Source organism: Leopardus geoffroyi, chromosome D4 (assembly GCF_018350155.1).
Source record: "Leopardus geoffroyi isolate Oge1 chromosome D4, O.geoffroyi_Oge1_pat1.0, whole genome shotgun sequence".
NCBI lineage: Eukaryota > Metazoa > Chordata > Mammalia > Carnivora > Felidae > Leopardus > Leopardus geoffroyi.
Genome location: NC_059342.1, coordinates 40,672,483 through 40,729,260, shown reverse-complemented (window position 1 = coordinate 40,729,260; position 56,778 = coordinate 40,672,483). Strand labels below are relative to the sequence as shown.

Below are 56,778 nucleotides of genomic sequence, written 5' to 3'. Positions count from 1 at the left end.
CTTATCAGGTGATGAAAACTGGCTTGCTTGTGGGCACTGTGGCAAACTGAGGAGGAGCAGTAAACCAGAGGTGTGAGACACAAGAGGATATGAGGTGTGGTGAGAGGCCAAGTGCACAGGAACCGGTTCCTCTAAACACACAGACACCTTGAGCTGCAATGGCCAACATGCAGGAATGCAGGCCTCATCTACCGGAGCCTCCAAAAGTCCTAAAGAAGTCAGATATTCAGCTTTCAAAAAAGAAGCGACAAATTTAAGTTTGTTAAACAAAGAAGCCATTAGACCGAGACGGCTCTAATGCCATGGTGGCCAAAGTAAATGAACCCAATGTAAGTCCATCAACGTATCCAAGTTATGAAATCAAAATGCTAAGGAGGACCAATCACAAACAGCCAACCAGGCTTAAGCTCCAGTCAGTCAATTTCCTTGCTTTCCTGCTGCCTTCTCTCCATAATCACCTCTCTCCAAGCTCCTCCCAGTGGATGCTCCTAATCACTTCAATGTGGCACTGCCTGCCTGATTTGAGTCCACTTTTGGTCAGATAGACTTGTAAAAAAAAAATTTCTTCATACACCTCAGTTTACCTTTTAACAGCTCATATAACATTTTAAAATAATATTCAGGGGCGCCTGGGTGGAAGTCAGTTAAGCGTCCGACTTCAGCTCAGGTCATGATCTCACAGTTCATGAGTTCGAGCCCCCCGTCGGGCTCTGTGCTGACAGCCCAGAGCCTGGAGCCTGCTTCGGATTCCGTGTCTCCCCCTTTCTCTGCTCCTCCCCGCCCCCTCAAAAACAAATATAAAAAAAAAATTAAAAAATAATATTCAGACCAAATACAACACACAGAGGCATCTGGCCTGAGGCCCACAGTTTGTGATCTCTGATGTATTATATCTCTACAATCCACCCCATTCCCAATTAATGTGATTCCACATGTGAACTTCCAGTTTGCTTTCCAGAATAATTCTACCCCAAGTTCTCCTTATCAGAATTCAACTGTAGGCACTTGAGAGCCTCACCTGAGACAAAAATCATGTTTCCATCATTTCAGTGTTGACTGTCCAAGCTGTATTTCCATCTAGTTCTCTCTGATGTCTACATTTTCCTATGTCATCTATTTTATTCTTCTTCTCTGGCCTTAGCTTCTTTTCCTCTGAGATGTTCAACTGATCTAGATTTTTAAAAACAATTTGTAAATAGGAACATAGGGGCACCTGGGTGGCTCAGTCAGTTAAGCATCCAACTCTTGATTTTGGCTCAGGTCATGATCTCGTGGTCAGTGGGATCAAGCCCTGTGTTGGGCTCCATGATGACAGTGTGGAGCCTGCTTGGAATTCTCTCTCTCCCTCTCTCTCTGCCCCTCCCCTCTCAAAATAAATAAACTTTAAAATAATATAATAACAACAGTAATTTTTAAGCTCACGTGGCACAATTGCTCACATGGCACAAAATTTAAAAGATACAAACATACAGGGAAAGTCTTTCTCCCTTCTCCCCAAGCCATGCAAGAGCCCCTTCCTAGATTTCTGGAGGCATCCATTCCTCTAGTTAGCAGTTTCCTGGGTATCTTTCCAAAAACTCATACACACACACACGTACATTTGCACAAGTGATAGTATACTATATACTATATATAGTATATATAGTATATTCTATACCTCACGTTCTATATTCTATACCTCATGTTGTTCACGTAAGGTTATATCTTGGACATCCTTTTATGATAATATATACAGGGCACCCTAATTTGAAATCCAGTGGAGGTGCCCAGTAGAGAGAAAAATCTGAACCTAAGTGAAAGTGAACCGTGCTAAGGACATAGATCTGCAGGGTCGTTTAGGAAGATGGTAGATAAAGTAATAATAAAAAATGAGATTGTCGAGAGATGGAAGAGAGCACAAAAGTGGTAGAAAGACAGCATGGAAGATGCAACACCCAGAGGAGACCCTCGTGGAGCAAAGCCCTAGAGTTTAAGCCAGCACAACACATAAGGATACATCTTACAAAGAGAAGAGTTTGCTAGGGCAGGGGCAAGAATTATGTGTGATGATAATAAAAATGCATGAAGATTTGTATGCTTGAACAGCACTATTTCCAAGAATGATTGATTCAGAACACTAAATGCCATTGCACCCATTAAAGTCACCTTTCAGCTGTGAGCTTGGTCAGAATGGGCTTTTCATATCCAGTGGCCTCTTCATTCCTCAGATCGTTTTTGACTCTGTTGGTCCTGTTACAGCAAATACTCAGTGTCCAGGGAGAGACAAGCAACAAGCACTCGGGGAATCAGAAAAGACTGTTTGTTTCGCACCAGTGCCGGCCCAGCAGAGGCACCTCCAAAGGCTGAGCATCCAGTTCGGGTTTTACTGATCTTTTATACATATATGCTGCCGGGTTGGGCAGGACTAGTACAGTCAAGCTTCTGGTTCCTGACTGCTGGCTGATGCAAGAGGCAAGCAAGACTGCAGAAGCCAAAAGCATGTAACGGGAGTATCGGGCCTGGGACATCTGGCTGGTCCTTTTTATGTGCGTTTACCAGCTTTCCTCCTCAGTCCCATCTTGTTGGCTAGCATCTCCAATTGTGGGACACCTGGCCTGTGGTGTTGCCTGCCATGTTGTTTGGGAAAAATCTAGACAATCAAAGGGAGACAAGGGAGAGCAGGCCCACTTATCTTCTTCTTTGCTCTTTCCTTTGCTTTCACCTTTGTGAAACACACACACACACACACACACACACACACACACGAAGGATTCTTTTGGTTGAGAGTTGGCTGCGTTTCAAAGCACTGATGAGTTTGAACTGAAAAACAGAAATTGTGTCTCTAAAAAAAATACTTCTTTGCCATCTATTATCTCAATTGAACTTAACCCCTACTGATGAATTACCATAGCTACACTGTTTCTGATCTTATTCTAAGCCAACTGATTTTCCAGTTACATAAATTATTTAGAATTCTGTAAGAGAGACTTGACTCTTCTCCATTGAGTTAAGTATTTAATCTTTTATTTATATCATGGATTCATTTTTTATGCTTTGGGTTATCATCCCAAACTGCTGTCTTAACCGTGTGTTCATGACGCTTAGATATCTTGCAAACACTGAAGAGATCTCCCCTCCCAGAGATAGCCAATTCCAAGGAATAATAAGGGACTCTTCTTTAAGTCCTCCTTTCAAATGCAAACCAACCAGTTCACAATTAGCAGGAGAGCAGACCTCAATTCTAAAATGTAAATGACAATCACAAAGTGCCTTTCGTGACCCTTCTTCCCTTCAGGTTCTCTGGGGCAGACAGTCCCACCAGATTCCAAGGCCCTGCCTCCACAGCTCACCCTCTGGCATTTCTAGTGAGCGGGGGTAGCGGCAAAGGCCTAGGCCTCACCCAATGCCCTTTAGACATTGTGAGGCTTCAGGAAAAGAGGAACTAGCCAGCTCTTCTCCACAAGAAGGGTTGGGGATTCCTCCTTGAAAACACAAACAAGAGAAACTCTTTTTCCTTGGTACTGTTCCTGGATTCTCTGCTTCAACAGATTGTGTGTTCAGGTGGAGAGAGATTTTCCTGAAGCCAGGGGACCACCTGGGGCTTCCTCGCTGCCAAAGAAAGGAGGAGTAGTAGAAGGACAGAAATGGAATGGTGTGGCTGGGAAAGACAGCTGGAGTGCTCTTAGCCATAAAGGCAGGTGGTAGAATAATAACCATTTTAGTGAGGAATAAGAGAACTATTCAGAGGCCTGACATTGAATGCAAGGAATGTTAACAGCCAGGTGGAAAACATGAATCTAGCATCCCCTTTCATTGTAAGCAATGATGCTTTTCAAGGTTGAATAACAGTTAATACGTATTTGCATAATGACCTTCTTTTTATTCTCTGAATTGCCCCCAATGAATTGCTTTAGAATACCTGTACTGTTCCATGTTAGTGAGCAAAGGGAATAAGAATGGCCACTAGTGGAAAATCTAGAACTGTAGAAAACGATCAGAAAATGTTCAGCCCCCTTTGGTTATAGGGACTATGGATGTGAAGAATAGACTTGGAGAGGCTGCAATTTTTGATGGAGGGAACTTGGGACATTGTCTAATTTCCATGATCCTGGAAGATCATCTTAAGATTCTGCAACCAAATATTCCTTTTTGTTTTTAAATGTTTATTTATTTTTGAGAGAGAGAGCACATGTGTGCATGGTGGGGAGGGGCAGAGAGAGAGGAAGACAGAGAATCTCAAGCAGGGTCTGTGCGCCCTCAGCACAGAACTCATAAACCATGAGACCATGACCTGGGCCAAAATCCAGAATCTGATGCTTAACCGACTGAGCCACCCAGGTGCCCCTCCAAACAAATATTGTTTTATCTGCTTAAGTTACCCTGTAAGGGTTAAATTGTAGTGTAGGGCTAACCTGTAGCCTTAAGAAATAACAACTTTGTTTTAACACTGTAGATTAAGAGATAACAGCCTTGTCCTATCAATCAAGGGAACAAAAGTTTAAGGGAAATCAACTGGTTTATGTTTGATTGGATTGGGGCAAGGGCATGTCTGGACTGTTTCCACCCCCATCTGGAAACTATTTCTTTTTTCTGTCCCCAGGTGATGATAAGACGATGTGGTCGGCTATAAAAACTCTGTACCCCGGCTGTTCGGAAACCGCACTCTGGTCAAGAGTGTCGGTCCCGATCGGTTGGCCTTGCCTCTCATTGCAATAAATTTTGTTGTGACTGTCACTGGTGCCTGTAGCATTCTGTTTCAGGAGTCGTGTGGATGCAACAACCCTACTTCCTCTATGAGACACATTCACTCATGTAAGGAGGATAGATCCTGGAAATGGTATAAAGTGATTGAAGGCTAGAAGTGCGGGAACAGATAATGAAATACTCTCTGATAGAAGATTCTGCCCTGCTCTTGGACGAAAACATCTTTTCCCTCTCTTCCTATCCTCTACTCTTCTGAAGCAAGTCACTATGCAGAGCTTATACTCCAGACACACAGCTTATACTCCAGACAGCAATGTAGGAATTAAGTTCCATCTCTTAGAGTAGGGAGGAGTTACATAAGTTATTTGGAATTCTATAAGGAAGACTTGACTCTCCTCCATTTATTTAAATATTTAATCCTTTATTACACCAGTGTGGACTCCTGGATATTTATCTTACACTTCGGGTGTAAAATAAATCATTGGGTATCATCCAATACTACTGTATTAACCATCTGTTTCTGATGCTTGACATCCTACAACCCTGAAGAGACCACCCCTCCAGGGATAGCCAATTCCTAGAGATAGTAAAGGACTCTCTTTTGAGTGCTCCTTTCAAATGCAAACCAACCACTCCACTCCAGAGCCATCATCCCACCACCTCCCCACCTCCTCTGTTGGGTTCTCACACTCAGGACTACTACCCCCCTGCCTTGATTAGCCAGGTCCAGGTATTAGGGGCAGCCCTTATGCCCCCCAGCCACTGAAATTATTCAAACTGGCCCCAAATCCACTTAACCCACTTATCCTGCCTTACATATTCTTTCCTGCAGAAGCTGCATTAAGGGCTCTTGCCCACATTTCCTCCTTGCTCCCTTGGCCTCCCGGTCAACACTGGTGCTTTCTTGTGTGGCCCCTGTGGTGTGGCTTGCCCCTCCTCTCTGTCTCCTGATGTGTTAGCCTTCACCATACATGAACGACAAAAAGAAAAAAAAAAAAACCTTCATTTTAAAAGTACAGTAAAACCTTGATTTGTGAGTATAATTCATTCCTGAAGCATGCTTGAAATCCAAGGAACTTGTATATCAAAGTGAATTTCCCCATAGGAAATAATGGAAACTCAGATGATTTGTTCTACAATCCAAAAATATTTATATAAGATGATTACATTACTGTAATATAATATAAAATAAGAAAGAAAATACAAAATATAAAGAAAAATAAATTAACTTACCTTTGAAAACCTCCAGGGCTGGTGTGAGGGAGATGAGAGAGAGAGAGAGAGAGAGAGAGAGAGAGAGAGACGAGGGTTATTGTGTAAGACGACTTTCACTATCACTGATGGAATCACTGCTATCTATTGGCTCAATGGAATCTTTTTGGGCAACTTTAACAAGGAACCTATCCAATGACACTTGCTTTTGCCTCCTGTTTAAGATTTCGCAGAAATGTGACATTGCATTGACGTCACCCGTAATCCTGCAGCGAAAGAGAGAGACCGAGAGAGGGAAGAACCATTGGCTCCTTTGTGATCGTGTGACGTTGGGTGTCACGTACTACTCATATTACAAGGCATTGCTCGTCTATCAAGTTAAAATTTATTAGAATTAGGGGCGCCTGGGTGGCGCAGTCGGTTAAGCGTCTGACTTCAGCCAGGTCACGATCTCGCGGCCCGTGAGTTCCAGCCCCACATCGGGCTCTGGGCTGATGGCTCAGAGCCTGGAGCCTGCTTCTGATTCTGTGTCTCCCTCTCTCTCTGCCCCTCCCCCGTTCATGCTCTGTCTCTCTCTGTCTCAAAAATAAATAAAAAACGTTAAAAAAAATTAAAAAAAAAATAAACAAACATTTAAAAAAACACAAAAGGGGTGCCTGGGTGGCTCAGTCGGTTAAGCGACCGACTTCTGCTCAGGTCATGATCTCACGGTTTGTGAGTTCGAGCTCTGTGTTGGGCTCTGTGCTGACAGCTCAGAGCCTGGAGCCTGCTTCAGATTCTATGTCTCCCTCTATCTCTGCCCCTCTCCTGCTTACACTCTGTCTCTCTCTCTCTGTCTCTTAAAAATGAACATTAAGGGGCGCCTTGGTGGCTCAGTCAGTTAAGCGTCCGACTTCAGCTCAGGTCATGATCTCGCGGATCGTGAGTTCAAGCCCCGCGTCAGGCTCTGTGCTGATGGCTCAGAGCCTGGAGCCTGTTTCAGATTCTGTGTCTCCCTCTCTCTCTGACCCTCCCCCGTTTATGCTCTGTCTCTCTCTGTCTCAAAAATAAATAAACGTTAAAAAAAAATAAATAAAAGAACATTAAAAAAAATATATATGTAGAGGTTTTATGGAAGTCCAAAACATAGGATCTGATACCAGGAATCAAAGCTACATTTTCTCTTGTGGCATTTTGACTGTCACTGTGCATCTCCCCTCCATTCCTCTCCTCTCTGTCACGTAGTTCTCACCTCCTCCCTCTGTAGACTGCTAAATGGTTGGGAAAACTTTCACCTTCTAGCTAGTCTAGGAGGAGGAGGTGTATAATAAAGAAAGATCTAAGCAGAGCTGGCACCACCCCTGAAGATGGGAAAGAGAGCCATCTACACCTCTGGTCATGTGAGCTAGATCTAAAGGACAGAAGCTATTCTTTTTTTTTTTTTTTTTTTTTTTTAATTTTTTTTAACGTTTATTTATTTTTTGAGACAGAGAGAGACAGAGCATGAACGGGGGAGGGTCAGAGAGAGGGAGACACAGAATCGGAAACAGGCTCCAGGCTCTGAGCCATCAGCCCAGAGCCCGATGCGGGGCTCGAACTCATGGACCATGAGATCGTGACCTGAGCCGAAGTCGGCCACTCAACCGACTGAGCCACCCAGGTGCCCCAAGCTACTCTTTCTCAACACAATTACTCTTTTGCAACTTGTCAAATATGTACCATTTCCAGGAAGAATAATCCTTCCCTTGTATGTGATTGTAGTTGAAAACAAACTGCTCACCTTGTAATAGGTCAACTTATAAGATATCAGAAAGCTTATTGTATGTAAGTTTGGCTTAAACTCACCTTTCACGAATAATGAGATAAAAGCTTATGTAGTTCCCTATTAGGGTTATCGAATATTACTAACCACCCTATCTCGCTTCTGTAACTTCGCCTGCTTGCTAAATGGATAACTTAGGTGGCAAAACGCTCCCCCACCCCCTCTACCCAGATCTGGCCTAGGCAAGACCAACATGTAAAAAGTCACGAACTCACTGCCCCATGGTATCTTAGGTGTCTAACTATGATTGGTCACTTTAAACCCTCTTAGGACAAAGAACTTTAAATTGATAGGTTCCCACCAAAACTAACGAGTGTGTCACAGTATAATTGGCTACCATGAAATGTTGTAAATTGTAATTGGTTAACTAAATAATGACGTATTCTGACTTGCTAAAATCCATATAAGCTCACTGCTACCTTTGTTTGGGGCCATTCTCGGCACTTTTCTCCTTAAGATCGGGATATCAGGTTTGGCCAGGCCGTGGATAAAATCTTGCCTTGCTTCTGTTGGGCATCTGGTGGTTTTTTTCGACAGCACCCTGTTTCACACCTTAGAGAGGTGTGCATTGCTTTTTAGGGACATTTCTAAGGATGCCAAAGACATCAAACACTGGGGATGATCCTTGCCCTCCCAGGGTCAGCTGCGACTAAGCAAAGCACAGCCTCTCGGGTGCTCAAGTTTGCAAGTCCCTACAAAAGTCCGAGGGGAGGAACGTCCTCCTACGGGGAGGGCAGGGTTTTCCTGAGGGATGGGTGGGCATGGGGGCACCCAACTGGGGGCTTCAAAGACAGACTACATTAGCTAGAGAGAGGTTGAAGAAGGACAGAGAGAGGGGGCATTTATATCAGACTCCCTCCTTTTGAAGGCCTAGTCTGGGAGGCTTTCCCTGGGGTGTAAGAGGATAAAGTCCGGCACAGTTACAGCCTGACTCCATGGAGATGAAACCCTATGGCCCCCTTATAGTACATCGGGTGTCCGGTCAGGGAAGACTGGGCAGCTGGGATTCCCAGGCAGGAACAGTAAGTGTTCTCCATGACTTAGCGGGGCTCCAGCAGGGAGAGGACAAGACACACACCAGCAGCATCGAGGTAGAGTCTCCTTAGGGCAGAAAGAGAGATCCGCACTGCTTTGCTCCTGTTAAAAAGAAAACCGTGGGCATCAAATGGCTAAGGCCCCAAGTCAGTGAATCCGGGCCGAATGCCTAATCTAATGGTAGTTTTAACCTCCCCCAGAAATGTAGACTTAACTGGTCCGTCAGGAATTTTCTGATCAGTAGCAATGAGGTAATCTGTCACAGGGGTCTTCTTCATCAAGACCCCTCTGCCCATCCCAGTAAGGGAAGGTTATCTTGCCTGAAACAATCCTTTCTTTTCTTTTGCTGATCACTTTTTTTTTTAGGTTTATCTTATTATTTTTGAGAGAGAGGTCTCCCCCGCTTGAGCAGGGGAGGGGCAGAGAGCGAGGGAGACACAGAATCGGAAGCCGGCTCCGGGCTCTGAGCTGTCAGCACAGAGCCCACACGGGGCTTAAACTCCCAAACTGTGAGATCGTGACCGGACTCTTAACCGACTGAGCCACCCAGGCGCTCCAACTTTTGCTAAATAACTTCCTTGCTTCACCCTTCTTCCTACTAAAGCCTTCCGTTCTGTACAACTCTTTGGATCGCCCTTCTGCCCTATTCATACATTGTCTAATAAAAGCCAAATAGATCTTTAAATTTACTTAGTTGAATTTTGGTTTTTAACACTCCATAGACTCCACACTCACATGCTGGTAAAGGATACCTGACAGGATTGCCAGATTTAGCAAGTGACAAAGCTAGAACATGTAACTAGAAATGTTACAAAGCTAGAAATGTAGCTAGGTCAGTTACATTTGACCTCCGGCTATAAATAAATAATGAACAAATGATGTTTTAGTGTAAGTATGTCTCGTGCACTACCTGGCACATACTCATAGTAAAAAAAAAAAAATGGTTGTTGTTATTGTTGATTGGAAATTCAAAGTTAACTCTTATTTTTTCTGGAGAACTATGCCTGGCCTACAGCCTACTTCATAATCTTTCACATCAGCCCCTGCAGCTGTAAGAAACTTTTCCCTGGCTCTCCAGAGAGAGGGAAAGCAAATGCCAGAGGCAGAAAGAAAGAGGAGAGGGGCGCCTGGGTGGCACAGTCGGTTAAGCGTCCGACTTCAGCCAGGTCACGATCTCGCGGTCCGTGAGTTCGAGCCCCGCGTCGGACTCTGGGCTGACGGCTCAGAGCCTGGAGCCTGTTTCCGATTCTGTGTCTCCCTCTCTCTCTGCCCCTCCCCCGTTCATGCTCTGTCTCTCTCTGTCCCAAAAATAAATAAACGTTGAGAAAGAGGAGAGGATTGGCCCAATTCTCCCTGTGTGGGAAAAACCCTGAGCACCAGGCCATGCTAGGCCATTGGTGGGCATTCAGATGACCCTGTCCTACCTCCATTTCTGTTCTAACCAGCTGAGGCCATGGTGATGGGCTGCTGGGGGGAGGTGGGGTGTAGGGGCATACACGGAGTTCGTTTCCATAGACACAAGGCAGTTAGGAATGTAATTATGTCTAGTGCACGTGAGTCCGGGGTAGGCACCTCACGCCAGGCCTGCTCCTGCCGCCTCCTCTACTCCTCAGGCTGGAGGGGGCTCCTTATGTACTCCCCCTTACCTCAACTCCGGGCTGGCCCTGCTCCTCCCTTAGTCTTGAGACTCTCACATACGAGTCATGTTTTTTGGCCCACTGCACTTCTACTGACACCCGCTCCTTCCTCTTGTCAGGTCAGTCTTCTTACTAGCTCTCTTTTCTGCACAAAATGTGGTCGCCATTTTCCTCTGTTCATGCATTTAAGGTACAACTAAAATTCTTTATTTCTATGAAGGCTTTCCCACTCCAATCTGTACCAAATTCTCTAAGTTGTCCTGTATACTTTACTACCTCAAATGTGTAATTGGCCTGTTTGTTATCTTGTGTGTGTGTGTGTGTGTGTGTGTATTTAATTGAAGTAAAATTGACATCAATATCCTATTGGTTTCAGGTGTACATCATAGTGGTTTGATATTTTTATACATCCCCATGAAGTTTTTTTCTTTTTTTTAAATTGAAAAGCAAAATCATAGCACTAAAAATTTAAAAAAATAACTTTTTTTAAGTTTATGTACTTTGAGAGAGAGAGTACACACAAGTGGGGGAGGGTCAGAGAGAAGGGGAGATAGAATCCCAAGCAGGCTCCATGCCATCAGCACAGAGCCTGATTTGGGGCTCGAACTCACAAACCGGGAGATCATGATCTGAGCCCAGATCAAGAGTTGGACCCTTAACTGACTGTGCCACCCAGGCACCCCAGCACTAAAAATTTTTTAATCATACATAATGGTAACAACCCAAATGACTTTAAAAATGCATCGAGTAGCTTTCCAAATTTTACAATATTCACAGGGCTCCTGGTGGCTCAGTGGGTTGAGCATCTGACGTTAGCTCAGGTCACGATCTCGTGGCTTGTGGGTTCGAGCCCAGTGTGGGGCTCTCTGCTGTCAGTGCAGAGCCTGCTTTGGATCCTCTGTCTCCCACTCTCCTTGCCCCTCCCCTGCTCACACTTTCTCTCTCAAATAAATAAATAAATAAATAAATAAATAAACATTTATAATATTCACATATAGTTTATATGGCTGCTGTCTGCCATATTTATATCTTTCCAGCTTTTGTGATCTGAGAGGCAAGGTTCCCTCTGACCTAGCTCCAAAACAACCACCCAGGAGGATGATTCATCCAGCTTGGAACACATGCCCACCAACCACAGTGCCCCCGTTCCTTTGAAACAATAACTGGGGCTAGAGGAATGACCTGTTATGTTTGGCCAGATGTACGCTACCCTGTGGCCACATATTAGATACTGTAGTTGACAGTTCCAGCAGAATCCAAATCTGAGTTGGCAAGTGGACTGGAGAAGAATAATTTCCCAAAGAAAGGGAGGCAATAATGGGCAGACAAAAACAACAGCTGTCTACAACAACCAAGATTCTCTTGAGTTTTGGTAGAATGACCCAATCCCCCCAAATCTGGTCATCCTTAATGAACTGAAAGCAAAATTTTTGAAACCAGGACCGAACTCTCTCTAAACTTAGGACTGAACTCTCAGGTAACGCTAAATGTTAGGGGACATTCTAATTTGAAAGACACTGAGTTTACATAATTTCATCTTCTTTCAGTTGAGCGTCTGAATGAATTTTATAATAATCAGATGGCATGAAATGGCTAAGAGGGGTTTTTGTTCTCCTTTTGAAGAGGAGGGCACTGAGGCTCGAAAGGATGGAAAAAACATATAAAAAGCCCATCTGGTGACATTCACTGGCCCATTGCCTGGAGTAAATCGAGACTTTTCCACCTTGTATCCTACACTCTCCACGAGTCTTCTAAAGCTCAAAATTTCAGTAGATTGGGGCGCCTGGGTGGCTCAGTTGGTTAAGCGGCCGACTTCGGCTCAGGTCATGATCTTACAGTTTGTGAGTTCGAGCCCCACGTCGGGCTCTGTGCTGACAGCTCAGAGCCTGGAGCCTGCTTCACATTCTGTGTCTCCCTCTCTCTCTGCCCCTCCCTCTCCTCACTCTGTCTCTCTGTCTCTCTCTCTCAAAAATAAACATTAAAAAAAAACTAAAATTTCAGTGGATTATTTAATTGGAAGATGACTTTAGGATACACAATAATATTTGTTTTTATTTTCCCAGGGTTTTAAATGAAAAGCCTTCACATCCTTTCAGGAATAAGGCAGAAGAAATGTTGTGTACATTGAATGAATACACCCACATAAGAAGGAATCGAAATTCTGCTTCCAAATCTAGATGGAAGGCTTCTCTGCCAACAATGTTTTGCTCTCTCATCAGCCATAAGTCTCCACTCATGTTTGTGTTTTTGCACACACCTATTCTCATATTATGTCATTGCTCTTAGAGTATCACTACCCACATAAGAGGGAGGTGAAACAAAATATTCTCTTCTGATTTTCTTTTGCTAGAAAGTTTCTGACTCATGGAGCAGTTAAAAAAAAAGTCTTCTGAGCTCTGTATCCAACTTCAGTGTTTCCCTGCAACATATTCTTTGCAAAATTACTCACGTTTTTAATAGGTATCTGTCAAAAAACCTGAAAAACTTGTGTTTAACGAAAAGTGTCGCTCTCTCCCCTTCTACTGTCCCCGTACTCAATAGTAACCATTTTTATCCGATGTCTATTATGTGTATAGCCTTTTCATATAAATGTGAATACAAGTGTATATTCTTTTTTTTACCCCAGTTAAAAAAAAAAAGACAGACAGTATTGTTCTAAATGTTGCTACTCTTTTTTTTACTGAGCACTATATCTTAAAGATGTCTCAGATTAGAGAGCTTTGAGAGAGACCTTCTTCATTCTTTTTTACAGCTGCATAGTCTTCCATCAAGTGAAGATGCCATATTTATTTATTAATGTACACGTGGATTTTGTTATGTTTATTTATTCAAAAAAATTTTTTTTAACGTTTATTTATTTTTGAGACAGAGAGAGACAGAGCATGAACACGGGAGGGTCAGAGAGAGAGGGAGACACAGAATCTGAAACAGGCTCCAGGCTCTGAGCTGTCAGCACAGAGCCCGATGTGGGGCTCGAACTCACGGACTGTGAGATCATGACCTGAGCCGAAGTCGGACGCTTAACCCACTGAGCCACGCAGGCGCCCCATTGTTATGTTTATTTTTGAGAGAGAGAGAGCACACGTGTGTGCACACACACACGTACAAGCAGGGGAGAGGCAGGGAGAGAGGGGGACAAAAGATCTGAAGCGGGATCTGCCCTGACAGCAGAGAGCCCAATGTGGGGCTTGAACTCACAAACCATGAGGCCATGACCTGGGCAGAAGTTGGACACTTACACTGAGCCACCCAGGGGCCCCTACGCGTGGATTGTTTATGATCTCAAATTCTTACAAACAATGCTGCAATTGTTAATCTCATGCATAAGTCATTTGTTGCATGTACATTTATTTCTGTAGGATAAATCCCAGAAGTGGGATTGCAGGGTTAAATGGTTAACAAATATGTCATTCTTACAGTGTTTTCTTAAAGCAGTACTACCCTTTTTCTCTTGGTGAACTCATTCTTTCTCCAATACTCATTTTATTTTTAAATGTTTATTTATTCACCTTTGGTGGGGGGTGCACACAAGTGGGAGAGTGGCAGAGAGAGAGAGAGACACGGAATCCACAGTAGGCTGCAGGCTCTGAGCTGTCAGGACGGAGCCTGATGCGGGGCCCGAACCTATGAACTGTGAGATCATGACCTGAGCCAAAGTCAGGTGCTCAACTGCCTGAGCCACCCAGGCGCCCCTCTCCAATACTCATTTTAAACATTAGCTGCTCTGTGAAGATTTCCTGACCCCTTTTGTGAAGACAGCCATTTGCTCCTAACTCAGTGCTTTCATTGCCCATATTTGTACGTCCATAAGAGTTCTTAGGCCTTTGTACCGACCTATTTATTGGTATGGCAGTTACCTTCACTGGTCTATGATGCTGAAAACCGGAAATGCTATCTGCTGTGTTTTCATAACCCTGGACCCACTGACAGTGCCTTGTGTGCAGTAGATGTTGCATGCAGGGCTGAATGGATGGATGGGTAGATGAATAAGTGAATACGACTGAAGAAATTGCTATTACTAGAGTAAGTTCCCAAAACTATGATCCTCTGGAGAAGCTGGGGCAAATCTCAATGTGAAATACCAGTGTGTATTTTTAAAAAAAAATTTTTTTAAACGTTTATTTATTATTGAGAGAGAGAGAGAGAGAGAGAGAGACACGGAGCATGAGCGGGGTGGGGGCAGAGAAGGGGGGGACACAGAATCTGAAACAGGCTCCAGGTTCTGAGCCGTCAGCACAGAGCCCGATGTGGGGCTTGAACTCATAACCTGTGAGATCATGACCTGAGACGAAGTTAGACGCTCAACCGACTGAACCACCCAGGCGCCCCAATACCAGTGTGTATTTTTATGCTTTAAGACTTGGCCTGGGTGGGCACGTCGATGGAAAGAGAGGTCCTGGACTCACAGCAGGACACGCTGAGTTCAGGTAAATAGTCAACAGTTGAGACGTATACTGGATAAGGCTCATGTGGAGGCGAGCACCAGACACGGATCTTCTATCACTTAAGCAAAGACTCGAATTCTAGAAGCTCTCAAGAGAAGGCAGAGCTAAAGAGCCAAGTCTCAGGAAAGGTAGCAACAGGGTGGGTCCTTCAGAATCAGGAAGAGCTTATGGGCTTTTCTCCTGAACATCACCAGGGGTGACTCAGCTCTTACCATGTTCCATCTCTAAGTTCTCAGAGTTCGCAGGCAAGAACCCGTTCCATCACCACTCCCTTTCCTTGGATCATTTTTTTTTTTTTAATGTTTATTTATTTTTGACAGAGAGAGAGAGAGAGAGAGACAGAGCATGAGCGGGGGAGGGGCAGAGAGAGAGGGAGACACAGAATCTGAAGCAGGCTCCAGGCTCCGAGCTGTCAGCACAGAGTCCAACGCGGGGCTTGAACGCACAGACTGAGAGATCACGACCTGTGCCCAAGTCGGTCGCTCAACCAACTGAGCCACCCAGGCGCCCCTCCTTGGATCATTTTTTAAAAATTTATTTTAATGTTTGTTTTTGAGAGAGAGAGAGAGAGAGAGAGACTGTGTGCACGTGCACACACAAGTGGGGGAGGGGCAGAGAGGGGGAGACAGAATCGAAAGCGGGCTCCAGGCTCTGAGCTGTCAGCACAGAGTCCAATGTGCAGCTTGAACTCATGAGTGGTGAGATCATGACCTGAGCTGAAGTCGGATGCTTAACTGACTGAGCCACCCAGGCGCCCCTTTCCTTGGATCATTTAGGCATAGCTTAAGGACAAGACGATGGCATGGCAACAAGCTCATGGCTTCTGGGAAACCATTATCTGCCAGGAAACCATGGTAATTTTTGGCTTGCAAGAGTAGCCAACGTGACAAGGTCAGGGCTTTTCTATCAGGTGTGTACAGCAGAACGATAATGAGGTCAGGGAAAAGTAGAAATCAGGTCAGTGGGACAGGGACTCAAATAGGAAAGCACCAAGAAATCCAGCCATCAAGACTTGGGCAATAGGTCAGAATTAGACTGACAGCCAGATATAGAGGTGGAGTCATCTGAGCACATCTGGCCCCGGATCAAGATTGGTCCTGGGAACTGGAGGAAGACTGTACCTGCCCTTGGGATGTGAGTGGGGAGCCAGTAGGAGGGATGTGCAGGCTGGAAACCAGGCGGGGTCTGGCACGTAGCATTCCTCTGTGCTGCAGCCTGCCTTTGTCCCAACAAAGTGCACCAACAAAAATGCTTACGAATTTCATCGTCTCTCAACTATTGGTGCTTGTTATTATTATTTTGTTTTTAGTTGAGGTTATTTGGCCTTGAATCCAACTTGCATGCCAGTGTGACTAAGAAAAAGGAGGATACTAACCTTCATTTTGTGCCAGCTGTGTTGCAGACATGGTGTTGGAGATTGCATACGCATTATTACATTTAAAAATATCCTCAACATGGCCACTTGAGTGAGGCCTCTTTTTACAGATGAATTAACTTGGCCGAGGAAGATAAGCTGCCTCAGTCTGTCACAGACCGGGTGGCTTATACACGAGAAGCATTTACTTCTCACAGCTCTGGAGGCTGGGAAGTCCAAGATCAGGGCACCAGCAGATCGTGTCTAGTGACAGCTCACATCCTAGATTCCCAACTTTTCACTTGTAACTTCGCATGGCAGAAGGGGAAAAACCTTTCTCTCTCTAGTCCCATTCATAAGGGCTTTGCTCTCAGGACCCAGTCACTTCCCAGGGTACCCCCTCCTAATACCATCACTCGGTGGGGGGGGGGGGAGGGTAGGTGCTAACATATGATTTGCACAGACACCTGGGTACACAAACGTTCAGACCATAGCAGAGGGCATAGGAACTTGAACAAAGTGTTCTCAGACCAAACACTCATTTTTCCCTCTTCACAGCGACTTCGAGATTCTCTTAGGTCTTATCACACGCACCCAGGGGCGTGTACCGATATTGAGTCTATGGCAGCAGCCATGATGTCAGGGATAATGGAATGCACTTGGGGTCGGGAAATCTCAACCTTGAGCTCAGCTGCATTATTAATTAGGTGGTGGCTTAGTTTACTCACCTGTAAAGTGAAGAGATTGAATTAGTGTATAATGGAGGCTCTTGCATTGCTCTAAACATGCCATGCTTCTGATTTCACGGCCTTTGAGTCCGTTAAGGATCCCTTCTGCTTTAGAGAACTGTAATTAGCTCTGTAGATATGTGCCAAACTGGTGTGACATTTTGTTAGCCTCTGCAAAGGTTATGGTGTATTCTTGACATTCTTCATTATTCCTTTGCTAATTTTTAGAAAAAAAATTAAAAAAAAAATTTTTTTTAACGTTTATTTATTTTTGAGACAGAGAGAGACAGAGCATGAACAGGGGAGGGGCAGAGAGAGAGGGAGACACAGAATCTGAAACGGGCTCCAGGCTCTGAGTGGTCAGCCCAGAGCCCGATGCGGGGCTTGAACTCATGGACTGTGAGATCATGACCTGAACTGAAGTTGGACGCTTAACCCACCGAGCCACCCAGGTGCCCCTAGAAAAAAAGTTTTTTAATATTGTACCAGATCAGTGTGGTCTGTCATTCTCAGGAAACTTTGAACTTACCTATACAGTTGTTCTATGAAAGGAAGGTACATGCAAAATGACCTCCAAAGGCCAAAGGAGTCATAAGATTGAAGAAAAAGGCACAAAAAAATGGTTTATTAAGGGACTTACAGACAGAAGCATGTCTCCGGCACTTGCAAGATGAATAAATTTCCCAAACCTCACCTCCTGTAAGAACTGTCATCTCCAGGGGCACCTGGGTGGCGCTCAGGCTGTTGAGAGCCCCGCTCTTAATTTCTCCTCAGGTCATGATCTCTTGGTTCCTGGGTTCAAGCCCCGCATCAGGCTCTGCTCTGACAATGCAGAAACTGCTTAGGATTCTCTCTCTCTTTCTCTCTCTGCCCCTCCTGCAACTCTCTCTCTCTCAAAATAAATGAATACACTTAAAAAAAAAAAAAAAAAAAAAAGGAGTGCCTGGGTGGCTCAGTAGGTTAGGGGGTTAAGCACAGACTCTTGATTTCAGTTCAGGTCATGATCTTATGGTTCGTTGAGTTGAGCCTCGAGTTGGGCTCTGCACAGAGCCTGATTGGAATTCTCTCTCCCTCTCTCTCTGCCCCTACCCCAGTCATGCTCACTCTCTCTCTCTCAAAATAAATGAATAAACTTTAAAAAATTAAAAAATAAAATGAAATGAAAAAAACAACACCTGCTATCTCCAGAGCAGATCAAGGATGCTATGCCCCAAGGGTGGACTTAAGGGTGTGTGGTTAAACAAAAGAAAGAATGTGGAGGGCAGGGCTTATGCTCCAGAAGGCCTCAAGTCACAGAGCAGCCATCATGGCCAATTTGTCTAAGATGGCGTTAGTCTGGTTCACACAACATTATTTCAGGCATGAGGTACATTGCCTTCTTTACTTTTTTGGATTGGTGCATAAAAGTTATTTTAAAACTTTCTTCCCATTTTTGGTAGTGAATATTTTTCAAATGAAATTCTTATGTAGAACTCCAAAATGTAAACCAAATGTAATGGGGTGTGGGAAAAAGTTACTACATAAACAGCAGGATTAAAAAATCCCATTGGGAGAAAAGTGGTTTTTATATTGGGAAAGACATTTATGGATACAAAGTGTGGTTTACACTTCTGCGCAAGCTATGCTTTCTACTCTTCTTTATCTTCCTCCTCCTGAATTTGTTTTAGTTTTGTTATTAAAAGATTTTATATTTAATAAGTAAAAAAACCTAAATGTACACATAGCATTAACTTCTGCTGGTAATAATATACAGCATGTATGTGTTATTACATAACTTATAGACTGAAGGAGTAACCAGTTCTGTTCTTTCCCTCCTACCATAAACGATTCTAAAGCTGAAAAAAAGTTATGAAACAGCTGTTTTTAGGCACAGATAACAGATAGGTGGGGCTATAATCCTTGAAAGGAGGAAAATAAGTGATGTGTGCTCCACGTTTGTTTTGCTCTGATTTATGCCTGTGGGCATTCTCCAGACTGCAGAACACAGAGCTCAAGTCAAGAACACCGGACTTCTGGAGCAGCTGAGAAGGTTGGAGTTTGTGGGACAAGGAACCAACGAGGAGGCACTGTCCTAGGGGACAGGAGAGGAGAGAGTAGCCAGAAATGGTCACGTGGTAGCTCCCTTGGCTCACTGGCTGAGGTGGGGACGCATGCACACTTACGAGGCTCACTGAAACCTAGCAAAGCAAAAACTGAAGGAAAGAAGTAGATGAGTCTACAATTCTACTTGGAGAGTTTAACTCTCCTCTCTGAAATTTATTGTATCATAGAACAAAAAGACACACACAAAAATCATGGATATAGAGACAGACAGAAAGATGGTGGTGGAGTAGGACGATTCTAGGCTCACATTGTCCCACAAATACAACTATGTAACTATCAAATCATCCTAAACACTCAATAAGTCAATCAGAAGGCTGACAGGACAAATTCCACAACTAAAGGAGAAAAGAAGCCACGTTGAAGAAGGTAGGGAGTGCAAGAGATGTGTTTAGGGGAGAAATGGATCCTGGCTGCTGTGGAAGGGAGGGAGATGTGGTCTCAGAGAAGGGTGAGAGAGAGAGAGGCATACGGGGAAATGCACAAGAACATTTCCCTATAGTCATTGGCTTAGCAAACGAGAGGGGCTGAATTTTGTGAGTTCTTGTAACCATAGAGGCTTAAAGTTTGGAGTTTTAAAAGTCAATGAGCTTCACAGGGAAAGCCTGACTTCGGCTCAGGTCATGATCTCGCCATTCGTGGGTTTGAGCCCCGCGTCAGGCTGCTTCGGATTCTGTGTCTCCCTCTCTCCCTGCCCCTCCCCCACTCACACTCTGTCTCTCTCTTTCTCAAAAATAAATAAACATTCAAAAATAAAAAGGAAAGAGCACACAGAACACCAAATCAGCAGCGTGGACACAGCACATACTGGAGATACTCCCTGAAGAGCCAGATCCTGGACACTACATAACTTTTTCTTCGTAAGTCTGTTAGTTTCAGAAGCAGGAGACATAACTGGCTTTTCTAATACAGAGAAGCAGGCAGAGACTTAGACAAAATGGAAGACAGAGGAATTCATCCCAAATAAAAGAACAAGACAAAGCCACGGCCAGAGATCCAAGTGAAACTGGTGTAAGTAACATGCCTGATGGAGAATTTAAGGAAACAATTATAAGGATACTTGCTGGACTTGAGAAAAGAATGGAAGACAGTGAAACCCTTTACCACAGAGATAAAAGAGTTAAAAAAGAATCAGATAAACAGAGTGCAATAAATAGATTAGAAACACACTTGATGCCATGAACAGCTGCCTGGAAGAAGCAGAGGAATGAATTAATGACCTAGAAGACAAACTCATGGAAAGTAATCAAGCTGAACAAAAGAGAGAAAAAAGAATTATGCAAAACGAGAACAGACTTAGGGAACTCTGTGACTCCCTCAAACATAGTACCATTTGTATTACAGGAGTCCCAGGAGAATAAGAGAGGAAAAAAGGGTGCAGAAAATTTATGTGAAGAAATAAAACTGAAAACGCCCCTACTCTGGGGAAGGAATCAGACATCCAGATCCAAAAGGCACAGAGAACTCCCAACAGAATCAACAAATGCAGGTTCAAAACAAGACATATTGTAATTAAATCTGCAAAATGTAATGATAAAGAAAAAAAATCTTAAAAGCAGCAAGACAGGGGCACCTGGATGGCTCAGTTGGTTGAGCTTCTGACTTTGGCTCAGGTCACTATCTCCCAGTCTGTGGGTTCAAGCCCCACGTCGGGCTCTGTGCTGACAGCTCAGAGCCTGGAGCCTGCCTCGGATTCTGAGTCTCCCTCTCTCTCTGCCCCTCCCCAGCTAGTGCTCTGTCCCTCTATCTCTGAAAAGTAAATAAAAACATTTTAAAAATAAATTAAAGAAATTTTTAATATTTATTTATTTTTGAGAGAGAGAGAGAGAGAGAGTTGGGGGTGAGGTGCACAGAGAGAGAGGGAGACACAGAATTCGAAGCAGGGTCCAGGCTCCAAGCTGTCAGCACAGAGCCCAACGTGGTGCTCGAATTCATGAGTGGTGAGATCATGACCTGAGCTGAAGTTGGATGCTTAACCAACTGAGCCACCCAGGCACCCCTATTTTTATTTTTTGAAAAGTATGTATGTATGTGTGTATGTATGTATTTTGAGAAACAGAGTGAGCAAGCAAAGGAGGGGCAGAGAGAGAGGGAGACAGAGAATGCCAAGAAGGCTCCACATCTGTCAGTGCGGAGCCTGACATGGGGCACGAATTCACAAACTGTGAGATCATGACCTGAGCTGAAACCAAGAGTCAGACGTGTAACCAACTGAGTCACCCAGGTGCCCCTGGACCAGCTGGACACAACACATATATTCAGAACATTTCATCTCAAAACAGCAGAATACACTTTCTTTTCAAGTGCACATGGGACATTCTTCAGAATAGATCATGGATTAGGCCACAAAACAGGCCTCAACAAATTAAGGAAAACTGGAGTCAGACTATGCACCTTTCCTGACCATAATGCTATGAAAGTGGAAGTACCACAAGAAAAAATCTGGAAAGACCACAAATAATGGAGGTTAATAACATACTACTAAACAACAGGTGAACCAGGAAATCAAAGAAGAAGTAAAAAGATACATGTAAACAAATGAAATGAAAACACAGTGGTCCAAAACCTTTGGGATGGCAGCAAAAGTGGTTCTAAGAGGAAGTATATAGCAATATAGGTCAACTCAAAAGCAAGAAAAATCTCAAAAAAAACCCCGCCTAATCTTACACTGAAAGGAATTTTAAAAAGAACAACAAACAAAAGCTAAAGCCAGCAGAAGGAAGAAAATAATTAGGATTAGAGCAGAAATAAATGATTATAGAAACTAAAAAAAAAACCAATAGAACAGATCAATAAAACCAGGACCTGGTTCTCTGAAAAAAATTAATAAAATTGATAAACCTGTAGCCAGCCTTCTCAAAAAGAAAAGAGAGCACCCAAATAAATAAAATCACAAATGAGAGAGGAGAAATAACAACTAACATCACAGAAATACAAACAATTATAAGAAAATATTATGTAAAACTATATACCATCAAATTGGATAATCTAGAAGAAATGAATAAATTCCTGGAAACATATAAATGACCAAAACTGAAACATAAAGAAGTAGAAAATTTGAGCAGACTGATGACCAGCAAAGAAGTTGAATCAGTAATCAAAAAACTCCCAAGAAACAGAAGTCCAGGACCAGATGGCTTCATAGGCGAATTCTATCAAACATTTAAAGAATTCATACTTATTATTATCAAATTATTCCAAAAAATAGGAAAGGAAGGAAAACTTCCAAATTCATTTTGAGACCAACATTACCCTGATACCCAAACCACATAAAGAACCACAAAAAAAAAAAAAAAAAAGAGAGAGAGAACTACAGGCCAATATCTCTGATGAACATAGATGTAAAAATCCTCAACAAAATACTAGCAAACCATATCCAATCCAATGATACATTTAAAAAATCATTCACCACAATCAAGGGGGATTTATTCCTGGATTACAAGGGTGGTTCAATATTCACAAATCAATCAACATGATATATCACATTATTAAAAGAAAGGATAAGAACCATATGATCATCTCAATAGAAGAACAAAAAGCATTTGATAAAGTACAACATCCATTCATGATAAAAACCCTCAACAAAGTAGGTTTAGACGGAACATACCTCAACATAATAAAGGCCATCTATGAGAAACCTAGAGCTAATATCATTCTAAATAGGGGAAAACTGAGAGCTTTTCCTCTATAGTCAAGAACAAGATAGGGATATCTACTCTCACTGCTTTTATTCAACATGGTACCAGAAGTTCTAGCCACAGCCATCGAACAACAAAAAGAAATAAAAGGCATCTAAATTGGCAAGGAAGAAATCAAACCTTCACTATTTGATATTCTACATAGAAAACCTGAAAAACTCCACCAAAAAACAGCTAGAATTTGATACACTAATTCAGTAAAGTCCCAGGATACAAAATCAACATTCATAAATCTGCTGCATTTCTATACATCACTAATGATGCAACAGAAAGAGAAATTAAGAAAACAATCCGGGAGGGAGCCAAGATAGTGGAACAGCATGGAAGTTTTTTGTGTGTCTCTCGTCCATGAAATACAGCCAGACCAACACTAAACCATCCTGCACACCTAGAAAACTGATCTGAGGATTAACACAACAATCTGCACAACCTGAACCACAGAATTCAGCAGGTAAGTGGCATAGAGAGGTGAATTTGCAGAGCGAGAAGCTGCGAAGGGCAGGGAGGTCCTTTTGCATGCAGAGAGAGGATGGAGATGTGAGGAGAATATGGGAAAAGCACCCATCCCCAAAAGCAGCTGGAGAGAAAATGGAAAATTGGAAACAGCCGCAGGGACTGAACTAAAAAGGGAGAAAGGAGAAAGGAGAGGGTTTAAATTCCATTAAGACTGTAAACAGCGGGAACAGTGGGAGTCTGCAACTCCACAGCTCGATACCTGGTGGTACTCTGCTGGGAAGGGCAAATCCCCAGAAGCAGAGTGGGTTCTGGGAGGTTCTCGGGCCACACAGGGAGAAGCGGTTCCACTGCTGAAAGGACATTTGGTAGAGACTGTGAGGCCACCTGGTCCTAGCAGACCCCAGAGAATGGCCACATTCACTGGTGCTGGGACAAGGTCGGTAAGGGTGAAGCCTGGTGCCAGATGTGTGTTGTGACTTTCCATAATCCCTGAAACGCTGCTGCTACATGATCTCGTGAACTTTTTCTGGGGTGGGCTGGCACCTGGCCAGTCTCTGGGCATCGGCAGCAGCATGGTCCCGCGAACATTCCTGGGTGCGGCCGGCACTCAGCCATTGCTCGGTGAGACCCTCCGCAGAGGGACGGAATGGGTGAAAGCTGCAGTCCCTCAGAAGTAAGGGGCTGGGGAAAACAGCCGCATCTGAGACAAAACTCGGGAGAGAGGTACTACCTGGCGCTTGGTCACAGACAGTGTAAAACTGGGGAGTGGATGAAAGCTGAAGACAAAGAATGGGTGCATGATTGCTAATTAGGGAGAACAGAGTTCCAATACCAGAGACTGGGTAGCTGGGTGACACCATTTTTACTGCTTCGTTGCATGTGCATACACACCTACAAGCCCCACAACAATCCACCCCATTAGGCTAATAGCACCATCTAGTGGAGAACGGAGCCATTACACTAAGCCCCATGCAACTGAGCCAACCTCGCTCTTCAAGAACAGAAGTCTCACCACCTGCTTAGTTTATGGACTATAAAGCGCTTCATAGTCTGACTTCTAGGGGAAAACAATGTAATTTTAGTTGTATTTCAGTCTGTTAGCAGGTTCATCTATTCAATTTTTTCTTTCTTTCTTTTTTCTTCCTTCTCCCTTTCTTTCTTTCTTTTTCTTTTTTTCTATTTTTCATTTCCTTTCTTTTTCTTGAATACAGAAAGAGAAAAAAATCATTTTTATTTTCAATTTTTATTAAAATATTTTTCTTTAATTTTTTTCCATATTTTTTACTTTTGTGTAAACTTTTTCAAATTCTATTTTACTTCCATCATTTTATTTGTCTACTTCAGTGTATTCATTTTTTCACATTTTCAAACGATTTCCTTTTTTTTCTTTTTCTCTTTTCCATTTTTTCTCTTTTTCTTGAATAAAGAAAAAAATTCATTTTTACTTTTAATTTTTATTAAAATATTTTTCTTTAATTTTTTTCTACTATATTTTTTACTTCGGTATACATTTTTTCAAATTCTAGTTTACTTCCATCATTTCATTTTAGTCTTCTTCAGTGTATTCAGTTTTTCGAATTTTCAAACAATTTCCTTTTTTTTTTCTTCTTTCCCCTTTTTGTCTCTAATCTGTCAAGCCACTTTCAACACCCAGAACAAAACACATGTAGGATCTAGCATCATTTATTCGATTTGTGTGTGTGTGTGTGTGTGTGTGTGTATGTGTATGTGTGTGTGTGTTAAAGTTAAAAAAAATTAAAATTGGGGCGCCTCGGTGGCGCAGTCGGTTAAGCGTCCGACTTCAGCCAGGTCACGATCTCGCGGTCCGTGATTTCGAGCCCCGCGTCAGGCTCTGGGCTGATGGCTCAGAGCCTGGAGCCTGTTTCCGATTCTGTGTCTCCCTCTCTCTCTGCCCCTCCCCCGTTCATGCTCTGTCTCTCTCTGTCCCAGAAATAAATAAACGTTGAAAAAAAAAAAATTAAAAAAAAAAAAATTAAAATTAAAAAAATAAAGTTTTTTTAATTTTAACTTTTTCTACCTCATTAATTCCTTTTCTCCCTTCAAAATGATGAAACGAAGGAATTTACCCCAAAAGAAAGAGCAGGAAGAAATGACAGTCAGGGACTTAACCAACACAGATACAAGCAAGATGTGTGAACCAGAATTTAGAACCACGATAATAAGAATACTAGCTGGAGTCAAAAATAAATTAGAATCCCTTTCTTCGGAGATAAAAGAAGTAAAAACTAGTCCAGATGAAATTAAAAAATGTTATAACTGAGCTGCAATCATGAATGGATGCGGCGGTGGCAAGGAGGGACAAGGCAGAACAGAGAATCAGCGAAATAGAGGACAAACTTCTAGAGAATAACGAAGCAGAAAAAAAAAGAGGGAGATTAAGGCAAAAGAGCACAATTTAACAATTAGAGAAATCAGTGACTCATTAAAAAGGAACAACATCAGAATCATAGAGGTCCCAGAAGAGAAAGAGAGAGAAATTGGGGTAGAAGGGTTATGTGAGCAAATCATAGCAGAAAACTTTCCTAACCTGGGGAAAGACACAGACATCAAAATCCAGGAAGCACATGGGGCACCTGGGTGGCTCAGTCGGTTGAGCATCCGACTTTGGCTCAGGTCATGATCTTACGGTTCGTGGGTTCGAGCCCTGTGTTGGGCTCTGTGCTGACAGCTCAGAGCCTGGAGCCTGCTTTGGATTCTCTCTCTCTCTCTCTCTCTCTCTCTCTCTCTCTGTCCTTCAACCACTGGTGGTCTGTCTCTCTGTCTCTCAAAAATGAATAAAGTTTAAAAAACAACAACAACAATAGCCCCCCACCCACTGCCTAGGTGCAGACAGGCTCTCCTTCGCTGTTCTGCCCACTGCTCCTTTGTTGTATATTCAATAAACTTGTATCTCCTTTGTTTTGCCTCAGGTGAATTCTTTCACCCTCTGTGCGTGGGCTTCCACCCAATCGTCACCCCACATTTGGGGGCCCCCATCTGATTGAGAGAGACACCACATTTAGACACGACACCAATGTTACATTAGTTTCAGCTCTACAACACAGTGATTCAACTTTTCTGTACTTAGGCTCACTGAAGACTTCCAGAGCACAGCCCCTACCCCACCCACATTCTTTTTTTTAGTGTAACCACACCCTTCAGTACACCCTGAGGCATAACATCTTTGATCTGCTCTGGAGATAGCAGGTCTTACAGGATGTGGGGTTCTTGTCTTGGGGCTGCCCAAGACATGCTTCTGTCCTTCTGTCCATAGATCCCCTTAATAAACCATTTCTTATCCTGCTGGCCTCGTTGGCCTATTTCTTCAGTCTTAAGACTCTTTGGCCTGGGGCACCTGGATGGTTCAGTTCGTTGAGGATCTGACTCTTGATTTTGGCTCAGGTCATGATCCCAGCATCGTGGGATTCAGCCCCATGTCTGGCTCTGTGCTGGGTGGGAAGCCTGCTTAAGATTCTCTCTCTCCCTCTGCCCTTCTCCCCTACTCATGAGCTGCTCTCTCTCTCTCTCAAATAAATTAAAAAAAAAAAACAAAAAAAGACTCCTTGGGCCTTAGGAGGTCATTTTGCGGATACATAGAACCGATCATTAAAACAGTTGATTTTCTGAAAAGATTAATAAAATTGAGAAGAACTGATTAAAGTAAAAAATAGAAGAGGCAAATTACAAATATCAAGAATTAAAAAAAGGAGATATGACTACAAATCATTGAGAAAGAATAATAAGGTAATATTATGATGGGCTTTATGCCAATAAATTTGACAACCTAGATGAAACATACAATTTCTCGGAAAAACCTAACTTAAAACTGATACAAGGAGAAACAGAACATCGTTATAGCCACATAACACTGCTAAAGAAATTGCATTTGTAATTTTAAAAACCTTCACTTGTGAATTCTATCAAAAATTTAAAGAAGAAATAACACCAATCTTACACATACTCTTTCAGAGAAAAAGAGAAAGGTGACACTTCCAGATTGTTTTCCGAGGCCAACAAAACCCTGGCAACAGAGCCTGACAAGACTAATATAAGCACAAACTATAGACCATTATCTCTTTTTTTTTTTAATTTTTTTTTTTAACGTTTATTTATTTTTGAGACAGAGAGAGACAGAGCATGAATGGGGGAGGGACAGAGAGAGAGGGAGACACAGAATCGGAAGCAGGCTCCAGGCTCTGAGCCATCAGCCCAGAGCAGGACGTGGGGCTCAAATTCACGACCGCGAGATCGTGACCTGAGTTGAAGTCGGACGCTTAACCGACTGAGCCACCCAGGCGTCCCTAGACCAATATCTCTTAAGGAGACACAAAAACCTCAATTAAATACTGGGAAATTGAATCAAGAAACACATACAAAAGGATAATACACCATTACGGTATGAAGTTTATCTAGAAATGGAAGGCTGGTTGGTTTAACATTCAAAACTTAGTATCATTCGTTGCATTGACAGAGTGAAAGAAAAAAAGTTATAGCATCTCAATAGATACAGAAACAGCATTTCACAAAATTAAACATCCATTTATGACAAGTTTCAGCAAGCTACAAAAAGAAGGGAATTCCCTTAACCTGATAAAGAACATCTACAAAACATTTTAGCTAACGTTAACTTAATGATGAAAGACTGAACGCTTTCTCCATGAGGCTGTGAACAAGGCAAGATACTGTTATGGACTGAATGTTTAAACTGAAACTCTACTCTCCAACGTGATGGTATTTAGAGGTGATGTCTTTGGGAGGTAATTAGGAACAGATGAGGCCCTGAGGGTGGAGCTCTCATGCATGGGACTAATGTCCTTATAAGAGTCATGAGATCTTGCTTCCTCTTTTTTTTTTTCCACCACATGAGGATACAAGAAGTCAGCTTTCTGCAACCCAAAAGCAAGTTCTCACCGGAACTCAACCATGCTGAAACCGTGAACCCAGACTTTCAGCCTCCAGAACTGTGAGAAAGTAAATTTCTGGTGTTGATAAGCAATTCAGTGTATGGTATTTTGGTACTGCAGCTCAAATGGACTAAGACAGATGTCCACTCCTACTACTTTCATTCAGTATTATACTGGATGTCCTACTTAGTTTAATAAACCAAGAAAAAAGGAATACAACGTATAAACGTTGGCAAATAAGTGGTAAAAATGCCACAAACAACATGACTTTCTATATAGGAAATTCTAAGGAATCTATGAAAAAGCTACTGGAACTAATAAGTGAACCGGCAAGATTTTAGGACACAAGATGAATAATAAAAAATAAACTATATTTCCACATTTTAGCAAAGGAAATTGGAAGTTAAAATTAAATCAATGATTTAAAGTATCATCAAAAATATGAAATACTGGGGCGCCTGGGTGGCGCAGTCGGTTAAGCGTCCGACTTCAGCCAGGTCACGATCTCGCGGTCCGTGAGTTCGAGCCCCGCGTCGGGCTCTGGGCTGATGGCTCAGAGCCTGGAGCCTGTTTCTGATTCTGTGTCTCCCTCTCTCTCTGCCCCTCCCCCGTTCATGCTCTGTCTCTCTCTGTCCCAAAAATAAATAAACGTTGAAAAAAAAAATTAAAAAAAAATATGAAATACTTATGAATGATTTTAATAGAATAAGACCCATCCACTGAAAACTATAAAACAATTAAAGAAGACCTACTTAGAGGGCACCTGGGTGGCTCAGTCGGTTGAGTGCTCGACTCTTGATTTTGGCTCAGGTCATGATCTCATGGCTCATGAGTTCAAGTCCTGCATTGGGCTCTGCGCTGATGGTGTAGAGCCTGCTTGGGGTTCTCTCTTGTTCTCTTTGCCTCTCTCTCATTCACGTGTGTGAGCTCTCTCTCTCTCTCAAAATAAATAAACTTAAAAAAAAATAGAAGACCTACTTAGGAGATGTACACCTATTCAGGGATCGGCAGATTCAATATTCTTAAAATGTTAAATTGCACTATCCCTCAAATTATCTGTAGATTGAATGGAATCCTGATCAAAATCCCAGCAACCTTTTTGTAGAAAATAATCAGATGATTCTCAAATTTATGTGCAAATGTAAAGGACTGACAATAGCCAACATAAACTTGAAAAAGAAGAACAAAGTTGGAGGACGGGCACTTCTTGATTTTAAGGAATATATACACTTATATATTATAATACACCTGCAGTAATACACCTATAATACACCTGTAGTAATCAAGACAGTGTAATATTTGTATAATGATAACAGTTGAATAGATGATCAAGTGCAGAAATAGACCTACACAGGGGCGACTGGGTGGCTCAGTAGGTTGAGCATCTAGCTCAGGTCATGATCTCACAGTCTGTGAGTTCAAGCCCTGCGTCAGGCTCTGTGCTGACAGCTCAGAGCCTGGAGCCTGCTTCAGATTCTGTGTCTCCCTCTCTCTCTGCCCCTCCCCTGCTCATGCTCTGTCTCTCTCTGTCTCAAAAATAAATAAAAAAACATTAAAAAAAAAATAGACCTACATGTATATGGTTGTTGATCTTCAACACAAGTGCCAAGGTTCAATGCAAGAAAGGATAGTCTTAATGGGTGCTGGATGAACTTGAAAATATATACTTATAAAAAAAAACTTGACCTTTACCTCACGCCATTTATAAAAATTAACCTGAAATGCATCATAGATATAAACATAAAAACGTTTTAAAATTATAAAATTGCTAGGTGAAAACAAGGGAGGAAATCTTTGCAGTGTTCGGTTAGGCAATGTTTTCTTAGGCAGGACACAAAAGCATTAACCATAGAAAGAAAAATTAATAAACTGGATTTCATCAAAATGAAAAGCTTTTGCTCTTCCAAAGACACTGTTAAGAAAATCAACAACAAGTCACACATAGGGAAAATATTTGCCAAATTCATCTTGTAAAAAACAACTTGTATTTAAAATGTATATTTTACAATTCAATAGTAAACTAAGCAGTGCAATTAAAAGTGGGAGAAAGGTTAGAACAGACATTTTGCCATGAAAAAAGTGGAAAATAAGCACGTGGGAAGATGCTCAACATAATTATTCACTAGGGAAACACAAATTAAAACCATAACTTGATGACACTACAGACCACTAGAATGATAAAATTCAATGAAGGACAATACTAATTTTGGCAACGATGTGAAGCACTTGCTACTCTGAAAACAGCTGGACTTTTTAAAAGATAAAGTTAGGGGCCCCGGGACGGCTCACTTGGCTGAGCCTCTGACTTCGGCTCAGGTCATGATCTCACAGTTCGTGAATTTGAGCCCCATGGCAGGCCCCATGCTGAGTGCCAAGCCTGCTTCGGATTCTCTGTGCCCCTCTCTCTCTCAAAAGTAAAAATAAACATGAAAAAATAAATAAAAATTAAAAAAATAAAAAAATAAAGTTAAAATACACTTACCATACATCCCAACGATCTCAATGCTAGATATTTACCCAAGAGATGTGATGAAAATATCTGTCCACTCAAAGATTTACTCAGATGTTCATGGTAGCTTTATTCACAATAGCCCCAAACTGGAAATAATCCAAATGTCCACCACCTGATGAATGGGCAAACAAATTGTGATATTAAAACAAACAAACAAAAAAAATCACAAAACCCCGGTCCATTCCATGTAATGGAATACTACTCACCAGTAAGGAGGAGCAGACCGCCAATACAGGCAAAGACACTGATGAATCTTAACGAAATTAGCTGTTAAGTAAAAAAAGAATTTCTACGTCTAAAGCCTCTGTTGAAAAAAACAGGTCAGTGGTTGCCTGGGCTCGGGGTCGGGGCGGGGAGTGACTGCAAACTGGCACCAGGGGATGAATGTTCTCTGTCTTGTTTGGGGTCCTGATTACAGAACTGTCTACGTTTGTCAAAACTTATCAAACTATACACTTAAAATGGGTGAATTCTATTGCATGAAGATTACATCTTAGTAAAACTAATTTGTAGGAAAAAATACCGCCTTTACAGAAAGAAGTAATTCTATTTCCTTTTTTTTTTTTTTCCTAAGTAGGCTCCATGCCCAAAATGGGGCTTGAAGTCACAACCTTGAGATCAAGAGTCTCATGCTGAGCCAGCCAGGTGCCCTATTTACTTACTAAATCAAATAAAGCACTACAGATTTTCTAAAAACGAAAGAAAAGGAAAGAAAGAAAGAGAGAGAAAGAGAGAGAGGAAGGAAGGAAGGAAGGAAGGAAGGAAGGAAGGAAGGAAGGAAGGAAGGAAGGAAGGGAGGGAGGGAGGGAGGGAGGAGGGAAAGCTTTAATTGTGTTTAATAATGCTCAGAGCAAAACTGTAAGGTTTATTAAAGAGACTTTCGATAGAGGGTCCTAGGAGCCAATTAGCTGATTTAACCACTACAATAGGCCTGTTACTTATTCATACCTGGCAATCCAGGTAAGGCTGCCTTGCTCCTTCAGAGCATGTCTTGGTGAAATTAAGACATTGGAAGAGGGTTGCCAGTGAAGATTCATTCCACACTGGGAATAGCCCAGGGGAGCATTATTCTAAGTGGAATACAGGCTGTGTTCAGTCTGGGCTGGTCTCTGAGCGTTCCCCTAGCTGAATGAATAGGGCCCACGTTCAGCTCCCCTAACGATCTGATCAAGTAAGAGGATGGTTGGTGATGAAAACCAATCTCTTTGGAAAGCTGAATTTTCCATATGTGAATACCATATGTTGTTCACACCCCTTGGGAGATGCCCTTTAAAAAATCATGTCTTAATACACGAAAGAACCCTTACTCAGGGGAGAAGGACAGTTGTTCTTAAAGAACTCCAAATAAAACATCCAATGAGCTAAAGCATGAGCCAGCTAATTAAGGAGGGAACATGGGATTTGGTTTCTTTAACCAGCTTGACGCAAAGCAATCCCCAGGGGGAATCTCAGCGCTCAGAGCCAAGGTCAGCTGTTTGCAATGTCCAAGTAAATATACGGATGCCAACTTCAAGGACGAGGCAGAGGGATAAAGAGCAAAAATAAATGATAATAAAGACGTGTTCTTTTTGCTGTTTCTAGAGAACACTTGGTAGAGAAAGACAGCTTTGGGGCTCGAGTGAGTCACTTGACCACTCTGGGTCCGTCTCTCTCTCTCTCCTCTCAATCACTCTTTCTGGTTAAACACCATCTGCTTCCATGGGCTATTATGAGGTTTAAAGAGAACGCACACAGGGCATCTTAGCACAATGCCTCGTTCCAAGTAGCTCAGTGAATAGTAAATGTTATATGTAACAGGATGTGTGAATATTTTCTGTAGTTCTCTACATAGCAGAGGGATAGCATTGCAGGAGTAATTCCTAGAGGGTTAGGAAAGAGTCAGCGACTTGTCATAACAGGGATGCACTTGCCTTCATCAGGGGACGTGGAGGTGAGACATCCCTCGTGATGGGGGTGTACTGGTTTTTCTGCTTGTTCACCTAGATCCTGCATCCTTCCCAGGAGGCTATCCTCTTGAGAGCTCTGTGACTTGAGCTCTATTGCTGGCTCACTACCAGTTGGGTTTGGCCAGGCTGACATACTAGCAGCAAATCAGAGAGGACGTTCTAGGCATTTCTCCCCTGCTGCCTCCCTGCACTGGCATTGTGCCATTGGCAGTGCTTGCACCCTTCCAGGACTACGCTACGTCCAAGCGGTTCCTTTTTTATAACCTCAGCTCCCTCTGGGTTCTCGTGCTACTCTTTCCTTGTCCTCTCACGTCCGGAGTGGAAACGGCTTTCCAGTGTGACATCATCTCTTCTGTTAGCGCTCTCTTCTGGACATCTCTTCCATTAGCGCTCCGCACACCTCTATCATCAGGCCCTTTCTTGGCGTCTGCTTGAACCATCTAGGGCAAATGCTCTTTTCCGTAGGACCTTGACTGATCAGAGGTCTCACAGAACTCATAAAAGCGCCCGCTAGAGGAGGGTAAAGTTTTCACTGTCCGGCAGTTCCCAAGAGTGCTAGTTAAGCATAATAACGCAGGTAATAATTTCCCTGCTCCCTAAAAATTTTTCTGGAAACATTCGAAACACAGGTAGTGAGTTAGGGGTGGACTAGTCAAGCCCAAAGTGGGAGAAAAAGAGAAGCTGCTGCTGTCTGGCCATGAGCCAGAGCTGGAGCGATGGGAGGAGACGCTCCAGCTCAACGTGAACTTCAAAGCCTGAACTGCGACGTGAAATTGATAGGTTCCAAACGGGCCGGGGGACCTTGCATTATCTGAGAATAATTAGAAAAGCCACAGAGCCTGCTTCCAGGAGGGAGAGGAGGGGGGAGAGGAGGAACAGCCCCAAGAAATCTATTTCAAAGGGGAGTGGAAGGTAGATTTACTTTATTCTGGGATACCGGGGCATGCTATTCGATACAATGCGCCCTTAGTTTCAGCCGTAGGAGCGATAGTTACAGCTCTAGAAAGGCTTGTTTGCACAGCATAGGTCACGGGGTGGAGCCCAACTGAGAGTTCAGCTGCACGCAGGCCTACCTAGCTCTGGCCTGGTTACCAAATCATTAACCTTGCCCTACTGGGATGGCAACGAACCTGTTCATTTCCTTATCATTTTAGGACCCGAGAGGTCTTTTCCTTCCCGTTTCTTTGCCCTGTATCCTGTGCGAGTGCCACACCGACTTGCAGATGTATTTATACATTTATATGCCGCCACAGAACCAATCAGCCTAACTTCCTTGGTTTAACTTTGGTCTGTACTCTCTGGTTAGAGAGAAAGAGAAGCCGAGTGTTTTTTCTGTTTAGGTGGCATGCAGAAATCCGGGATGGATTTACAGGAGAGACATGGAACCAGAGAAGCGTTACCCAGAGAAGGACTGTTGTCACCCCAATCTGACTTCACGGGGTGCCGGTGTTTTATGCCACTTTCCAGGCGATGATACTTAGCTTTTTAGGCTCTAAACTTCTATTGTTAGGGCATCCCTAGGTGTTTGGGTCTGGGAGCCTGACTCTCTTTGACCAAAACCAGATATATAAACCTAAAATGCCTATTTGTTAATTAATGAATTAATTGTTCATATATTAAGTAGATCTGTAATTATCATGACCAAATAGTTGTGTCCCTAACCGATACATTTTTTTTTTTTTAAATGTTGACTTATTTTTGAGAGAAAGAGAGCACAAGAAGGGGAGGAGCTGTCAGCACGGAGCCCGACATGGGGCTCAAACTCACCAACCGTGAGAGCGTGACCTGAGCCGAAGTCAGATGTTTAACCGACTGAGCCACCCAGGCGCCCCAGTACATTTTTGTCCTATTTGCAAAATCTATGTGGGAAGCCAGATTCCAGTAGGATTACTTGGTGAGCACAGAAGTGGCACAAAGGGAATCAGTTGGACGACTTGAATGGCTGATGTCACGTAGGTATGATCTATAGCAGGAGTCTGGCTGTGTCAGGTTATCTTGGTCCGTGGGCCAGGTGCCCCCTGGCCTGGCTCTGTGCTAGAGTTACCAAATCAGAGTCGCTGTCTCTGATTCTTGTTCGTGCTTCAATTCCCAACCCAACTACAACCTGACAGATCCTCTTTCTTGAGGAGTGTTAACAAAGATGCTTCAAGGTACGGTTCCCTTTTACTGGCCTGGGAATCTCTCATTGCCTACTGAAAGGGCGGGCCTACGCCGGCCTACTCCATCTTGTTCTGTGTCCTTCACCTTGACCACACCTCCTCCCCTTGAGTAACCCCCCCCTCACCTGCCTAACAGGACTCGGACCCTTCCCCAGCCAATCGGCTGAGGCCATAGCCATTACCTCACCAACTGCCCCTAGGCCCCAATAAAACCTTTGTCCTTTTGAAACTCGCTTTCTCTCCCTGGTATCTCACCGCTGCGTTGGTGCAGGTAGGGGACTGAGCTCGAGCTAGCTCCAATAAAGGCTCTTTTGCTTTTGCATCGGACTCGGCTCCCTGGTGGTCTTTGGGGATCACGAATTCTGGGCATAACACCTACCTCTGATATAACTCTTTCTTCATTTATATGATTATCCTCTGAGAGGGCAGATTTTCCTTTTATCTCCATCGCCTTCGAGAATCCTGATTGTGGGTCATGTCTACCACCTGTGGGTAACAGATGGGAATGTGATGATCTCTAAGACTAGTTCTTGCTGAGTGCAATACTTTTCCTTTAATTTAATTTAATCTTTTTTTTTTTTTTAAGTAAATTCTATGCCCATCGTGGGGCTCGAACTCACGACCTCAAGATCAAGAACCACATACTGACTAACAAGCCAAGTGTCCCCGAATGCTAGTTTGGCTCCTTGGGAGTGCAGGGCAGGTACAAAATGGTACGAGACCCTGAAGCTGCCTGGTGAGAGAGTCGTTAAAGTGATAGTCCATCAGGCCACAGATTAGATAAGAAAGGAAACAAGGCCAGGACCTGTAGGTATTTCAGAAACTCCGGCTTCTGAGCCGTTTCTCTAAATGGTTTTTGTCCTCTGTACCTCATATCAAAGGTTATTGTTTTTTAATGGTCACGTCTTGGACGGACCTAACTCTACCTCAAAAATCTAAAACGCTAAAAGCCCACACTGAGACCACAAACTCTCATCCTTCTAGCTCTTGTTCTTTTACTTCCTTTTTTTTTTTAAGTTTATTTATTTGAGAGAGAGAGAGAGAGAGAGAGAGCGCACACGGGAGGGGCCGGGAAAGGGGGAGAGAGAGAATCCCAAGCCGGCTTCACACTGATGCAAGGCTCTAACCCACGAACAGGGAGATCATGACCGGAGCCGAAAAATCAAGAGTCGGATGCTCAACCAAGAGCCACCCAGGCACCCTTGCTCTTCTACGACCTTTAACCCTCAACCTCGGAGGAACTCTGAAATATCTTAATCCCTCTATCTCCCTGTCCGGGCCACATTTCCTTTCTTATCTGATCTGTGGCCTGCTGCACTATCACTCTGACGACACTCTCACCTGCCAGCTCCAGGCTCGCGTCTGCTATTGTCTGTACCTGCCCCGCACACCCAAGGAGCCACACCTACTTTTGCCTGTTTGCTTCCGCACCTGGGCAGCAGAAGGAGAAACAATCAGCCGATCAGAACCACTTTGGATGTAAACTCTTCAATCATGACGGCACCCATCTTGTAATACATGTGTATTTTTTCTTAACCTGGTGGTGGTCAGCTCCTCTTCCGTTTAGCGGGTAGAGAATTACACCCCTCTCGGCAAGGCCTCTCTCTCATTGACCCCGAAGAAAATTAATAAAAGGAAAGCTGGTTTAAAACAGAGTCAGGAGCCAGCAGGGGGCGGGGACCTCTCACGCCCGGCCACCCTTGGTTAATTGCAGACCCAATGGGAAGAGGGGTAGCTTGCGGGCTGGTACCGCCTTAGCTTCTACTTTACTATCCCAGCAGGAGGAAGAAGGTTTTTCCTTCCGCTCCCGCAACAGCCCAGCCAATGGGATTCTGTCACAGCTCAGCCAAGGAAAGGCCCCTATACTTGGAACTCCCAGTTTATTCCAAGGGACTTTTTGCCTAGAACAGCCCTCCCTGCTCCCCCCTTTTCCTCCGTAAAAGAGCAGTCCGTTCCTTACCTTTGTCCTCTGGATTTGTCTGCGGTTTTGCCACAGCTTGCTTGTCCCAGATTGCAGTTATCTGCTATTCCAAATAAACCTGTTTTTGCTGGTAAAATAACTGGCAGTTTTATTTTTAGGGTTAGCACCCAAGCTCTGCTTCCTTCAGTTTTTCTTGCATATCCACTTCATAGATAAAATAAAAGCCGTCCAATAGACACCACCTGGACTTCCCAACATAAACATTTACATGCAGCCACGTATATATATATATATTTTTTTCCTCCTCTCTCAGAGAAGCCGTACCTCTGCTTACAGCATTTTAAGGTTAAACTTTCCACCTGGGCTCTGATTAGGTTATGGCTTTTCAAAATCATCTGTTTACTTTCTAACCATGGCAACCCTTTTCTGCTAGCTCCTTCTTAGCCTAAAATGTGCTCAATTCGCTTTTATCTTAAAACATAAAACCATAGCCCTTCCATTCACAGTTAAGCTCCTTAATAGTCTACACTGATTATGTCTTCATCTTACTACCATCTGTCTCTTGCCTCTGGTGTTCCAGTGAAACGATTCTGGAAAATGTTACCAGTGGCTTTCAAGTTGAAAAACTCAACGGACTCTGATTTGATCCCAGTGCGGAAGTTACCAGTGTTGGCCATGCTTTCATTAGTAAGCTTTTGTCATCCTTTTGAATGCCCATCATAGGACCCTCTTCTTCTTTTTTTTTTAATGTTTATTTATTTTTGAGAGAGTCAGAGTGTGAGTGGGTGAGGTATAGAGAATGAGGGAGACACAGAATCCGAAGCAGGCTCCAGGCTCCGAGCTGTCAGCACAGACAGGGGCTCAAACACACAAGCTGTGAAATCACGACCCGAGCCAAAGTCGGGACGCCCAACTGACTGAGCCACGCCGGCGCCCCAGGACTCTTTTCTTCTGCTGAATGATCCCTCTCATTTCTATGAGTCTTGGGGGAGGCAGATACTACATCTCACTTGGGGAGCTAAAAACAGTCCTTGCCAGCGTCCTCTGCAGATAGGGCACTGCCCACGACTCAGGCTTGGTCATTCTGGTGCATCTGCCCCAGGCAGTGAATCCATAGCTGAATCCATTCTTTGGCAAAGAATCTGGGTGAGCAAACTTCCCTCTGCTATTGGAGAAACATGTTGACAGCTTTCAGTTTCTCCTTGTTCAGGCAATACAAACAGTCTGGTCCTCAGAGACCGCAACTGTTGTAGCCTCCCCCAACCAATTCTGTGGTGTAATTTGTGGTTACGAATCTTGTTGCATAGACTCTGGGTCCTCCAGGTGATTCAGTGAGCTACCCAATCAGTAGCCTTACATTTTTTTTCCCCCCGCTTTATGTTTAAATCAACCAGAGTTGGTTTCTGCTGTTTGCAATGAAGAACTCTGACCAATACAACTTCATTTTTGAAATGCCATCGTTGCTACCTTTGATAGATTCATTCTCCACTCCCATTTCCTTCTTTAACCAGCAATCATTCCAATGTATTAACATGCCTCTTCGAACTTGAATGTATTCTCATATAATATGTGGTGTTTTGTGTGTCGCTTTTTTATTTTTATTTTTTTAATGTTTATTTTTTTGAGACACACACACACACACACACACACAGAGTGTGAATGAGTGGGGGAGGGGCAGAGGGAGGGAGACACAGAATTTGAAGCAGCCTCCAGGCTCTGAGCCATCAGTGCAGAACCCAGCATGGGACTCGAACTCAGATGGTGAGATCATGACCTCAGACGAAGCTGGACACTTCACTGACTGAGCCACCCAGGCATCTCTGGGTGCATGTTTTTAAATTCACATAAATGTTCTTTTGTCAGAAACCTTTCTCTTTTCTAACTTTTTTTTTTTTTTAAATACATTCTTGTTCATTTTTGAGAGAAAGAGAGAGCACTCGAGTGGGGGAAGAGCAGAGGGGGGGGCGGGACAGAGGATCTGAAGCAGGCTCTATACTGACAGCAGGGAGCCAGGGCTCTAACTCAGAAACTGTGAGATCATGACCTGAGCTGAAGTCGGACACTCAACCAACTAGAGTCACCTAGGTGCCCCTCTTTTCTAACTTTTTTTTTTTTTTTAATTTTTTTTTCTTTTTTCAACGTTTATTTATTTTTAGGACAGAGAGAGACAGAGCATGAACGGGGGAGGGGCAGAGAGAGAGGGAGACACAGAATCGGAAACAGGCTCCAGGCTCTGAGCCATCAGCCCAGAGCCCGACGCGGGGCTCGAACTCACGGACCGCGAGATCGTGACCTGGCTGAAGTCGGACGCTTAACCGACTGCGCCACCCAGGCGCCCCCCTTTTCTAACTTTTTAAAAAATCAGCACTAAGTTTTAAAAATCTGTGTTGTTGGGGCACCACTCCCAGAATGGTCACAAGAGTTGCCAGCGAAGGGGAGGAAAAAGTTTTCCTTCACCCTCTCAGGACCCCCCGAAAAAAACTGACAAAGACAGATTAACAGGAGGAAAGCATACACATTTGACTGGATTTTTACACGTATGTGGAAGTCTTCACAGGAGAACAAAGACCCAAAGTGGTGACTAGAGGAGGAAGCTTTTCTACCTTTTAGACTAATAAACAATTAATTTGTGAAGAATGGACGAGACAAAGGGGTTGGGGGGCGCCTGGGTGGCTCAGTGCGGTAAGTATCCCCCTCTTGATTTCAGCTCAGGTCATGATCTCACAGGTTGTGAGTTCAAGTCCCTCACTGGGCTCTGCTGACAGCAGTGGAGCCCTGCTTGGGATTCTCCTCCCTCTCTCTGCCTCTCTTTTGTGCTCTCTCTCTCTCAAAATAAATGAACATTAAAAAAAAAAAAAAGACAAAGGGGTGGGGGCCAAAAGGAGTAAGTCATGAAGAAATAACTGGAAGATAAGGATTAATTTAAAAAGATTTGTTTGGGGGCCCCTGGGTGGCTCAGTTGGTTAAGCATCTGACTTCGGCTCAGGTCGTGATCTCAGGTTCGTGGGTTCCAGCCCCGAGTCTGGCTCTGTGCTGACAGCTCAGAGCCTGGAGCCTGCTTCGGATTCTGTACCTCCCTCTCTCTCTGCCCCTGCCCTGCTCACACTCTGTCTCTGTTTCTCAAAAACTGAATAAACGTTAAAAAAAGTACTTAAAGCGGTTTGTTTGTACATATTTCTCAGCCCCAAATTCCCTGTGTGTGGTGATAAGAACGTCTTCCTTCTCCTAGTACAGAGAAGGCAGCTTTCACGTGGGAATTTCATTGACCTGTTTCAAGGGACAGGGTATGTGGGTGACACCTTTCTGCATTTGCTATTTTCTCAAATTCCTTTTGCTTAAGATATTCAATATACCATATGCCATATTTTGGGGTAGCATGTCCTAAACCCCATCACTACTAACAATGTACTCATTCCTCACATTTTTGCCAATATAATATATAATATATATATTACATATAATATATAATATGCAATATGTAATATATAATATGTAATATGAGAATATATAATATGTAATATATATTATTATATATTATATATGTATGTATTATGTAATATAATATATTATATTAGTATTTTTAACCTAAGTATATCTATATCTATATCTATATCTATATCTATATCTATATCTATATCTATATCTATGTCTATATCTGTATCTATATCTATATCATCTATATCTATATCTATGTCTATGTCTATATCTGTATCTGTATCTATCTACATATTTTTTTAACCTAAGTATACATTTGTGAAACCACCATTTGGAGCATAGAGTTTGGAGGTGTTTTGCCTCAGCGGGATGGTGGGGGAGCAGTGGAAGTGCCCTGAGGCAGATTCTCTGACAGCAGAGGCTTCAACAGCAGATGTATTTGAAGTGAGCCAGAGCAGAATGGAGGTAATGACTGATGCTAGTAGGGTTCCTGAAATAACTGGGACACTTTGCCCGGAGATGGTTGACACTGTGAACATGACCTCCATTTGATTCAATTCTGGGTGGGCTGGTGGGCTGGGGAACATGTAATTCCTTTCTGCCTACTCCCAGACTATATAGCCTAAGACTTAGATCTTACACATGGAACATTTCCACGTAGAATATTTCCTGGCCAAGAGTAAGCACTCACTAAATGTTGAATAAAGAGCTACATTCTCTTGACTTCTTCTCTTCTAGCTTCAAAATGAAGAGGTTTGCCTTGTGCTGAAATAATATTTGTTTTGCTTTTTACCTCAAAGTCTCAGCCAGCCCTTCATTCTAGATTTCACCACCAGGGCGCCTGGCTAGCTCAGTCAGTGAAACACCTGACTCTTGATTTCGGCTCACGTCATGACCTCATGGTTGGTGAGTGCCAGCCCCGCATCAGGCTCTGCACTGACAACGCGGAACCTGTTTGGGATTCTTTCTCCCTCTCTCTTTCTCTCTCTCAAAATAAATAAATACATTTTTATTTTTTTTTAATTTTTTTATTATTTATTTATTTTTTAATGTTTATTTATTTTTGAGACAGAGATAGAACGTGAGCAGGGAAGGGGCAGAGAGAGAGGGAGACACAGAATTGGAAGCAGGCTCCAGGCTCCAAGCCATCAGCCCAGAGCCCGATGCGGGGCTCGAACTCATGGACTGCAAGATCGTGACCCGAGCCAAAGTCAGATGCCCAACCGACTGAGCCACCCAGGTTCCCCAGATATCTCAGTTTCAATAAAACCTCTACAACTTGGTCCCAGTCTTCTCCATCCCGGTCTCATAGTACTTTATAATGTGCACCTGTGTGTACCTGCAATGTTTGAGCACAATATTGATGTCACAGGCCCCTGGGCTTTGTGAGTGGTTCCTATAATACCTTTCCCTGAATAACACCTCTTCTACACCTCTATGCCCTCGGGATGCCTTCTCACCCTTTGAGCTCCAGATCAGATATCACCTCTATAGCACAACTTCTTCGATTACGCCAAGGCAAAATGAGTCATCTCCTTTTTGAGTTCCACAGCAATTTATTCTCATGCGAATAGCCCTTACCTTAAGATGTCATACTTTTTCTCTTACCGTGTTTCTTCTGCAGTGAAGGGAGACTGTCTCACCAATAGGTGTATCTGGATCCTCATTAATTAGCACAGCGCCTGGCACACAATACGGCTTGTGTTAGGGTTCTCCAGAGAAACAGACCAACAAGATAGCTAAATAGATAGCTAAATTGATAGCGGGTGGATTTATTTTAAGGAATCATCGGCTCAGATGATTGTGAAGGCTGGCAGGTCTGAAATTTGTAGGCTGGAAATTCAGGTAACAGGGATATTGCAGTCCTGAGTCTGAAATCCACAGGGCTGGCCAGCAGGCTGGAAACTCAGGCAGTGTTCCTATGTGGCAGTCTCGAGGCCGAGTTGCTTCAGTCTTTGCTCTTAAGGCTCTCAAACTAATTGGATGAGACTTTCTCAATGTAATCTGCTTTCCATAAAGCCAACTGATTATAAATGTTATTCCTATCCCAAATACCTTCCAGCAACATCTAGGTAAGCCTCTGACCATTGATCACCATAGTCTTGCCAAGTTGAAACATGAAGTTAACCATCACAGTGCTTAATAAATTTTGCAGCAATGAGTAGATGTCTAATAAATGTTCCAGAAGTTCAGAGAAGAGAACAATGGATTTCCAAACTTACAATCATCTTGACAAGTAGTAGAATAATTACATTTTGTTCATCCAGCAGCTAACCATGAGAACCCTAGAGAGAGAGAGAGAGAGAGAGAGAGAGAGAATATATTTGTGAATCAGACAAATCTAGATACACGAACACATGCAATATATCCATACCAAATTACTTTTAATCTAGGTGTGTAATGCCCGATGTTCTAAAACCTCCCACAAAAGACCACCAGAGTCGTGAGTCAAAGCCAAGCGGCAAGGGTCGTTTATTGCAGGTTCGAACCTGGACCTCTGCGCACTCGTTGCCGGTGACACACAGAGGCCCCGATCAGAGTTGGTATAGGGTTTTTATAGACAGGGACAAACAGCATAGGTGAGTGAGGGTCCTGATAGGTAAATTCTAAAGTAAGGACATTTGTGGTTTTCTGATTGGGTGTCCTTTGTCTGTTACTTGTGGTGGGGGAGAGAAAGAAAGAAAAAGGGGAAGGGGATAGGTGAGGAATGTGTTAAACAGGCAAGATTACAGAAGCGAGAGACGCCAGTTGGTTTAAGTACAATTACTCATTTCATTACATATCAGACTACGTTTAGGAAGGTTTACAACCCATTCTACTACACAGCGGGTTACTTCCAGGAAAGGTCTCACAATGCTCATAGTAAACAGCAAGCAAAACAGACTTCTCAACAATTGTATCAAAGATCCATAATAAGCGGAAAAGAGAACCTAGCTTTAAACTAAGGTAGGGCTGTCATTTGGATTGTTCCTTACATTCCCCCCCTTTTTCTTGTGCCTAAAGAGCCAATCTTGGATCTTCAGTTTTCTATTTGTAATGTTTCGAGCGGTTGGTACTGAGTTCGTAAGACCATTAATTGTACAGCATTGAACCTGTCTTGGACAAAATTAATAATTCTGTTTATGATACAGGGGCCGAATGTGAGAGCGAGCAGTAGGATGGCCAGAGGCCCGAGTAAGGCGGAGAGCAGGGTAGTTAACCATGGGGACGCACTGAACCAGGATTCAAACCATCCAGCCTCTTGTTCTCTTTCCTTTTTCCGTTTATTTAGCCCTTCTCGGACCTTGGCCATAGAATCTCTTACTATTCCTGTGTGGTCAGCATAGAAACAACATTCTTCTCCTAGTGCTGCACAGAGACCACCCTGCTGTAGGAACAGCAGGTCTAATCCTCTCCTGTTTTGTAAAACTACTTCCGAGAGGGAGGTTAGGGACTTTTCAAGCGAAGTGATGGCAGTTTCTATTCTTTCTATATCTTTGTCAACCGCTTCTCTAAGTATACTAAATCCCTTGTTTTGTATAGTTAAGGCCGAGATCCCTGTCCCGGTTCCGATGGCCCCGAGTCCAAATATGGTGGCCAGAGTTAGAGCCCCTGCAGTAATGAGTTCTCTTTTAGTCACTCTTTTGGGTGCTATCCACATCTGGTCTACATACTCAGCTGTGTGGTATATGATTTTTGGGAACACAATTACCATTACACAGAATTCCGACTGATTGAACATGTCCTTATAGAGGCAAGGGGTTAATCCCGCATGAGAACAAAGCCACCATGAGTTATTTGGTGGAATAATCCAGTTCTCTGAAGTATTGAATATATTCCTGTTACTTATGCATAAGTGGCTATATTTTGTTGGCACTGTTCCTATACATGTCCCATTTCCCGTAAGCACTGGTAGTGTGAGGCCGGGTCTTCTCTGTCCCCAACTGCAAGCGTCTGAGTTGTTTGCAGTGCTATAATTCCCTGTTATTGCTACTGACTCGTAAAATGGAGGTTTTGTGGAATAGCACAGCCAACAAGCTTCTGTTTCATTGGGTTTAGTATGGTTTAAGGCCTTATAAGTAGTATTTATCATTACCCATAAGGGGTCATCTTTGAATGGGATTTGAATTTTTTTGGGGTTTTTTCGGGGTCACCTGAGTGGTCGAAGAACTAGTACCCATGCCCGTGGTGTCAGTAGGCTTACTAGTGGGCCCTGGAGTAGTAGTAGGCTCACTGGTGGCCCCTATTACTGGATTCGGTCCTACTAACACTGGTGGAACCTTGGGTTGTACCTTTAGTTTTATCTGAATAACAGTTGCAAAGTAAGGCGGTCCCCGATACAGGTGAATTCCCCAATTTAGCCCCGTAATCCATCTCGTCTCCTTTTTTCCGTCCTCTAGGAATTTGATACGAATAAGGTTACAGGCGCGGATCTGCTTGGGACAGGGGCTGGCAAATTTCATGTCAATATAATGGGGTTTTACCTCCCATTTCCAGCTTCCATCATTGATAGTGACACAGCTCCAAGCCTTACAGTAGAGGGATTCGACTCCTCCACAGGTTTTTTTCATTGCTCCTGTTCTGAACCCGGGACATGCATAAAACCCACCAGATCTTATGCGCTTTTTTTCATTTTCTGGGGTTCCGGTCCATGACGGATTAGGACGCTGGCGGCTTCCGTTGGGGGGAAGTACCCCCATAGTTATGGCTACGTCCTCTAGGTTAAAATATAGATCAGGCCACCAGGCATTTAGGGGAGTATCGTCTATTGTGGTAGTATTATAGACTTCCTGAGTTTCTAGATTAGAAATCTCCCAAGTTAAAGTATAGGGTATATGGGGGTTGCTCGCAATACTTATCAGTCCGTAGGAGGTGAGCAGGAGCACGCTAATGAGTGTTCCTCCGATCATTGTGGGTCCGGAGCTGCAGCAACAGTCTTGGTATGGGACACCCAGGCCTTTGGTCTCAGCCGGTTTTCGGGGTCAGGTTTTCGACGCAGAGCCAATTTTAAAGGATGGGTCTTACTCTGGTCAACTGTCCAGGCGGTGTTGGCTTCCGGCACGAAGTCTTTTTGAACCGCAAAGGTATCAGCTGGTCGGGCGTGGGTGTAATGGATCCAGGTAGCAATCCCGTCGACTTTGAGAGCAGTGGGTGTGGTTAGGATCACAATGTAGGGTCCCTTCCACCGTGGTTGGAGGGTCTCTTGCTGGTGTCTCCGCACATATACCCAATCTCCGGGTCGGTAGTGATGCGGCTCAGGAGGGGGCCCGTTCTCATAAATGGCTCTCAATCTGGGCCAAACTTCCTGGTGGGTGTGCTGTAGTTCCCTCAGGGAAATAAGAAGTTCATGATCATCAAATTCAGTTAACACATTAGACTGTAGGTTGGGAATTATAGGGGGGGGCACTCCATACATGATTTCAAAGGGGGTTAATCCAAGTTTGTAAGGGGAGTTCCGCACCCTGAACAGAGCGTAGGGGAGTAAGACTACCCAGTTAGCGCCAGTCTCCATGGTCAATTTGGTTAGGGTCTCTTTTAGGGTTCTATTCATTCTTTCTACCTGTCCTGAACTTTGGGGTCTATATGCACAATGTAGTTTCCAATCGGCCCCAATAAACTGCGCTATCCCTTGTATTACCTTTGAAATGAATGCTGGTCCATTGTCTGATCCTATTAGGGTAGGGAATCCGTACCTGGGCATGATGTCTTCCAACATTTTCTTTGCTACTATCTGCGCAGTCTCATGCTTGGTGGGGAAGGCCTCTGTCCATCCTGAAAAGGTATCTATAAACACTAGCAGATATTTGTATCCATATTTTCCAGGCTTTACCTCGGTGAAGTCTACTTCCCAATAGGCTCCCGGCCTGGTTCCGCGAGTTCTTGAGCCAGGGTTTTTCCCGTGGTTGGTGGCGTTAGTTAGTTGGCAAGATTTACAGCTAGTAACTATCTGTTCGATTTTTGTCCTAGAGTCTTTGATGGTGATCCTAGCATGTCTTATTAAGTCTTGCATTTTTCTCGTGCCCATATGAGTGGCTCGGTGCATCTTGGATAAAACTTTATTTCCCATTTCCTCTGGGAGGATTATGCTACAGTCTGCTGCTCTCCACCATCCGTTAAGGCACTGAGTCATAGGCAATTTTTGGATCCAGTCTAGGTCTTTTTTAGTGTAGGTGGGACTTTCTGGTAAACTAGCTGGACCGGGGTCTGGTAGGGTGGTCATTAAAGCACAGTCCACCTGTAAGGCCACCTCTCGGGCCACCTGGTCAGCCAGATTATTTCCTCTGGCCACCGGTGTGATCGGTTTTTGGTGGCCTGGGCAATGTATGATGGCTAGTCGTTTAGGCAGCCAGAGTGCCTTTAAAAGAGCCAATATTTCTTCTTTGTTTTTGATGGTTTTCCCTTCTGCAGTTAACAGTCCCCTCTCTCTGTATATACCTCCATGTATGTGGGCCGTAGCAAAAGCATATCTGCTATCGGTGTACACGTTTAGTCTCTTGTCTTTTCCCAAAGTCAGTGCCTTGGTTAAGGCCACAAGTTCAGCCCGTTGGGCAGAGGTGCCAGCTGGCAAAGGCTCTGCCCAAACAGTCTCAGTTTCAGTTGTGACTTCTGCCCCCGCGTACCTTTGACCTTGATGTATAAAGCTGCTGCCGTCAGTGAACCAGGTAACTTCGGCGTCTGGCAGTGGATGATCCTGTAAATCTTCCCGAACTCCATGAACCTGTGCCAATATCTCAGCGCAGTCATGGAGAGGGGTATCTAAGTCCGGGTCTGGTAACAGGGAGGCAGGGTTTAGTGTTCTGGTGGGAGCATAAATGATTCTGAGGGGATTTAATAAGAGTCCCTGGTAGTGAACCAGTCGGGCATTGCTAATCCATCGGTCAGGAGGTTGTTTGAGGACTCCCTCGATGGCATGAGGGGTTGTGATATGTAACTCTTGTCCCATAGTTAACTTATCAGCATCCTTTACCATTAGAGCTGTAGCAGCTATCATACGGAGGCAAGGAGGCCAGCCAGCCGCTACTGGGTCCAGTCTTTTTGAAAGATAGGCAACAGGCCTGGGCCATGGGCCAAGGAGTTGCGTCAGCACTGCTTTGGCTACCCCTTTATTTTCATCTACGAAGAGATGAAAAGGTTTGGAGACATCGGGGAGCCCTAAGGCTGGTGCCGACAGCAGGGCGAGTTTAATTTGCTGGAAAGCCTGCTCAGTTTCCTCTGTCCACTCAAAGGGCGCCCGTTCTCGGGTGACCAAGTAAAGAGGCTTAGCCATCTCGGCGAACCGAGGTATCCACAAGCGGCAGAACCCGGCTGATCCCAGGAACTCTCTTACCTGCCTTCGGGTCGTGGGTCGGGGGATGCGGAGAACGGTTTCCTTCCGTGCATCAGTGAGCCATCGTTGGCCTTCCCTTAACAGATACCCCAAGTAGGTTACCTCGGATCTGCAAATTTGGGCTTTCTTTGCTGAAGCCCGGTACCCCAGGGCACCAAGTGTCCGGAGGAGATTTTTGGTGCCTTGCAAGCAAGCTTCGGCAGTCTCAGCGGCGATTAAAAGATCGTCAACGTACTGTAAGAGAGTTACTTCGGGGTTTTGATTCCGGTACTCACCCAGATCCTCGTGGAGTGCCTCATCGAACAAGGTGGGTGAGTTTTTAAATCCTTGGGGGAGCCGGGTCCAGGTGAGTTGCCCATTTATGCCTCTCTCAGGGTCGAACCACTCGAAGGCGAAGAGCTCCTGGCTTTTGGGGGCCAGAGGCAGGCTGAAAAAAGCATCTTTTAAATCAAGGACCGTATACCATTGTTTTTCTGGGCTGAGGGCACTTAGGAGGGTATAGGGGTTGGGTACTGTTGGGTGTATGTCCATGACTCGGCGGTTAACTTCTCTCAGGTCTTGTACCGGACAGTAGTCTGCACTGTTAGGTTTTCGTACGGGCAGCAGGGGGGTGTTCCAGGCTGAATGGCAGGGACGCAAGATGCCTAAGTCTAGGAGGCGACGGATATGTGGTGTGATGCCCTTTTTGGCCTCCATTGACATCGGGTATTGTCGGACCCGAACTGGATCTGCCCCCGGTTTCAACTCTATGAATAGAGCTGGGCGATGTTTAGCCAACCCCATACCCCCGGTTTCAGCCCATGCTTCTGGAAACTGCTGGAGCCAGGGCTCTATGTTTTGACTTTGTGAGGGTGGCCCCTGATGGAGTCGATATTCATCTTCTAATCTTAGAGTAAGTATGGTAATGGGTTGGTTGTGCGGGCCAGTCACTTGGGGGCCCTCTGGCGTAAAATGAATCTGGGCCCCCATTTTAGTGAGTAAGTCTCTTCCTAATAAGGGGCACGGGCTGTCAGGGATGACTAGGAAGGAATGGGTGACCTTTCCATTTCCTAGGTCCACAGTTCTCTGGGTGGTCCAGGGATATTTTCTTATTCCAGTAGCCCCTTGGACCCAGGAAGATTTTTCAGAGATTTTTCCATGGGGTCTGATCAAGACCGAATGTTGTGCCCCTGTGTCGACTAAGAATTGAACTGGGTTCCCCTCCACTTGTAGCGTTACCCTAGGTTCGGGGAGGGGATCCGAACCCCGTCCCCCCTATTCTGCATCTTGAGTGAAGAGGGCGGGTGTGGTTTTTGGCTGCCACGGTTTTTGACCATAATGTGGCTTTTTCTTTTTAGGGCATTCTCGGGCCCAGTGGCCTTTTTCTTTGCAATAGGCGCATTGGTCCTTATCTAGGGGCTTGTGTTTATCCAGGGGCTTTTGGACAACAGTAGCCAGGACTTTGGTCATTTTCTCGGTGGCTTTAAGTTGCCTGTCCTCTGGAGTCTCTCTATTATTATAGACACGCTGGGCAATGCGGAGTAAGTCCTGAATCTGTTTTCCCTCCAGGTCCTCTAGCTTCTGGAGTTTCTTTTTAATATCAGTGGCTGCTTGATTTACAAAGGCCATTACAACAGCAGCTTGATTTTCGGGGGCCTCGGGGTTCATGGGGGTATACTGTCTGAAGGTTTCCATTAATCTTTCTAAATAAGCGGCAGGGCTCTCTGTCTTACCTTGTATTATTGAATACACTTTTGCCAAATTAGTGGGCTTGCGTGCAGCAGCCCGGAGACCCGCCATTAGAGTCTGGCGATAAATGCGCAGCCGTCCCCTACCTTCTGCCGTGTTGTAGTCCCAGCCATCCTGTGGGGGTCGGGTCAAGGGAAAAGCTGCGTTAATGAGATCAAGGTTAGCAGTGGGTTGGCCGTCATCCCCAGGAACCAGCTTTCTTGCTTCCAATTGAATTCTTTCTCGCTCCTCGGTAGTGAACAGGATTCGGAGGAGCTGCTGACAATCATCCCAGGTGGGTTGGTGAGTAAACATAACGCTGTCTAAGAGACTTATTAAATCTTTAGGGTTGTCAGAAAATCGGGCATTCTGGGTTTTCCAGTTATATAGGTCACTAGTAGAGAAGGGCCAATATTGGAGTCGGGGATTCCCCGTATCATCGGGAGGCCCTATTTCCCGTAAAGGTAAAGCTACGGTGGAGTCAGGAAGGCGGAGTCCTGGCTCACGTGGGGCCCGCCTACGGGTATGTCCGGCCGGCCCTTGGACTTCGCCCCCATTAGGCATGGGCGCGGGTTGAGCCTCCCTATTCTCCAGTTCTCCTATGGGCTGGGCTACGGGAGGCTCTGCCGGCGCAGCAGGGATAGGGGCAGCTTGCGGAATGCGAGGAGGAACCTGGTAAGGGGGAGGGTCGAGAAAAGGTAAATCTTAGCTGTCGGGGAGAACAGGGGGTGCAGCTGGAGTTGGCGACTTGGGAGGGCTGATAGGTTTAGCCGCTAGGATTTGGCATGACTCTGCTATTAAGAAAGAGGCCATCCAAGGAGGAGGGTTTTCTACTAAATCTTGCCACACCAGAATATAGGGAATCTGATCCGAGTGACCTTCTTTCCCTGGTAGGAAAATTTTTGATTTTACTTTAAGGACCACAGGGAGGCAGAAGGTTCCCTCTGTAGGCCAATTAACCCCGAAGGTGGGCCATTCAGAGCGGCAATAGGTAATTAACTTCCTTTTGTGAATGTCTAGGCTTAAGCTGTGTCCTCTAGCTTTTACGTCCCTGAAATTGGCGAGGAGGAGGGAGAGAGGGGTGCTCTGCGTTTGGCCCATATTATAATTCTGAGGAAGAGGAGAGGAGAAAGGGGGGGGGCGCCGCTGGCCAGGGGGCAGGAAGGAAAGCCGCAGGGAGCTGAGAAAGGAGGAGAGAGAAACAAAGGATGGAATAATTAATTCTGATCAGCCGAGAAAACACTTAATTCCAATAAAACATCCGACCTATGAAAGAAAAACAAGAACTAACAAAAATCTTTCGCTGCGGTTCCAACTTTCTTGGCTAGCCCGACAGAGAGGGTTACGGCGGTATTTACAAGGGCCCCGGGGTGACAATACATTTAGACTGACAAAGAAGCACTCGCGTACTCGCCCGTCCGAGTCCCTCGCGGGAACTTAGGTGCCTCTTAGCATGGGCGGGCAGGTATAAACCCCCTGCTCGGATCAAAAAGATTTTGACCGCCTTAAGCCGTATGAGGATCACCGCGGAAATCGGGTTAGAGCCCACTCGAATCCCGTAGCTTATGCTGTGGGACTACACATAGGGTAAGTCAGGCGCGTGCCCCTGACTCCCAACAATCATTCCATTCAACAGACAGACACACAGACATACATCACATCAAAATACCGGTAATAATTGGCATGCCTAGATGGTTTTTCTTCTTTTTTAGACGCCTAGAGATATTTTTAGCACTCTGGAGGTTCATAAAGAAAATGAAAGTATTTAGTTCGCAGGCGCGTTGGGCGTAAGCAGCCCCCAGAAAAGAATCCAGATGGGCCAAGGAGCCCCAGATGGACCGAACAGCCCCAGATGGGCCAAACAGCCCCAGATGGACCAATCAGGTCCCCAGATGGGCCAAGGAGCCCCAGATGTCAGTGGACGTCTCCAACTGACCCCGGCTGGGTGCCCTATAGCGCGTCCGCCAGGGTCACACCAGCTTCCAGACAGAACCGGTTCTCCAGAGAAGAAGCACAGATTAGAGAGAAAAGGAAGAACGTTAGAGCCGGCTTACTTACCGATCGGAATCAGATACGACCCATTGATCAGAAGTCTGGTGAGCTCGGGGGAGATCTCGGTGGGACCTCCAAATGTAATGCCCGATGTTCTAAAACCTCCCACAAAAGACCACCAGAGTCGTGAGTCAAAGCCAAGCGGCAAGGGTCGTTTATTGCAGGTTCGAACCTGGACCTCTGCGCACTCGTTGCCGGTGACACACAGAGGCCCCGATCAGAGTTGGTATAGGGTTTTTATAGACAGGGACAAACAGCATAGGTGAGTGAGGGTCCTGATAGGTAAATTCTAAAGTAAGGACATTTGTGGTTTTCTGATTGGGTGTCCTTTGTCTGTTACTTGTGGTGGGGGAGAGAAAGAAAGAAAAAGGGGAAGGGGATAGGTGAGGAATGTGTTAAACAGGCAAGATTACAGAAGCGAGAGACGCCAGTTGGTTTAAGTACAATTACTCATTTCATTACATATCAGACTACGTTTAGGAAGGTTTACAACCCATTCTACTACACAGCGGGTTACTTCCAGGAAAGGTCTCACAATGCTCATAGTAAACAGCAAGCAAAACAGACTTCTCAACAATTGTATCAAAGATCCATAATAAGCGGAAAAGAGAACCTAGCTTTAAACTAAGGTAGGGCTGTCATTTGGATTGTTCCTTACAGGTGGGGGTAGTATGGCATTAGTAAACTTTGATCAAAGGTCTTTTTTTTTTAGGGGCACCTGGGTGGCTCAGTGGGTTAAGCGTCCAACTTCAGCTCAGGTCATGATCTCACGGTTTGTGGGTTTGAGCCCAGCGTCGGGCTCTGTGCTGACAGCTCAGAGCCTGGAGCCTGCTTTGGAATCTGTGTCTCCCTCTCTCTGCCCCTCCCCCGCTTGTGCTCTGTCTCTTTCTGTCTCAAAAAGAAATAAAACATTAAAATTTTTTTCAATTATTATTATTTTTTTACCTTTAATTGTTGTGGCATTAACAAAAACACCTAAAGAGGCAAACAAGGATGCTTTGAAGTAGTTGTTTGTTCAGACAGAGAATGGCTAATTCAGGGGTGTTATTTCCAGGGTTTGACTCAGCTGTGAGACCAGCAGGGTAGAGGGGGAGCAGGACCACGGGACAGTGGTTTGGGGGTAAAGTGGTGGGAACGGGCACTCCTGTACAGAGCCTCCCTTTATAAAATGTTTCCCAGACTGGACTGTTTCCTTCAAGTAGCTCAGGAGGCGAGAGCGGAAAGATTCAGGGCTTTTTCAGGGGAAAAGTTTCCTCATTTATAAAATAGACGTACACATAATGACAAATATAAGATTGAGCCGTATGAGATTACCGCTTTGCAACCACTTTTGGTTTGCAGAAATGGCAACGTCTTTCCAATGATTCAGCCAACTCACTTAGATATGAAGTTAGAAGTAAACGGGATGTAAGTAGTTGTAGGTTAATCAATCAGTTAACTGCTGGCTACCGTCAGGTTTAGGCTTGGGCTAGAGGCCGAAGCTACCCTGACCTGGAGGGGCCAAATGTAGCCCTGAGGTTTTTAACTCAACTTCCCCCCTCCCCCCTACCCCCCCCCTCCCCCAGAAGTCCTGAGGGCAGCTCCAGCTCCTGGCTCCAGTTGGTGGAACTGCCTCTTTAACAAGACCTTGTTGTTATTGTTGTTGTTGTTTTTTCCCCAGCCAATATCCTGGTTCGGTACACTGAATAAAAAGAATCTCAGCGACTTGAAAAAAACTGGGAGATCAGGGACAAATGAAACTGGGAGCTCACGGATGCAAGTCCTCATTTGTTCAATAATCCTCCCTAATCTGCTATTGCCAAAGTGGAAGCAAAATTGACCGATTTTCCTACTCTCATCCCCCTATCTGCACACATAGATGGAGAAGTTAAAGGGATTGAAGTTCTGAGGGCTGACAGTAGGAGGAAAATATGAGAAGCAAAAGGGTAGGGAGATGCCCTATTTAATCAGCTCCCAGCACTCACATCGAAATGAAATTATTACCAGTTAAATGCATGGATTGAATATTTCATTCCATTCTTCTAAAACCTCTCTTGGTGTTACTGTCCTTGCTTTACAGAGGAGGAAGTGGAAGGGAGGAGCGCTAGACATTTCTTTAAAAGGATCCCAAAGAAAGTTAAGAGCGATTTCCCACCAGTGGTTAGGAATGCCCACTAGTGTGGGGATTGCTAGCTTTCAGCACATTTCTTCTCTTGAATTAAAAAATTCTCTTGGGGCGCCTGGGTGGCTCAGTCGGTTAAGCGTCCGACTTCGGCTCAGGTCATGATCTCGCGGTTCGTGAGTTCAAGCCCCGCGTCGGGCTCTGTGCTGGTGGCTCAGAGCCTGGAGCCTGTTTCAGATTCTGTGTCTCCCTCTCTCTCTGCCCCTCCCCTGCTCATGCTCTGTCTCTCTCTGTCTCAAAAATAAATAAAGGTTAAAAAAAAAAATTCTCTTGTAGGGGCGCCTGGCTGGCTCAGTTAGTGGAGTGTGAGACTCTTGATCTTGGGGGTTGTAAGGTCAAGCCCCACGTTGAGTGTAGAGATTACTTGAAAATAACATCTTTGGGGTACCTGACTGGCTCTGTTGGAAGAGTACGTGATTCTTGACCTCGGTGGGGTTACAGGTTCGAGCCCCACGTTAGGTGTCGCGATTACTTAAAAAAATAAAGTCTAAAAAAAAAAAAAATCTCTTGTAATAAAAAATGCCTGCTGGGGCAGTCTTGCAAAAGTACATTCTGTTTCATGTTGACGTATGTTTAGTTTCTCCAGGATACTGTGTAAGAGCTACTTCTCAGACTGACTTACCTTCTTACTGCCAGCTGCTTCTTCTGGTCTTAGACTTTTATTTATTATTTTAGAGACAGTGTGTGTGTGTGAGAGGACAAGAGGGGCAGAGGGCGAGAGAGAGAATCTCAAGCAGGCTCCATGCTCAGCGTGGAGCCCCTTGTGGGGCTTGATTCCATGACCTTGGGATCATGATCTGAGCCACAATCAAGAATTGGATGCTCAACTGACTGAGCCACTGAGGTGTCCCTGGACATTTTTTTTGAGAGAGAGACAGAGACAGCGCAAGTAGGGGAGGGGCAGAGACAGAGGGAGAGAGAGAATCCACAAAGCCGTAAAATCATGACCTGGGCTGAAACCAAGAGTCAGACGTTTAATTGACTGAGCCACCCAGGCGCCCCTAAACTTTTTGTTTTTAATTGTCTGACTTCGATTATGTTTGCAATGTCTAAAACATTCCATTTAACAAGGGCTCAAAATGGAGGAAAGCAACTCTTTGGCACTGAGGAGTTTAGGATCAAATCATCATGTTAGCGGTGTTGATAAATGCAAGCTGCTGGCACATCCATTTTTCCACCCAGCAAGGAAATAATAGAAATGTCTAATAGTTTGAATTGGGTTTTTATAAATGTGAAAGGAAACCAGAGTTTCCTCTCTTGTTATTTATTTATTTTGAGAAAGACAGCACGTGTGCAAGCAGAGGAGGGGCAGAGAGAGGGAGAGAGGATCCCAAGCAGACTCCATGCTGTCAATGCAGAGCCTGAACCCACAAACCATGAGATCATGACCCGAGCCAAAATCAAGAGTTGGATGCTTAATTTGAGCCACCCAGGCTCCCTTCCTCTCTTTTTAAAAAACAGCATCTTTTGGGGCACCCGGGTAGCTCAGTTGGTTAAGCATCTGACTTCGGCTCAGGTCATGATCTCACGGGTTCGTGGATTCAAGCCCCACGTCGGGCTGTGTGCTGACAGCTCAGAGCCTGGAGCCTGCTTCGGATTCGGTGTCTCCCTCTCTCTCTGCCCCTCCCCTGCTCACGTTCTGTCTGTCTGTCTCTCTCTCAAAAATAAATAAACATTAAAAAAATTAAAAAATAAAACAGCATGCAGTCTCACTATGGAAACTTTGGAAGTTATGGGAAAGTCTAAGGAAGAAATAATGATTCATAATCTTTCCTCCATGAGAGAGCCACTGTGAACCTTAGTGTATGTTTCCCTTTAGCCTGGAAAAAGGATTTTTTTTCAGATGTAAAAAATCCTGATGCAAAATAATTCGATTGTGAAGTGATTGCCCAAAGCTCGAGGGACAAAGGAAACAGGCTGGGAAATTTTTTAATGCTTTCTGCCCTCGCCCTGATATAATCATTCCTCAGTAACAGAGGGCAGTGTGGACTTTGAGATTGCTCCAAAATGCTTTCGGGCTCTCGCAGACATAACCTTTCCACTAGGGTTACTACATTAACCAGCAATACTGGTCCAGTGTCAACTTCATCTGATCTTTTCACAACAGGGCATCCTCCTCAATCCTTGCAGTTCAGGTCCCAGAATTTGGAATTTCACAGGGGTTTTTGGATAATTTTGATTTAAGTGCAACTGACTTCCATAAATGCTTCCCCTGGTGCAAACATTTGGGGACAGGGAAAATCAACTGAAAGATGACTTTACTTACTAATCGAAGAGAGGCATTTTGAAGTGATTGAAGAGAGGGACCTAAGACGTGGCTGGCTCCCCTCAGTGGGTTAAGCTGGAGGCTGGAGGAGCTAATTCCTTAGAGACGCCAAGGTCACGAGGCCCCGGTGCTTCAGGACCTGATGGCAGAGGATGGCAGAGAGTGGGGGCAGAGGTCCCCAGGGTTAGATCTGGGAGATAGTACATTGGGGTTGGCTTTGGAGGGCTCCCAAGATGCCATTTGCAGTGGCAGTGGCAGTTGGGGGGTCCTCTGGGTGACCTAACATAAGGTGGCTGTCCACAGGGGAAGACAGACAAGAGGAAGAACCCGGAGTCAGTTGCTGCATGCATGCAGCATGTTGCATGCATGCTCACAAGCTTCCTTGTGAGGAGTCCCAGAAGATCAGAGAAGAGGTGGCTGGGGGATTTTGCAAAGAAGGGTAGAGATCCTGGCTGAGGAAAAAGCACACAGCTGGTCACCAGGCATACTCTTTAGGAGCTGCATTTGGCTGCTGATACAAAGGTCTTCAACGACAGAGCCTTAAGCGACGTAGGCTGGAGAACTGCATGGTGCCATTCCGGCTGCAGTCTAACTCTCCGCTGCACAATCTTACAAGAGCACAAGGGCTTTGCTGGTTTCAGGATGGCTTTTGCAGCTGAGTCCATCACATCTACTTGAAGGTGGGAAGGATAGGCGTATTCCTTTGCTGGGGCTACCATAACAAAGTACCACAGACTTGGTGGCTTCAACAACAGTAATTTAGGGGCACCAGTGTGGCTCAGTCGGTTAAGCGTCCGACTTTGGCTCAGGTCATGGTCTCATGGTTCATGGGTTCGAGCCCTGTGTCGGGCTCTGTGCTGACAGTTCAGAGCCTGGAGCCTGCTTCGGATTCTGTCTCCCTCTCTCCCTGCCCCTCCCCCACTCGTGCTCTGCCTGTCTCTATCAAAAATAAATAAACATTAAAAAAATTTAAAACAAAATAAAAGAAATCATTTTATCACAGTTCCGGGGGCCAGAGGTCAGAGAGCAGGGTGTGGGTAGGGTTAAGTTTCTTCTGAGGCTTCTTCTTTTGTTTATGTTTTCATTTTATTTTTGAGAGAGAGAGAGACAGTGCATGAGAGCGAGGAAGGGGCAGAGAGAGAGAGGGAGACACAGAATCCGAAGCAGGCTCCAGGCTCTGAGCTGTCGGCACAGAGCCTGATCTGGGGTTCGAACTTAAAGATGGTGAGATCGTGACCTGAGCCGAAGTCGGATGCTTAA

The 56,778-nt window shown here is 44.4% G+C and overlaps 1 long non-coding RNA gene across 1 annotated transcript; it reads right to left on the bottom strand.

Annotated features, from left to right (window-relative positions):
• Window positions 1–8,228: 8,228 nt before the first annotated feature.
• LOC123593179 lies at window positions 8,229–36,429 on the bottom strand. The gene is made up of 5 exons (XR_006710170.1): window positions 36,102–36,429; window positions 35,050–35,156; window positions 30,536–30,677; window positions 16,896–17,112; window positions 8,229–8,833 (listed from the first exon to the last, which is right to left on the bottom strand). It is a non-coding gene; the product is annotated as an uncharacterized LOC123593179 (long non-coding RNA).
• Window positions 36,430–56,778: the final 20,349 nt, after the last annotated feature.